The sequence below is a fragment of the Drosophila ananassae genome, chromosome 3L (assembly GCF_017639315.1).
Source record: "Drosophila ananassae strain 14024-0371.13 chromosome 3L, ASM1763931v2, whole genome shotgun sequence".
NCBI classification, from domain to species: domain Eukaryota; kingdom Metazoa; phylum Arthropoda; class Insecta; order Diptera; family Drosophilidae; genus Drosophila; species Drosophila ananassae.
Genome location: NC_057929.1, coordinates 22,141,876 through 22,202,823, shown reverse-complemented (window position 1 = coordinate 22,202,823; position 60,948 = coordinate 22,141,876). Strand labels below are relative to the sequence as shown.

The following is a 60,948-nucleotide window of genomic DNA, read 5'->3' as shown; positions in this document are numbered from 1 at the left end:
AAAAGAGTTTATAATATTTGTTTTGGCCCAAGCTATTGCATGTAGTATATTAGATATTTCTTCTTTTACTATTTGAATTCTATACCTGAGGATATTTGCCTCATCATTGATTATTTCGTTTGAATTTTTAGTTATATTTAAAATGGAATTCGTTACGTTACTTATTGATTAATTTTTCACTTCATTTTTTATTTATTATAACCTGCTTATTATTATTTTCTAATTGTTCGTTTATTTTGTTCCTTAGTATTTCATAATCATGGTGGTCCGGTGTTCCTGCCAACCATTTCCATCCCGTTCCTAGGATTTCTATTGCTCTTTTTTGTCTATTGCTTGTTTTTAGTTTGAGAGTGTTTTGTTTTATCTGATTTAATTCGTAAGACAGGTAGGGGTATAGATGATGTGATGGTGTGAGGCTGTTTAGTCCTTTGCGAAGTTCGTCAAATGTATTGTCGTATTCTTTTAGGTCCAATTTATGGATGATTTTGAATATTCTATCTTGTTTGGCCGTACGTCCAGTCTCAAGTGAGATCACTTGTGAATTTGAATAATCAAGGACTGTAGACAGGCTCAGGCAAGTTGGTATGAATAACCTGAAAGTTAGTTTCTGATGTTATTCTTGTGTATTATTTTCCCGGATTGAGTTTTTATTGTAGTGTTATTATTTTCTTTCGCTTTCTTTTTTATAGCGCGGAGTAAGTTTTGTACCTAGTCTTTTGTTGATTTTTACATTAATTGTATCTCCTGTCTCATATTGTTTTGGCTTTACTTTATCCTGATTATGGTATTCTAAGTCGGCTACTTGTTTTTTTTAATTTTTTCCCTGATTTCGGTTCGCTGTTTCTCTATGTCTTCTGTGGTGTTCGGAGTGGACCTTCTGAAAAACACCTTAACTGGTTTTTCCTTTATTACTGAATGGATGGACCTATTGTATTCTTCGACTGATTTGAAAATTAGGTCTTCGAATGTCATACTCCCGTTGCCTTTTTTAATGCATCTCATGATTTCCGAAAGTGTTGAATGAAATCGTTCTACCTGACCATTACTGGTTAAAGCGTATGGGGCTGTTGTATGGACTGATATTTTAAGTTGATCTTCTAAAAGAAATCGAATCGCCGCAGAGTTTAAGGCGCGTTCGTTGTCCGTTACTACCCACTTGGGCATGCCGAATGCTATCAGCATTTCTCTCAAAGGCGCTTTAATGTCCTCGGAGGCCATTAAGTTTAGTATCTTGATTTGGGCGTATTTCGAGAACTTGTCGAGACCGGTTAGAATATTATTTTTTTCTGTAATATAAATGTCTATGTGGATGATTTCTCCTGGGTACTTAGGGATGGGAGTTGGTTGGATTGCCCCCTTCGGGTGTCTATCGTATTTGGACATGTTTGACAGGATTGGACTATTGCCTGAATTTTCCTTTGAGCTTGTGGGAAGAAGTATTTTTTAAGAATTTGTATTTTGTTTTCGTTTGCGTCTCTGTGTGCCCTTTTGTGTTCTAATGTAATGATCTGATTCTGGGTTGTTTCTGATGGTACATCTTCAACTTGATTATTAGTAAACCTAACTTTGTAAGACTTCAAGTGTGTAGGATAAATAGCTTGAATTTTTCCCATTATTTTTTTTGAAGTGTAGATACCGATGATAATTCTGGGATCTAATCGGGCTCGGAGTATATTAATGATTTCCTGTTCTGTGTAAGAAATCTTTTTTATTATATGGCGATGAAAAGGTGAAAATGGAATTTCGAAGTTATACGCATCAGTGTTTTCTTTAAATAAAAAAATTTGGTTTTTAAATGCATTGATCGGGGCTTCTACTGAGAATATTAGATTATGTGAGGAACTTTCGTCGCTGTGGATTTTAGACTCTAAATGGATTGAATTAACTTCTGGCCGGGCTCTGGATAGGGCGTCTGTTACTCCGTTAGCTACACCGGGCTTGTATTTAATTTCTGGGCTGTATTCGCCGATAATGTCCCTCCACTATTTGAAAAGGTCAGGAGTTGGTGGTCTGTATAAATTGTTACTTTCGAATATCCGTACAGATAATGTCTTAAGCTTTCGAGAGCCCATACGATGACTAACCCTTTCATTCGTTGCGTAATTTTCTTCGGTTGTCGAGAGGGTACGGGATATGAATGTTATTGTTCTATGGTTCTGTTATAAAACGGCTCCTATGGCAAAATTCGATACGTCTGTGGTCAGTTGGAATTCCTTCGTGAATTCTGGGTACGCTAGTGTTACATCCCTAGATATAAGTGTGTTTTTAAGTTTTTCGAATGCACCCGTTGCTTCTTTGTCCAGGTTAATGGCTATTGTGCTTGTCTTGTATTTGGATACGCGTCCTTCCTCTCCCCTTAGAAGGGCAGTTAAAGGTTTGGCTATCTTCGCGTAATCTTTAATAAATCTCCTATAATAGCTTGTCATTCATAAAAATGATCGAAGTTCCTTTAGTGTTTTGGGTATTGGGAAGCTTATATTTGTCTTGATTTTTTCGGTGTTGGTTTTAATTCCTTCTTCTGAAATCGTGTATCCTAGAAAATCGAGTTCTTTTTTCAAAAAGTAGCATTTGTCGATTTGTATCCTCATATTGGCTTTTTGTAATGTTAGAAACACTTTGTTCAAGTTTTTGGCTTGATCGTTTTGCTGAAAACGATGATGTCTCAACGTACACATAACAAATTTTCCCTATGTGTTCTCGCAAAATGTCATCTAAAGCTCTTTAAAATATGGCTGGTGAGTTTTTTAATCCAAATGGTAATCTGGCAAATTCGTATTTGCCTCCATTCACTGCAAATGCAGTTTTTTCCATGTCTGACTCTTTAAGTGGTATTTGATGAAATCCACTTTTTAAGTCTAATACTGAAAAGAATCTGTTGTTTCCTAATTGTGCGATTATTTCGCTTATTTCAGGAATGGGGTACCGATCGGATATTGTTACCTCATTGAGCTTTCTATAATCAATCACTAGCCTGTATTTTTGTTTTTCATTAGTGTCGGTTTTTTTCTGGACTACCCAAACTGGTGCATTATAGGGTGACCGTGAGGGTCTAATTATGCCATCCTGCAGAACTTCTTGAATTTGTTGTTCTACTTCTTGTCTAAGCGATGCCGGATATGGGTAGTGTTTTCCGTAGACAGGGGTATCGAAGGAAGTTCTAATATTACCTACGACTCTGGTAGTGTAAGTTAGTTTAGTTTCAGGATCAGTGAAAAGGTTTTTATAGGTGTCGGTAAATTTTTTAATTATTTCTCTTTGGGTTTCTGTCATATGTTCGTCTGTTGGTCTGATCTTGTTTACGGCTTGTGCCTCTAGTTGATGGATTTTAATTTTCCTATTATTTTCCAGCAGCAGAATATAATTTTTAACATCTATTATTGCTTCTAGTTTCTTCATAGTGTCGTTACCTAGAATTCCATGCAAGGTTTTCATTGTATCTAATAGAAAGAATTTTAGTGGGGTATCTGATATGTTGGGAAGTTTAACTATTGAAGGTTGTTTTACTTCATTATTCCCTCCTACCGAATTTACTGTAAAAATGTTACTATTGGTTTTAGGGCTTGGTAATAGTCTCGCTTGAATGTAATTTTGATTTGAGCCGGTGTCAATTAGGAATTTCAGAGTTTTGCCGTTCCCGATAGTTACCTTAAAATAGGGTAAAGAGGAACGATTTATTCAAAAAAATATAATTCTGACATATCAATGGATTCCTGTTGTTCGGATTCCGCTTGCCATGAAGCTTCTTCATCCAGCTCATTTATTCCATTCTCTTCCGATGACTGAAAATATTCTTGTTCCTCATCTACCTCTGGTTGTATATTGAACTGACGTTGCATTTTATTAGTATTTTGAACAATTGTGTTGCTCAGGGGTCGTTTCCCTACACAATTGTTGTCCTGAGGTCTATTCATATAGTTCACGTGGCGTGAACGAATAGACTGGTCTACGTCCATGGGTGTTAAAGAAAGCTTGCGCTCCTGGTTGATTTGTCTGGGTTTGGTTGGGTGAGTTAGGTCGGTTTGGTGTTGTTTCAAATATCCTTGGTGGGATTGCGGGTTTTTTTACTTGGCTTGGGTAATAGTACAGATTTGGTTGAAAATTTGTTTTGGTCATTCGGGGTAGGGCTTGAGGCGGATACCCTCTAGTGGGTACTAAGTTATCTCTTCTGGGGTATATGTTTTTTGGTGTTTGGCCATTCCTAGTGTTCTGATTCTCTGTTAGGTTGCAAAGGTGTAGTGCATGTCCTAAGTCGTGGGGCTCTTTAATAGCCAAAAGTTGGGAAAGATTGCCGTTCAGGCCTCTTACAAATGTATCCAGTGCTTTCTCTCTATACAGTGCTGTTAGGGCCTGTATAGTTTCCTGAGATGCTTCGAGATTCCCAATTTGGTTCAAAATCAGAGAAAGTTGTTAGTATACGGCTTGATAGAATTCAACTATCGAGTTGCTGCATTGGTTAAGTGCATACAACTGATATACTAGTGTATTTAGGTCTCTCCTATCAGCAAAAGTGTGCAGTCAGACACTTCGATATTGCCTCTCAATCCAAAGGTGTGTTATAGGACTCGAAGACAGCATCTGCTTGACCGATGATTTTGTTCCTAATTGCTAATATTATGCCGTAATATTTTGGGGACCCCTTTTTACTGTCATAAATTTTTAAAACCCTTTCTACGCTTTTCTTCCAAGACGAATATTCGGTCTTGTTTCCAGAAAAATCTCTAAGCGTCCGCACTATGTCCGGTAATTTATCTAACTCGCCAATATTATAGGCTAGTTCCCTTTTAATTATTTGGTCTGAGAAGTTTGAAAAGTCCTTGTTTGGATTAATGATTTCCTTAACCAACCCAGCTAGGTTCTCTTGAAGTATGTCCCTAATTTTCTTTTCAATGTCTTTTTCCGTCAGTAGTTTCGAACTCGTCCTTACAGAGGGTTAATTGATCGGATGTCAAACGAATTATACTTAATTTTTTTCTAAAAATTCTAGTTAAATCTTCGTAAGGTTTTCTATTGGAATTCCTTAAAATTATTTTTTATATCCTTTTTAATATTATAAAACTTATTTCTTTTTTTTCTCTAAATTTCTTCATGAAGTTTTCCTCTTATTTTCGATTTGAGCTATTATTTTTTTGTTTGTGTTATTAATCGTTTCTTATAAAATTTTTTTGTTTCGAATATTTCTTAACTAGCCTACATTAAAATCATTTCTGCGTGCTATCGTGACGATAGGTTCGGCTGATTCCTTTTCACGCAGCAACGATTCCTCCTGTGTGTGGGTCTACTACGGAGCCTCCTCTATACCTGGATCACGTTCCCTCTGAACGGGTACTGAAGGGATCACGGCGATAAAAATTGGAGCCTGGTTTTTCCGCTAGGTACAATTCCTCTACGAGTGCGTTGTAGCGTTTTTTTAACGGCACTTTTGCACTTCCGAATCGCGGTGTTTGGCGTTTTCTTAATTAAATGAAGATATAGCCGAACGTCGGGATTTTTTTACCGATCTGAAAGAGATTCGGAACTTGTATCCTTTCGCGGGTTTTCACCAGGTCCCTGCTCGGGCGCCAGCTAAAAATATTTTATTTATATTCTTTAAAAAAAAGAAATTAATCTTTTTTACATTTTGTTTATTTGAGCATCGGATTAGAAATGACAAATATGATTCCTATAATTAATAATTATGATTCTTCATCGCTGCCGCGATCTCGGTCGCGGTTGCTGCTGCTACTGGCGTGCCTCGATGTCATTGGTAGCTGATGTTGTTGCTGTAGCTTAAGTCCATGTTTTCATTGCTAATTGGTCAATGCATTGTGTTGCGAGTGCATTGTGTTGTTGGTGGATGCACTTGCCATTAAGTTCAGTGAGCTTTGCCAAATATTTGGGTGTTTTCTTTTTTTTTGGCTTTCCCACGATCGCAAGCATAATCAATGCTTACTCATCGCACGTGTCTTTCGATCCGTGTGATCCTTATTGGTGCCATCTTATTGCACCCGATGCACTCAATGCGGTTATGTAAGCTCTTTTGCAGTTGTTATTAAGAACTTATGCGCGTGTGGTTGAACTTAGCGTTTTATTAGTATTATCTAGTATTTGACATTTTAGGTGTTAACTTATACAGATAGCCAAGCGGCTATAAAATCGATCACCTCGATCAGCAGCAACTCCAAAACAGTCTCAGACTGTAGGTAATGCTCACAAGATGGCAAACCAGTACCCGAATCAGCGTGGCTATAAGAGTCATCACGGGGCATTGGCTATTGGGAACACTTGCTAGGGGAAGGAATTCACCCCAAAACGACTTCTGCCGCAACTTCAGAGACGATGGTGGAACTTGTAGACGACCCTTCGCAGCGAAGAAAATTGGCGGACACTGAGGAGAATAAGACCATTGCATCACCTCTAGCGCAGGCTTAACGCTCACTATGACAAGGGGCCAGTCAGTTTTAGAGACAGTTTTATAGAAAGAATTGGAGGATTATGGGAAAAACTTGCCACAACTCAGGAGAACCTGGTCTCAGAGTTAGAGGCCTTAGATATCGAGGGCGGCTACAACACGAGGAGGAGGCGGGGATCACCATGGTGGAGGCTGAACTGTCAGATGTTCTGACGGATTCATCAGCTAAACCTCCACCATTGTAAGGCAACTTCAGCTGCACTGCTGCTCCATCTGGCTGAGTATGTAGCCCTTATAGTCCTAGTCCAGGAGGTAGGAAGGATAGCAGGAGGTAGGGTTTGTGCTGACCAAGGAGTACAAGCTATTAGTAGCTAACACTGAAGGTAAAATTATAGACGGCATTCTAGCTAAAAAGCACCTTAGCATATTTTTGCTCCATAATTACAGCAACGAAGACAATGCGGCAGCAACCTTGGAGTCCCAAACAAGTCCTATCCGGTCACTGTCGTCCTACATGGCCTATAAGAGGCCGGAACCCCCCCACGAGCTAGTTGAAAAACTAGTTTATTTTTTCTGTTATAAATATTGCCTTTAATAAAAACAACCACAGTTCGATTTAAAGATGTTGATACAATTTATTTAATTGTTTTGGCGTTTCTACAAATGGTATATTTACATATGTGACTGAGAAAAGTTGACGTCCGAATTAGAATGATGACGCGGGAGCGCGGCTCACCACCCACAATGGGCGAGCTCAAACAGCAACGACCGCGGTGAGTCTCTTTTCAACTTTATTCTTAGGTCAAAACTTTTCCTCTACGGGAGATGATCCCACTTTTATTATTCCAAATCGCAGGGAATCCATTGATCTCACGCTTATAATTAGAAACACAATCCTTTGGGAAGTCCTAGAGAAACACTCTGTCTCCGACCACAGGATCATAGAACCATCCCTTCATTTCAAAATCACAGAATCATCGGTTTTTCAAAACCTTAAAAAAACCAAATGATCCAAATATTACAAAATACTGTCAAACACTTTTGCACCAAATCCACCTGACTCTCCTCAAAACGTTGAGACTCTTAACGCTCTGGCGCAAGAATTCACTCCAACAAGGCCCTCAAAAAAGCTGGTCCAAGAACAAAACCTATGACTAGCGTTTTGATAGCGGCCGAATTAAATAGACGAGGTTTCATTTCTGTTTCAATATTTATTATGGGTCAATTTAACCCCAAAACAAATGCAGCGGCCGATCCAAAACAATGGCGACTAACAATTAAGAACAAGAGCTTTGGCGCAGAAGCTCTTCCAAAGCTCCCAAAAGCGCATGCGCTACAAATGACAACAAAGTGCATGCGAAACTGGTAGACAGAAAATAAGATAAAATGCCGCTGCAGCTAAACAAATTATCAATATTCTAATCGGTTAATCTGGTGGCTGCTTAGCCCAACAAAACCCAAAAAGCCAAACGAGGACTTTGGACCGAATAAAGGTCTCTTTGGCCTTATATAAAAAGTCCATTTGCAATTCGAAGCGTTCCTAATGGAAATCCTTCTCAGACATCGAAAATACAGCCCAAGCTGCAAGGCTTAGACAAATTCTATCCCAATCAGCCATAACTCTTGGCTATCTCAAATAGAAGATGGCAATTGGACCAATTCAAGTGAAGAATCTCTAGCCATACTGCTACAAGCCTATTTTCCAGCTTACACCCCGATAGCGGATGCGCCGCCTAATACTAATACCCTTCCCAAAAACTTCAAACTGGACATTGACCAAAAAACTCTATAATGGACAATTCACATTATCAAGCCCTATAAATCGGCAGGACCCGGCTATATAAAACCTGCACAAATACAACAAGCAGAAGATGTTGCCACAAAATCCCACAACAGTGGCTAAAATCGCGAATCGTCTTCATACCCAAAGCGGGAACCGTTACATACGACCCCAAAAGTTTTTAGACCTATCAGTCTTTCATCCTTCTCACTTAAAATGCAAGAAAGAGTCATCGGCCTATACCTAGGATCAATTCATAACCCAACTCAAATCGCGGATGCACAGCATGTTTAGAAAAACGGTGAGAGACTGCCCACGACACGCTCATTTCCAAAATAAAGATAGCATTTTCTTAAAAGCATATTCCTTTTCCCGGGTAGCCTTTCTAGACATAGAAGGAGTTTTCAACAAAGTTCTCCCCAACACCATAACCAGCACCCTGAGGACTCTTGGGGTAGATGACCACCTTGTGGGACTCATTGATCAGCTGCTAGCTGCTGTTCATCAGGAAATACAAACCACCGCCCGTCGTCCCACCAAGACTGAACAATTCTCCTTCAGTAATAGCGTCAAATACCTAAGGCTAATCTCCACGCATAATTTCTCCTGCTCCATAACCCTAAGCTCCTTTGAACCATAGTCCAGAAAAAACATAGGCATAAGAGAAGAAATCTATCAAAAAATAACCATTCATTAAATTATGTAGGCGGTGTAATTGTTTTTAGTACATATAATTTTTGAAATGAATGTATACCAACTCAAATTAAAAAATTGCACCTAGCAGTTACCATATCTTTGGAATACTTATCCATGAGCCATGACTCAGCCATAACTTTTCGAAAAGATGAGATTACAAATACAAATTTAATTGACGAAAATATTATTATTATTTTTTTTTTTTTTGCGCGGTTCCCACTGCATACGTATAGCCCACCTCCCGTCCAACCGACCGAGGAACGCTCCCGCGTAACGTACGGCTCGAATCCCGGGAATAGATCCGAGATAGTTTAAGCGAGGAGTAGGAGAAACATATCACGAGGAAGAGTGTTGCACAGATAAGGCGTTTAATACAAGCGATTTAAGATTGTTAGTGGAGCAAAGTGACAAGATGTGGTAGAGACCATTGTAGTCCGAAAATACCCTGAACGGATCGTGTTGGGCATATGTCGAACTACAATGGCTGAGGAGTAGAGGACGAAAGTTTCTAGTCCTCCTACTAGGAACGTTAAAATTAACGCGTGTTAGTAAATGCTGGCTGCCTACATTTCCATAAATAAGATTATATATAAGTGTTGGGACACTCCCAGGTCCCTAGAGCCTTCCATGTAAATCAAGCCGACTTTTCTGAACGAAGTGCTGAAATCTTTATTTAAATGTTAAGAAAATTATAAAATTGAAGCTTTTCTTGCTTACACTTTTTTCTTGCTTACATTAACTAATGGTTTTTGCAACTTTTCTTACACTATTTTTCTATTTAGTGTTGGGCATGACTGCATTAAACTTAAATTATACAACACCGACTTAATCGACAAATTCAAATTCCGACATGATTGACTTAGCTGAACGCACCATGCGTTCCCAAGCGCCGCCCATGTGGGGTGAACCAGGTGGAATAAATGCAAAGGTCATTGGCGGATAATTAGTTTCTACATCCAAAGTCGATATGCCAATACTCTCCTAGCGCCGCGAAAATTCGTTCCATTATCTGATAGCATTTTAATAGGTACCCCTCGCCGCGCAGTAAATAGTTTCAGAGCCAGTAGAAATGAGTCCGTAGACAGAGAAGGGACCAAATGTACTGCGCGAACTGTCATACACGTGAATAATACTCCCCATCTTTTCTCTCGTCGTCTTCCAACAGCGACTTCTATTGGTCCGAAATAATCGACTCAAGTGTAAGTGAACGGCAAGGTATATGGTGATATACGTTACTTTGGTAGATATCCCATTTCCGGTGGCAGTGATTGTGCTCGTCGGATGGAGCAACTTACACATTTTTTTACAGTTTCCTTAACGAGTGCTCTCAGGCCTGTGCTCTCATCCAAAAACGTTGCCTAACTTCGTTTACGACTATTTCTCCATGCAGATGGTGAAACTTGCGATGATAGTATTCGACTATTAGATACGTTACTTGGTGATGCCGTGGAAGTAAAATCGGTCGCTTCACGTCTACTTCTACGTTGTCGATAGCTTCGATTCGACCTCGCATCCGAATCACTCCTGACTCGTCAAGATACGGCGAACATTTGATTATGCTGCTTTTCCGGTTTGAGACACGACGTTTCCTCTTGGCAAGCTCGAACGAAGACCGTGTCCCTCTCAACATTTCGTTTTCGAGTATTCTTTTCAATTCAGGTCCAGACTGTCGAACATGAATATATCTTATGAAATTATATCTAATATATCTTTGGGCTCCGCGTAGACGTTCCAGCCTACTGAAGCGTAGCGGATTTGGCATAATAGAGGTAACAGGTGACGGGTCCGTCCGCACCATATCGGCGTGATATAGCAGTGTATCATCGGAGCTCACAGCGGTTCCGATTCGTGACGGCCATCTTGACTCGTTCTGCAATAAGAATTCGGGACCAGTAAACCACCTTATCGAGCTGGTCATTTCACAGTTTTTTGTCCATTTGGTTTCTCGTCCGCCACATTAAGCTCCGAAGGTATCCAGCGCCACTCGACAATCTCTGATTTGTCACTCGACAAATCCTTCCAGGATTTCTCCGACTCGTAGGGCCACGAACTGAGAAAACTTACGAAAGTCCGACTTCATCAAAAATAGAACATCTTGAGCGTCTGTCCAAAAGATGCGCCTTTCAATCCTGAATGATAGTTCTGCCTCCAGAAACTTTGAAAGTCGCAGACCCAAAATGGCTGCCATCAATTCCATTCTTGGCACCGATATGGGTTTCAAAGGGGCGACTCTGTTCTTCGACGCGACAAGGGAGCATCTGATTTCGCCGCCGCGTTCAACCCGCAAGTATGCAATTTCGCATCGACAAATATGTGCAGTTGTACATTTTCAGCAGCTTTTGAGCCATACATGTATCGTGGGATACGCAAATTACTCAGCTTGGACAATGACGATTGCCAAGCCCGCCAGTCATTCTCATCCGATCTTTAATTGTGTCATCCCAGCTCACACCGGATCTCCAAATGTTCTGAAGGATTATTTTGGCACGAATGTTAGAAAATCCGAGTAGTCCGAAGGGGTCGAAAATTGACATTACTATACTCAGTACCCTACACTTCGTGTGGGTGCTGGTTACGGAGTTCTGCAGCAACTCAGGTCAAATTACGAACGTTAGCATGTCTGACTCGGGACGCCACCACATGCCCAGAACTTTCTCCTGAAGTTCTTGTTCTGTACCCAGGTATTTCGGGGACGCTGCTGGGGAACTGTTGAGAGATTGAAGGACGCTCTTGGTATTTGATAACCAATTTCTCGAATCCGCCTTTCGCGTGGATCATCTTGACATTGTTAGCCAGTTGAATCATTTCATCGTCAGTATCCACCGACTCCAGCTAGTCGTCGATAAACGTATTCTGACAAATTGTCCTTATAGCATCTTGTCTTATAGCATCTTACAGCGACAGGGCGTTCTCTGAATCGCAACAGTACTCCTGGCAGGGACACCAACAAATCCGGTTCTTTCATGAGGGTATCATTCAGCGATAGTCAATTCACTTGTGCAGCCGCTAAGCCGGGTTAGTTACTACGAATTCAGGAATTTACCAAGAACATCGGCTAGTGGCTAACTCACCCCTTTGTAGTTTTCGAATGTAACCGTATTTTTGCATGGTTTCGATCAGGAAAATGTTTAGATCTGGGTCCTTGATCATTTTTGATTCGAGACACTTAAGACGTTTAAGAGCCATAGGGTAAGAATCAGGCAAGTTTACATTCTCATATTTCCACAAGAGCCCGGTCTCCCAACGACGTTCATTGGCAATGTATTAAGGGCCGGTAGGACATGTTCGGACCGAGTGGGTAGTCCGAAGTGGGCCCGAGTGGGTAGCCCGAAGAGCGACGTTGTTCAGCCGATGTTGTGACATTGTCGACATTAAATAAGTTTTCAGTCGACGAAGGACCGAAAAACTTCTCTCATTTGAACAGGATGGCCCTGGAATTGTTATCAACAGACGAACAAAACGAACAAAATCTGGGATGAGCCCTCTAGCCCATTCGTATTTTTTCAAGAAATTCACAACTCCCCCCAAATTGTTCGCTTGCTCATTTTGCCTGCACAAAAGCTGCAAAATCATGTCACGGTCATGAATATAAACATATGGTTTTACACAGCTTTTTTTTTTTTTATTCGAATTTTAATTATTTGCTCTTTTTGTTAAATATATCCTACCAGTAAAGTATTTACATTACTTTTAATTTAATTTATTATTGGGGCTAGAGGAGCTTGATGCTGCTGTGTTGGACGGTACGGCCGTGAAGCAATGCTTCGCCCAACTCCTGCAACTTAGTCCTCCCCCCCGTTACGCACCCTCTCCAGGGCTCTTAGCTCCTTCAAAACCTTTGCCACAAACTTGGCTTTGACTTCCTATTTGCGCCCCGACTTCAGCATTAGTGGCACCATGCTCTCGGGTGAGAAGGTCTCTTCCAGGCTCTCCTCAAGGTTGGTTCGTTCCTCGTCGAAGCGCCGGCAGTCGAAGAGGACATGGTAGGCGTCCTCCATGACCCCCCTGCCATGTGAGGGACAGCCATCCTCTCTTTCGTGCCCGAATCGCTTTAAATAGCTTCTGTACTCGTGTCCACTAAGGGCCTGAGTCAGGTAGAAATCTATCTCGCCGTGCTTTCTTCCGGTCCATATGCCCACATCCGGAATGAGCCTGTGCCTATGAACCTCTAATGTTGAGCAGCATGCGTGGGAGTGCCCTTATCGTCTCACTTGCCCTCTTGTGAGCACACTCCAAGTGCTCCCGGAATGAGTTCAGCATGTTCAGCATCACTCCGAGGTATTTAATGGCTCTCTTTGAGGTGATGGCCACTCCTCCTACTCGGATCGTCGTCGTTTCCACTTTTTTCCGGCTCGAGATTAGCACTGCTTTCGTCTTGTGCGGTGCCAATTGTAGTCCGGCGGTGGACAGCCAAGCCTCCACTTTTTCGATCGCACGGTTCGCAGTAGCTTCCACCTCCCCGACTGTCTTCGCCACGACCACCAATGTATTTTGTAGTCTGAATGTATTTTGTAGTGTCGTTCATAATTTTCAGCGACCACTCATCTTCCTTGGATCTCAGTGGTTTTAGAGGAACCGTTACGCCGATTGAGTCCAACGAAAAATACGCCTTTACCGCTTCATCAAAGGTTCGAGTACCACCTTTACACTGGCAAATATGCAGTACACGCGGAGGAATGATCTCGTCCAGTCCATATCGCCCATAGACAGACCATCCCAGTTTGCATCGCACAGCAAAACGTTCATCATTTTCGGCTTCTCGTGTAGCGTGCGCTGTTTCTGGGGATCTCGTCCTTGACCCAAGGAAAATTGAGAACCTCATGGATGGTGCGATTGTCATGATAGACGTTGGTCCCCGTGGCGATTCTGAGGACTCTTTCTTCGAACCTTTAAATTGTTCGGGCTTTCGTCTTGCTTGCAGTGCCCCAGAGCTGCATGCCGTATGTCCAGATTGGGCGTATTATGGCCTTGTAGATGAGGAGTTTCGAGGACTTTCTCAGCTTCGATCTCCTACCCATGAGCCAGTAGAAAGATCGAAGTCTTTCATCAGCCTGTTTCCTCTTTTTCAATAGGTGGGGCCTCCAGGTTAGCCTCCTGTCTAGAGTGAACCCCAGGTACTTGGGATTGTCTTCCTGCGGGATTGGGGAGCCGTTGAGGTTAACTGGAGGGCAGTTGCCTGAGCGGAGAGAAAATGTGGTGGCGGTGGATTTCTCGTTATTTACTGCAATGTTCCATCGCTTTTGCCAGTCGCTAAGCAAGTCCAGCTGCATTTGCATAATTTCGTCTGCGCCCATGGCGCTATCGGAAGTGGTAAGGAAAGCGGTGTCTGCATAGGTTGCTGCGAGCAGGTCAGGCCTCTGAAGAACAGGGAGGTCGGCCGTGTAAACGTTATATAGCAGCGGTCCAAGAACGCTGCCTTGGGGAACTCCGGCATGAACCACTCTAGGTCTGAGATGGCTTCCCCGCATCTTACCGCAAATTTGCGGTCTTCCACGAATGATTTTAAGAACAGGAAGTATGGTCGAGGTAGGGCTGCTTTAAGCTTGTAGAGGAGTCCGGGATCCCAAACCCGGTCGAAGGCTTATTTGACGTCCAGCATGATGGCCATGCAGTACTTTCTGATTTCGAAAGCGTCCAGGATGTACTGCACGACTCTATGGCACTGCTCAGATGTTCCATGTCGCCGCCTGAAGCCAAACTGGTGATCAGGGATCAGTCCGGTCTCGTCCAGTATTGGCAGTGCTCTGCTCAAAAACACTCGTTCCAGTATTTTGGAGAGCATTGGTAACAAGCTTATTGGCCGGTAGGACGAAAGATTCGCTTCAGGTTTCCCGGACTTAGGGGTCAAAGTTACCTGGGCACGTTTCCAAGGGGACGGAAAGTACCCTATCTCCAAGCATCTAATGTAGATTCTGGTGATTAGCTGGATGCTTGGAGGAGGGAGCATCTTTAATGCAATGGCATTGATACCATCATCGCCCGGGGCCTTGGTGTTGCTCATGATGGAGATGAGCTCGGCTGTTTTTTCGACAGTGACTGGTCGAATTGGGTCGGCATCCCGAAGAGGCTCGGCTAGTAGCTGGTCGGTTTCCGCTGCGTCCTCAGTTGAGCAACGATTGAAGGGCGTGAAGACCTCTTCTAGGTGTTCTATACATTGACACAGGAACCGCTTTAAGGTGTTGATGGTCGTTTAGCATTTGGTCGTCTATACTTTACGTACTGGCAGGTCCAGATTGCCCACAGTGCGCACACCTTTTAGCACATACTTTAAGTGCGGGTGATCACCGGAGGAAACACTGGTACAGACAATTTTTGATTTGGTTTCAGTCTGTGTCAAATCACCGGTCCATTTCAAACAGAGCTGCTTTTAAGGTCCGTCCAAGCCTAACTCATCAGCTAATTGTCGCTCCATCAGAGTACAGGAGGATCCTTCGTCCAAGAGAGCAAAAATATTCACTCTTTTAGTTTTATTATACAAGGTTATGGGTGGGGCGTTCCGAGTACAGAAGCTCATTATGCTCATAATTTACATCCATCAAAATTATACGGCTTCTTCACTTTTCAGTTTCGAGCAGTATGGTTTCCAAAATAGCAGAAACATAATCGTTTAGCCTTAATGACTTCTAGTCAAGTCCTGATTGTCATACTCAAAAATCGCCGTCACATACTGGGCACAATAATTTTTGTGGATCTTCAATTTTCTGCTTGTCCTTGCTCGAACCTTCCGCTATATTGTGCACTAGACAGCGCTCCTTAATATGTCTGCTTCCTTTATCTTTTTCCGTGTTTGGCAATCGAACGGCGTAACCATTGTAGCACACATTGCTACGCCAAAGAGTCAGTTGTCGAAGGTAACTAGATTGCCCCCACCTGCTGCTAAACGATGTCTGCCCCAATCCAGCTTTAGATCACTGGACAGCTTAGCAACCAGTTCACTCAATAGGGTAGAGTCGTTTAGGTACTCCTGTAGCCCCACTGAAAGCATTGTGGCACAATAATTCTGCACAGCGAGTGCTAGTCGTATTACAGACTCCAGGTTGTTCGGTTTGATTGCTGGCTCATCTTTCAGCTTACGTTGTAAACTAGCATGTACGATTTCTGAACGTCCATACAACATTCTTAGAGTACCGATCGCATATGGTACCATGGCTGGAACCATGACTTTTCCTCGTACCGCTTCAAGAGCAGCTCCTTTAAGGTACTTTTGAAGTCTGATAAGATTGTCTTCAATGCTAAATCCACATCTTTCCGTCGATTGTTTGTAGTTACTTATAAAAAGCAGCCACTTTTCCGGCTTACCAGTAAATACAGGTAATTCTCGCGATATGACTGTCGCTCCGCTACTTGGGCTGGCGTCAACATTGTAGTACATGACCCTGCATGTACGAACTGAGTATTCGCAAACGGCGGCATGTGACCGCCCATTCCACCAGTATTAAATGCTGCACTGTAAGGGTTTGAACCCGCCGTGTTGGGATTGACATTCAAATCCTGCTGAGTTGCCTTGGAATCCAAATTTGGCTGCGTCGTTTCCCATCCATATAGCGGCATTCTGAGGTGGAGCCGTCTGCGCAGCACTATACGACATGCATACAGCCGCGCCCTTGGGTGGTGCAGTGTGTGCAACATCATTTGCCATGTATCCAGCCGTATTCCACATTGGAACTGTTTGTGTTGCATTGATTGGTATAAATCCGGCTGCGCTCATTGTTGGTGCTGGTGCTGCTTGCACTGCATTCATACTTTGATCGTGAACATGGATAACCGTGGTCGGGATTTGACTTCGCGCAGTTCTTCCCTGCATATTAGGAGCTGTTACCCAATGAACATTTCGAGCGATACCCGTGTTCGTGTGATGCTCGAACATCTGTGTAGCTATTTCACCATATGGTTCAGACACAACGTGATTTGTTGGGTTCGCGCTTATTGGCGTGCTTCAAGCGACACGAACTGAGTTTTTCACTGTTTGTCTTGACAAAGTTCCATTAAAGAATCCTACGAACGGTCCAGTGAGACTACACCCAGAGCTTCTCCATGAACCGTCATCAACTCCAATATTTAGATCGCCAGACTCGTTTCTAATTTCATCATCCATTTCAGAAATTTGACGCCACTCTTCACTGGCTGGTAATGTGTCAACAGATCTTGATTCAGATAGTCCTGTATACTACGTCCTCACTCCTTTCACACCCTTGGAATGCTTTCCAGAAGCCGTACACTCTTGCAGCGTGGTTTTCCGGATGGCAAAGTATTTCAGAATGTTGGGACACTCCCAGGTCTCTAGAGCCTTCCACGTAAATCAAGCCGACTTTTCTGTACGAAGCGTTGAAATCTTTATTTAAATGTTAAGAAAATTATAAAATTGAAGCTTTTCTTGCTTACACTTGTGGTTTGCCGCTCTTTACATTTACTAATGGTATTTGCAACTTTTCTTAGACTATTTTCCTATTTAGTATTGGGCATGACTGCATTAAGCTTAAATTATGCAACACCGACTTAATCGACAAATTAAAATTGGGCCGTTACTTCGTAGCTGCATCGTACGCCTCGTAACAATAAGATTATATAGAAACATGACACCCAGCATCGTTCTACGGTTTCTTGAATTTGATGGTAAGTTGATTAATACAAGTCTACTATGATAAGAGGGGAGGTGAAAATTTGCATCCCAATTCAGTCCCCTAAGAGCGAAAGTCAGGAAGTTTTTTTGTTCAGATTCTATGCGATCTTGGTGTACTCCGTATTGAGGACTCCAGACACACGATCCATACTCAAGAATCGGAAGGACCAATGATGTATATAACGTTTTAGTTATGTGCGGGTCATTAAATTCTTTTGACCATCTTTTAATAAAACCAAGCACACCCATAGCTTTATTAACCATGCGCGGACTAAACGCGAGGTAACACATTTAAAGCAGACACGTTGGGTTCTTCCAGATAAGTAGCTCGAAATCCAGATAAGAGGATCAGTTGGGAATTCCAAAAGACTGAGTTTACTTATAAGAAGCGAATGGTTAACAGAGTCAAATGCTTTACTGAAGTCAGTGTAAATGACGTCTGTTTGTAAGCCATTCCGGAAGCCATCCGTGGTAAAAGATGTTAGCTCCAATAAGTTGGTAGTGGTGGAGCGGCCATGCTGGCACGGAGTTATTACACTACATAGGTGTTGCAAATGTGGAGTGATAAGTTTTTCAAAAAGCTTTGGAATTGCTGACAATTTAGAGATGCCTCTATAATTAGCATCGTCGGATTTTTTCCCTTTTTTATGCAGCGGAATAATGAGGGATTCCTTCCACATAAGGGGAAAGATCGAAGTTTCCAGCGAAAGATTAAAGAGTTTAACAAGCGGTTTGCACAGAGCCACTGCGCAGTTCTTCAGAACAAAGCCTGGTACTCCATCAGAGCCTGGCGAATACACGGGCTTGACCTTAAGAAGACCCGATAACACCTGGTGTGTTTGATCGAAAGATGGGCGAAATATAAGATTGGTTGATTGGATATCATAAGTGTAAGGCTGAGCTCAGCTGCTGCTAGGTGACTACGTAGTTTGAAAAAACTGTGCGAAGAGATCGGTCATTGCCTGATCAGTGTTCGCGTAAGCAATGGGGGAAAAGATACATGTTTACGCTTAGTGTTTACAAAGTTATAAAATTGCTTCGGATCCTGAGTAAATTGAATCCTGCAGCGGCGAATATAACTTCTATAACATTCTGCGTTGTGCACGGTGAAATTGGACCGGGCTACTAAGTATCTAGAATAACTAACTGTACAGCCAGATAATCTATGTTTATTCAAAAGTCTACTCATACTATTCTTTAAGTTGTTAAGATGCCTTGTATACCAAGGCGGATTCGTTGAAGCGGACGGATATTTCCACGGCACACAAACGTCAAAAAATGAGTTTACAGTGAAATAAAATTTTTGTAATGCTAAGTTTATATCATCGCATGCCAGTAAATCAGACCAATCAAATTCCGAAATTAACTTATTTAATTTCATAAAGTCAGCTTTACGAAAGAAACGAACTTTATGAGATTTAAGTGTAGACTTAAGGTCAATTAAGGAGTGGTTTTCAATTGAAAGCTCAAGAGTGGGATGATATGGATCCTCAGGGTCAGAAAGGGGCAAAGTTCTGGAAAGAGTAATTCCATCCGGATCAGAAACGAAACATAAGTCCAGCAGCCGACCTAAAGAATTTCTAACGTGGTTAATTTGCCCGAGTGACATGTCAAACATGCCCACAGGGAAGTCGTGGTGGGAGTTAAGCTGTAAAGATGGTGAATTTTCAACATTTAAGTTCTGGGATATTAAAGTCACCCAGAGCTATCAGCTGGTCACCATCAGACAGACGATCGAAAACCAAACGAATAGCGGACAAATGTTGCCAGTATGTTGCCGGTTCGGACGAAGGTGGTATGTAAGAACAGGTAACATACAAAGATTGATCGGACAAAGTGATTTTGATGCAAAGGAATTCAATGTCACCAAACTCTTGTGATTTTACCTCTTCAGAAGCGAGTTTGGAGTCTACAAAGATTAACACTCCTCCTCCTCTTCGCAGAGTTCTATCACATCTAAAAGTGGTGTACCTACTAGGAAAAACTTCGGAGCTTAAGATCTCCGGCTTTAACCAAGTTTCTGTAAATACAATAATGTGGGATGCAAAGAAAGAACTATCAGAATACAGTTTGGGAAGTTTACTACGTAACCCTCTTGTATTCTGATAGGTAAGTAGATAGGATAGGTAGAGAAGACATTAGTTTTTTAAAACAGAGGAAGATGAAGTGGAAGGTTGGTCGGTGGCCGTAACATGTGGGAGTTTTACTCCCACAGGTTTGGTTATTTTTTTTTCACCGTTTTGGGCTGATGTTCTTGGACGAAAATATTCTCTGGCCAAAAGCTGGCGGAACAAATCGTCTTGAACATCTGCAAGGGCACACGTATTTTGAAAGATGACGTGTGCCTGGTGTATGAATATTTAAATTTTGTAATGTCCACCACCTTTATGTCGACTTTTGTTTTGGCTTTGATGTAAGCCGAGATATGAATCTCAGAAGTATCAGGGGCAAGCCGGGAAACAAAAATATGTTTTGATGGTGGGATCACCTGCAAGGGTTTTGGTGCCGCCGCAACTAGTACAGCGGCATCAGTACGTACCGGGGGTCCGGACGGTTGATTGCCCTGTTTGGTGACTGTTACAGGGGTTTGAATTATTGGGTCTGGGATCACTTGAGGCGATGCCACATAGGACATATCGGACAATTGCTCATTAATCCTGAGATAGTCGGAAGCCGAATTTTTCTCAGGTCCGGCCCTTGGGGTGGCCAGAGATATATATATATATATATATATATATATATATATATATATATATAGATATAGATATATATCTATATATATATATATATATATAGATTATTCCCCACAAGCACATCACTACAAGAGGATTTTTTACGCTTTGGAGACTCGTTTAGTAGTTGAAGGCTACTAAACTGTGTATCGAGCGCACAGAGTTGGTCATTGATTTTTCAAAAACCACTAATCAACTCCTTGAAACCGCTTTTAGTCTGCCTCATGAACGAACTCATTTCGTCCTGAACAGCACGACAACCGTCACAGCAAAAGTGGAGACCAGACCTACGCGAGTTTGCATCCGAAACTGAGGCCGTGAACCCGGCACACTTAGCGTGTATAAAGTTTTCACAGAGCCAGCAATGGATGGCTGGGAAGACGAGATTGTCTTATTACAAGACTTCAATGCACAGACCAATTTAATTAATTTATTAATAATATTGATGAACCTTGTACAACTGTACCAGGGAAACGAAAAGGGGAGATTGAAGAGAGCAGTTAGTGCGAGTTAGTAAAATGCAAAGAATAGAGATAAGAATCTCTATTGAGCGAGAAATAGGAGCAATAGAATAGAAGAAACACCGTAAGAGATGAAGAAGAAGAGCAGGGCTATGTTTGGAAGAAAAATTTATAAAATTATTATTTTACCTCCAAATATATCACTGCACACGCGAAGCGATTCGGATCCATGAATTGCAATATTTTATTATTATTTTTTTTTTTTTGAGTGAATAGAAATAACCACCGATTGTTTATGCAAATCTAATAAGCAAATTTTATGACAACGCAGTGCGCACAAAAAAAACACGTCCGTCCGCTTTGAGATAAAGAAAAGAATGAATGATTATAGACTGAGGAATCTTTGGATTTCTATTTGTATGCGAATCGAAAGCTATCTAAGTCGTATGATATGTTAAACACCTTATAAGCTTTCAGTTTTTAAGCCCAGTTTATAATTAGCCATAAAAATTAACAATCAAAAAAGCCTAACCTTCTTGATTCCATAAATAGAAATGTCAAGAAGGCCAGAAAAAATAAAAAATAGAAAAAAATAAAAATAGAAACGAAAAAAGCATGTTCAATTTCAACGATCATTAAGAACAAGTTTAACATCAATGAATGTATACAACTTATCTTCCAAATTACAAGTGTCACAAGGTATCCACAAGTGATCACAAGGACAGGAATGCAACTGAGAGATTCTAAGCCGAGAGAGCCAAAGAATAGATGGAAACGGCTAATAACTAGAAGACAACGAGCCGTATGTATTAACTTCTTCAAACGATTTTATTTCTGGCGGCTTGGCTTAAAAATAATCATAGTTCTTTTTTCAAAATTAAAATTATGTATAATAAATTGAACGGTGTTTCTTTATTAAAAATTTATTATTTAAAAAAATCCATTGAGTATTACCAGATAACTAAAAAGATTATTGAAATTTTTGTCGGGTTGTTTGTAATGTACACAGATACATACGTTTTTGTGCACCTGTAGATTCGATAGAAACCTGAATTTTAAAGCAAATACAAATTTACGTTTTCAAGAATGTAGTAGTTCATTTTAACACTCTTATAACGAATCCAACTATCAAATGGTTTAGTTAACCCGTAAGTGTGAGTGATCAAATATATGCATATGGATACCTGCAATTGCCAGCGCACAGCTAAAGGCAACACTTATTAAAAGAAATTACTATTGCTATACTCAGTTGGTTAAAAATTTGTAGCGGATAGTTCTTAAAATACATAATAAATAAGATTGTTATTAAAATCAGCGCGAAAATTATTTATTGTCTGTTATTAAATTAGATACAATAATTTCTAATTGTTTACATCAATCTCAAAACTCATATAAGTGGTATACGTACGTGTTTTCGCGAATTTATTGTTTGTGAAAGAAATATTTTATATGAACATCCATAAATAATCTTTTTTGTACATACGCTTTTATGTTGTATTTATGAAGTAAACCAGATTTTAAGTGATTTCTTAAATCATATATCAGTATTGACCTATTCCATCATAAATATGTCCAATATTGGAAGTCATCTGTATTTATATTGATTAAAATATTAATAATGTTTATATATGTATATGGAAATTAAGGAATGTGCACATATTTACATAGAGGAATACATATGTATGTACATACATGAATTTTTACACTCCAAAACACAAAGTAAATCATTTCCAACATAGTGAGAAAAAAAATATACAAATGTGTACATAAATATGTAGGCAAAATTTGTTTATGTATAAACAGGTAAGATCAGCTAAACCATTTGTATGCAGCTAAATTCGAATGCATTTCATATTTATTATGTACCTAGGATTCTTCGGACTAACTATTAAATTTCAACTTTTTTATATATATATATGTATATACATATGTATAATGTAACAATTATGACCATGAAAAAATCATCTCCGACATCATAATACATATGTATGTACATTTACATGTACCTACCTACAATGTAGGTAGGGGGGGCACTCTAAATGGGTCAAAACAAGATTTTTCCTTCACGTTAAAACGAGGGACATCAGAATTCATTTTAGAGGTATGGTCTCTTGAGCAAAGTTTCTTATTTTGATCCCTAGAATCCAAAAATCATATGTGCCTAAGCGATTTTTCAATCGACCCACCCTAACCTACATGTATGTATTTTTATTAAATTTTTCTTTCTTAGCATCAATCGGATTCGATTTAGTCGTGTCTGTATGCTAATCTAAATGCTAATTCTAAACTTTAGAATTCGACTTAAAAGCTAGCCTCAGAAGTCGCTTCCCCTCGAAAACTATTCAATTGTCATTCTGCTGGAATAAGCTGTTGGGGAAATTATCAGATCAAAAAGTAGAGTTTTCAAATATTACATTTTGTTTAGGGCCCAATTTTTGATAAATTAAAGGAACTAAGTTTAATAAATAAATTAACCTATAAAACTACTGAATAAAAACCATTCAAAACCCATGGTTCTTCAACGATAGAAATGAAAAGGGTGCTATTAGGAAAGGCTTAGGAAATTTAATTTCACATGGTGGCAACCCTGAACAGATTCCATTTATCTGTGAAGAGAAATGTTTTGTGCCTTGTCTAAAAACCTAAAACTAAATGTGAGATGTTGGGGTCGTTCCTGCGGCTGATGGCAAAGATACAAAAGCACATATGAATGGTCAGATATGACCTCGTCTAAGGCTTCCATGAGTGTTAGCCATGGTGGTACGCTTCTAGTTATAGCGAAGTAAATGGTTCTAACAATAATATCTGGCTGTTTCTTTAGAATCAGTCTAAATTTTTGTCACCGGCACCTATGAAGCTACTTCCAAGTGAGTTATAATAGTTTGAAATCGATTTCTGCATTATTGAAACGTAAAGGGCAGTATACATATGTATAGCGGATACAGTAAGTAAACGTCCTGATATGAATAAGTATGGATGTATATAGCGAATTTCTCCAGACAATAATGTTTTGTGTTCCAAAATCAAATTTGGAAGGGATCCATTTAGACCAGGGATACCCAGTCCCATTGCTCTCGTTCCTCCTTTGTTGTTGGATTGCTCTGAAATATGGCTAGAGCAAAATCATATATGTACGTGTTCTGCTCCCAGCATAGGCAAAGCAAATTATAATAATAATTTTGCATAGCTTAACAACTCTTAAATTAGTTTCAACACTTTTCGTCCCAGTGCCCAATTTGTTGTTGGATTCGAAATAAAAAAAAACTATCGCACACATGATTTCGTCGGAGATGCAAAATGTAAATTAAACTGTTAAGAAAGAAAGAAAAAATATAAAACAAAAGAATCTAAGCATTGAGTTATGTATTTGTGGTTCCTTTGACTTGCATAATTGCTGAGAGCGAGGATTGAGAACGAGAAAGACTGTCGTCTCAGCCGTGTGTGGCGGTGTCGGGTGTTGGTTGTTTCTAAGAGAGAAAGAAATCAAAAAGGAATTGATAATTGGATGATGAAATACGGCATGGCGCGTGCCAAGGGAGGCGGGCAAAATAGAAAATAGATTTTTAGTTTGCTGGCAGATCGTAAAGGCTGAAGTGCTTGTAGTTGACCGCGACTTACTGCGCATCAGCATCAAAAATGCAAGAATAAGAGCAGCAAACGTCTCAGCTTCTGACATATTTGTGATTTTGTGCATCGGATTGGGTTTTGCTTTGTCATAAGCAGTGCTTGGGCACCCCTGATTTAGACTGACTTTTGTTTTATAAGGATTTTCATTAGCTCCTCAGAATTCGAAGACATTATATGTTTATAGAGGAGTTTTGTTTTGCTGGATTGAGGGTTTGTTTGATGGTTGGGAATTTGGATTTAAATGTATTAAAGGCGGCTGGGTAGAGCTTCTTTTTTCAGTATCCCTTCCCTGGTATCGAAGGGCGTTGGCGAAGGAGGAACATGGTTTTAATGGTGTAAAAAAGTTTAGCTGCATAGTATGTTGAGCTATAAATGGGCGATTGCATCTCTGGTTAAGACGACTGTTGAGGTCTTTATTGTATGAAGGACAGTAACTCTAATGTAGGCCCATATTCGTGACAATTTGTGCATGCAGATTGTATGGGATTTTTTTTACCCTTGCAGAGGGTATTATAATTTTGGTCAAAAGTGTGCAACGCAATGAAGGAGACATCAACGACCCTATAAAGTATATATATTCTTGATCAAGATCACCTCCTGAGTCGATATGAGCATGTCCGTCCGTCTGTCCGTACCAAGATGGGATCTAATCCGATCTGCCAAATTTCATATGGATCGGCCGAATATATATTATAGCTACCATATAACTGAACGATCGGAAATGGCACAACCTTTCTATTTTTAAAGCTGCTTGGGGCTGTTTCCAACACTTTTATTAAAAAATTGATTTGATGGTGAAAGTCTCATAAGGATCGGCCAACTATATACGATCCGATATATATATAATAATATAAGCTGCCAACTAACTGCAAGAGTATATCAACGTCGGATCCGCCCAAAGTTAGTTTTCCTTTCTTGTTATTTAGAGGTTTAGTTTTTGGCGCCAGATCATCTTGAAAAGTGGTTGAACAATTTTATCCTTATTTAATATATTCTTTAAATCTTATAATCTTATAATTCTTAACCTCAAATCCTTTTTCACCACGTCATTCGGATTTTTTTTCTCCTGAATAGTTGACTCCATATCTTTCAGTATTACTTATAGGCCTTTTTTTGCTTTTTGGTTGGTAAATATTCCAATTTATGAGATCATTATCGAGATACCTCATCACAGTGCGGAATTTGTCTTTATTGTTGATCTGAGATTTTGTTTCTATTTTGGAACCTATTTTTAGTAGGTGGTAATATAAAAAATATTTGGTCCAATACTATTTTGAAGCTCCATAACCTAAGGCTTCCCTGAACCAAAGTCCAGAACAAACATAGGTTCCACCACCCACATTTCTGCGGTACACCTAAGAGAATAAATTGATAAAATTAGACCATTTGACCATATAATTTTTTATATTTATGTGCATCAACTCAAATTTAAAATGGCATCGTTGGAATACTCATCCAAATTTGAAATCTCAGATTTTCTACATTTATTTTTGTGCTTCTGATTTTTCCCCGAACATTTTCATATGGAACATTTTTTTTTGTTGAAATCAGTAGATTATACAATGTTTTAATTTTGGATTTAAGGAAAAACTCGAAAAAATTACCGAAATAGTTAGGTAAAAAATATTTTCTTAAATTAAATAGGAGTTTTTAATGTCATATTTTCAAAAAACCCTGGCTATCTAGAACTGCTTCAACAAATCTCTTACAGGTTCAGCTGGTTTAGTAAAGCCTTACAGATTTTTTAGAAAGTCATGACTTTTTGAAAAGATATGGTAATTGCTAGATGCCATATTTTAATTTGAGTCGGTACACATACATTTCAAAAATGATATATACTAAAAACAATGATGGCCAACGCAATGACACGGCCTACATAGTTCAATATATGGTAAAATTTTTACTTCAGTGGAGCATAAAGGTTATGGAACGGTTAAAATTTGGCGTTGAGGAAAAAAAAACTGAAAATTGTCAGCCTGTAGTTTTAATTTATAAAACTTCAAAAATCAAGGTCAGGGTAATGATGGCAGTTTTTTTAAATTTCTGTGGTAAATTTCTGTTTCCTTCCACCTCGTCAAACTGTTAATAGTGAATATTATTTGAGCCTTAAGCGTCGTATTCGTGAAGCTGCAGCTATTCATCTAAAAAGATCCATAACTATGGACCAACGACTTATGGTTTTTGCAACACTATATTGTAGCGTCTCGTTTTTCATGTCCATTTCGACAAGAATTCGAGCTATGAATGTCTCCTGATTTGGTGACTCGTGTGACTTCTGGCTATTCTTAAAACTCAAGAGACCATTCCAGGGAACGCGATTGAGTAGATCAAAACTGGATCGAAGAAGGCGCAGATGGCTATACAGGAATACAAATACTTGGCATTGTTGGCAGTGTGTTTCATCGTGAGGAGATTTCTTTAAAGGGGATGACAATAAGTTGGAAGAACACATCACGATTTTTAATTTAACGGAAGTATAAGATTAATATCTCGTTATCTATGTATATATTTAGAATTCCCAAGGTTTAGAAAAAATTTGAAGCTATTAAATTTGCGAAAAAATCTAATTTTTTATTTAAACCAGCTATATTAGCAACAATTATCTGCCCGGTTTCAAGTTTTATTTAAGACAATCTCTTAAAACTTGTTTTCTTTTCAATTTTTGTTGTGTACCCTTGCCGGGTATTTTTAAAATAATATTAACGAAAAATTTGAAATTATAAATTATATTTTTTGCCAAATAGTTCAACATTCCACAAGGATCCACGTACTTTATTCTATATCTATAGATAGAACGAAACGATCGAAATTGAAAAACTTCTACTTCTGGATATACTCAAATCGTAGCGGACGGCAGTCAAAAAATTGTCTGTGTGCGTTCAGTCTGAATGATAATGAAAGGTTCAGCTGGATTGAGATGGATTTTATTCAAACATTTGCCAAAAGTACTTTGACTTGGGACATTGGTCATCACATAGAATATTTTTGTATAACAGATTCTGAAAATACGCATTGATTGGTACCTTAACCATCCCAAAAAATTTCCCAAATGAAAATGTTTCTCAAATTTTTTCCCGAAAAAAGTCACGTTCACGTTTGCTTTATTTTTCGTTTAAAATTTTAAAAAAATTTGAGAGTGTTTTGTTAGCAACACAAGCAACGTTTGTTCTACGATTTTTTTAAATTGCTAAAGGTTTCCTTAAGGGGGCAGGATGGTTTGAGACTTCAAAAAAAAATTTTTTTCAGAAATTTTTTATATAATAGAACATTATCTTAGGAATATCCTGTGAAAGTTTCATGTCGATCGGACTAAAACTTGCTGAGATACCGATTTTCTAGTTTCTTTCTCTCCATATACTTTCCATTGCTTTTAAAACTTTAGACGCGTTATTCTCAAAACAACTTTTTCAAGTCGGTGCGTAACGTAACTCAAAAAGTAATGCTCGGATCTAAATAAAATTTTGCACACATCTTTAATACACTAAATACTTGCGGATGAACGAACGCTTTTTTTTTTAAATTTTTTTTTTACCATTTTTACGGGAAATAATGGGCGGATTTTTATGTAAAAATGGTTCCTCCGACTTTACAACCGCGCCAAAAATTCAAAATCGCATATTTTTGAAAATGGTTTCGTTCATCCGCACAAGAAACTAATATTTTAAGTAAATCAATTCAAATTTTGTATTTCCGATAACACTGTAAGGCCAGACTTTACGCACCGCAAGAGACCAATTTTTGGAAGCGACTCCGGCCGACTGCCCGTCACGGGATAAATTATAATTATTTCTTAAAAATAAAAATTTCTAGATACTCTCCAAATATAGCCATTAATCGTGTAAAAAAATTGAATTATATATTGATATATTTACTCAGACATACCAAAAAAAAATCGCAAAAAACTGCTATTTTTCAGCCTCTGAAACCATCCTGCCCCCTTAAAAATTAAAAACACTCTTAAACTTAAACCAATGCACCTAACTTCACATACTATACTTCGATAGAAAGGATTTTAGATATCTTTTTCACTTTCTTTAAGATCAAATCTCTTAATCTTAAGAAAATCAATAGAAACTTAAAATAAATGTTCATATTTTTTTTTTTATTGGCTCTAACGTTCTATTCATATTGCATGTGGAGATAGCCTTTGAGACAACGCAGCTTTTGATATATCGTTTATATCTGGAAAAAGTCGCTTACTCAAGATATAGTTCGATAAGTAGAGCTACTGATGGTGCTTGCTGTGAAGCTAAGGTACATATTCATAGCATTACATAAACTTCTTGGGTTGCGGGTTTGCCTTTTTTAGTTGCAAACAAAAAAACTAAAAAAATTTATTTTATTTAAATAAGAAGTTATTTGATAAAAACCTTTCACGAGCGGCCAGTGCAAATTGCCATCAACTGTTTGTAAATTGTTTGCACTTCGAAAAAAAATATCCCAAGATATTTGCAGCTTCTATTTTCCCCGGAAGAGGGGCTTTTCAGGCGACACGAGCGCTAGGTGGCGAGACGCATGCCCTAGCTTCTAACTGGAATACATATATAAATCTATATAAGCATTGGATCATCCTCTCTTTAATTATAACTCCCAAAGTGCTGAAAAATTTCCACTATTTCCATTAAGTTTTCCACTATTTTTTATGTTACTCTGTAATTTTTAGCGATCGTTTTTTTTTTTTAATATTTTAACACTTCCTCTCTTTATCTTAAAGCGGACGGACGTGTTTTTTCTCTCTAATTAGCTTACTTACAGATTTATAAAAACAAAATTTTGCATCTTATAGATCGTGTGCAGTGATATATTTGGAGGTAAAATAATAATTTGATTAATTTTTCTTCCAAACATACCCCTGCTCTGCTTCTTCATCATTAACGGTGTAGCTTCTATTCTCGCTCAATAGAGATTCTTATCTCTATTCTTTGCATTTTACTAACACACACTAACCGCTCTCTTTAATCACCTCTTTTCGTTTCAATAGTAAAAACAAATAATGTTAACAAATTAGTTATTTTGATCCCCAACCGACGACACGAATCAGCAGTGGACTGTAGAATTTTATTTTCTTGTCAGTTTCGCTGTCTAATTGGTACTAAAGTAAAGATCTTCCATGTGTGGAACTTAAAGATATGTGTGTGTGTATACATGTTGTGGATTGTAAAGCTAATAGGTAGAGAAAATATAAGGATGACAATATGGGCTAACTTATAGACTATGTATCGATAGTTCCTAAACATCCCGGGCCCGTAGTTGCGCAATTTTCATTATTGGCCGGGTCAATTCTCCCGCTACCATCTTAAGCCTGACCGCTTGAACCATATTGTTCTTTCCTTGATAAGTGTCGATCACCTTCGCTAGATTTCATGACGCGGGGAGGTGTGTTGAACTCCTTGACGAGCACAACGCTGCCGATCGAAATGTTAAGGGTTGTCGTGGTCCACTTATGACGCTGCTGTAGACTTGTCAGATACTCCTGATGCCATTGTGTCCAGAAGCCTTGGTACATAGATTGGATACTCTGCCAGTATCCCAGTCAGCCCACAGGAATATGGCCAAGATCCGCCTCCGGTATTATTGTCAATGGTCTCGTGATAAGAAAATGGGCTGGTGATAGATAGCTGTCATCTGTATCTGATGTGCAGCAAAGGGGTCGTGAGTTGGCGACACCAATAATTGGCGCAAGCAATGTTAGTGTGGTGTTTCCGATTACTCGTCGAAGATGCAGTTTTACGCATCGAACTGCTGATTGCCATTTTCCTCCCCAATGCGGAGCACGTGGTGGGATGAATGTCCATTGAAATTTGTCCGATGAAATTTGTACCATTGTCAGTGTACATGCGATTGCATTTGCCTCGTATCGAGAAAAATGGTCGCAACGCCGCCAGGAATGTTTCTGTGGGTAGGTCCGTGGCGAGTTCTAGGTGGATCGCCGAAGTGAACACACAAACCATAGGCATATGTAGCCCTTGCTAAACCCGTGGTTTACGCAGAATGGGTCCGGCGTAGTCGCATCCGGTGTTTACGAAACAAACTGCTAGCGTGATACGTACGCTCGGTAGATCTGCCATACGTTGATGCATTGTGTTGTACCTTTGCCGAAAGCAAGCCAGGAAGTTGTGCGTGATTTTGCGTATTAAATTTCGTGCGCCGAAAATCCAATAACTTTGTCGAACCATGACGAAGAGAGATAAGACTCCAGGATGCAAATTAAAACGATGCTCATGTTCAATGATCAAATATGTGATTCGATGATTCTTTGGAAGCAAAATAGGATTCTTCGCCTCAGCTGAAAACTGTGAATGTTGGATTCGTCCACCCACTCTTAGCAGGTTGTCCTTGTCGATGATTGGTGAGAGCTTGACCAATAGAGATTGGTTCCCTAGAGCCTTGTTTGCGCGTAATAACTGGAATTCCTGTTGAAAACCAGCTTGAGCGTGTTGCAGCCATCGAATCCTTGCTGCCTTGATCTCATCGAATGTTAGAAAATTCGATGTTTGTTTCGAAGATACATGTTGTGATGTGTAAAGCTAATAGGTAGAGAAAATATAAGGATGACAATATGGGCTAACTTATAAACTATGTATCGATAGTTCCAAAACATATTTAATTTTGAATAATTTTTAATAAATTTAATATTTCATTTTAATATATTTTAATAAATTAATTATTTTAATTATTAAAATTATGGAATTTAAACTTGTCTGTGCGTTGAAGTCTTGTAATAAGACAACCCCCTCTTCCCAGCCTATCATCCACTGCTGGCTTTGTGAAAACGTTTTACACGCTAAGTGTGCCATGTTCACGGCCTCTGTTTCGGATGCTATTTCACGTAGGTCTGGTCACTAGGTCACTTTTGCTGCGACGGTTGTCGTGCTGCTCAGGACGAAATGAGATCGTTCATGAGGCGGACTAAAAGTGGATTCAAGGAGTTGATTAGTGGTTTTTGAAAAATCAATGACCAACTCTGCGCGCTCGATACACAGTTTAGTAGTCTTCAACTACTAAATGAGTTTCCAAAGCGTCCAAAATCCTCTTTTACTTATGTGCTTGTGGCGAATAATCTTCAGCCTGCTCAGCCGACAACTATGAAGCCGCTTATATCTCTGGCCACCCCAAGGGCCGGACCTGAGAAAAATGTTGCTTCCGAAAATCTCAGAATTAGTGAGCTATTGGACGGCCTGGTACGAACTGATGCCGCAGTATTAGTTATGGCGGCACCAAAGCCCTTGCCGGTAATCCCACTATCGAAACACAATTTTGTTTCATGACTTGCCCCTGATACTTCTGAGATTGATATCGCGGCTTACATCAATGCCAAATCAAAGGACGACATTAAGGTGGTGGATATTACAAAATTTAAATATTCATACACCAGGCACACGTCATCTTTCAAAATACGTGTGCCATTGCAGATGTTTAAGACGATTTGTTCCGCCAGCTTTTGGCCAGAGAACATCTTCGTCCAAGAACATCAGCCAAGTACGGTGAAGAAAAAAATTACCAAACCGGTGGGTGTAAAACTCCCACATGTTACGGCCACTGACCAACGGCCACTTCCACCTCATATTCCTCAGTTTCAAAAAACTAATGTCTTCACTAACACTTACCTATCAGAATACTAGAGGGTTACGTAGTAAACTTCCCAAACTGTATTCTGATAGTTCTTTCTTTGCATCTCACATTATTGTATTTACAGAAACTTAAAGCCGGACATTTTAAGCTCTGAAGTTTTTTCAAGTAACTACACCTCTATTAGATGTTATAGAATTCTGCGAAGGGGAGGAAGAGTGTTAATTTCTGTAGTCTCCAAATTATGTTACCTGTTCTTACATACCACTTTCGTCCGAACCGCCCACATACTGGAAAAATTTTTCCGCTATTCGTTTGGTTTTTGATCGTCTGTCTGATAATGGCCAGCTGATAGGTCTGGGTGACTTTAATATCCCAGAACTCATGTGGTCAAATGTTGAAAATTCACCGTCTTTACAGCTTAACTACCACCACGACTTCCCTGCGGGCATGTTCGACATGTCACTCAGGCAATTAACCACCTTAGAAATTTAGGTCGGCTGTTGGACTTATGTTTCGTTTCTGATCCTGATGGAATTACTCTTTCCAGAACTTTGCACCTTTCTAACCCTGAGGAGCGAAGATATATTTACAAAAATTGCAAAACGAAATTACAAAAATTTTATTACACCTTGAACATTTTTTTCGACTCTTGCGTGTCGTGGAAATATCCGTCCGCTTCAACAAATCCGCCTTGGTATACAAGCATCTTATAAATTTAAAGAACATTATGAGTAGACTTTTAAACATAGCTTGCAAATAACTGTTAACCGATTCGTGCGGTCTCAAAATAAGTGTTTGTCACTGAGACTTTGAGCAAAAAGTCTGAGAGCAACCGATTGAGTTGCTCGGATACAAATTTTGCTCGCGCTCAGTCGAAGAGCACTTTTTTTGGATTTCGTTTGGTCTGCTCATTCTAGGACCGTTTACTTGCGTTCGACGATTCAAAAAGTCTTTTGTGCATGTATGTGTGTATGTGAAGTTTCGCAGGCTCAACTTGTCAATTTGTGATTCATCAAATTTATTGAAAATGGGACTAGAAATTAATAAAAAAAAGTGCATCAATTTTTTATATTTAATTATATATATTAATTTTTATTTTTTATAATATATGTTAAGCTTAACTCAAAACAAGAAAGGAAAGCTAACTTCGGGCGGAGCCGAAGTTTATATACCCTTGCAGTTGAGTCGCAGTCCGCTAGGTGGCGCCACGCATCTTATATTATTAGATATATAGCGGATCGTATATAGTTGGCCGATTCTTATGAAACTTGGCAAATCGAATTATTTTGCCAAAAGAGGAATCCATTGAAACTCCCATGCTTCTAACTTGAAAAACAACGAAGTTATAGCATTTCCGATCAATCAGTTATATGACAGCTAAAGGATATAGACGGCCGATCCTGATAACATTTAGCAGATCATATAAGTTGGCCCAAATTAGAATGCACAGAAAGTCCCATCCTTCTAACTTGAAAAACAACGAAGTTATAGCATTTCCGATCAATCAGTTATATGGCATCTATAGGATTTAGTTGGCCGATCCTTATGAAATTCGACAAATCAGATTGTTTTTCCCAAAATAGAATCTCTACCAAATCCCATCTTTCTAACTTAAAAAACACCAAAGTTATGCCAATTTCGATCGTTCTATGACAGCTATAGGATATAGTCGGCCGATCCTTACGAAATTTTGTACATAAGATATTTTGGTCAAATATAACATGTGTAGAAACTCCCAACCCTCTAACTTAAAAAACACCAAAGTTATGGCATTTCCGATCAATCAGTTATATGGCAGCTATAGGATATAGTCGACCGATCCCGGCCGTTCCGACTTATATACTGCCTGCAAAGGAAAGAAGGGTGTGTGCAAAGTTTCAACTCGTTAGCTTTAAAACTGAGAGACTAGTTTGCGTAGAAACCGACAGACAGACGGACAGACGGACATGCTCATATCGACTCAGGAGGTGATCCTGATCAAGAATATATATACTTTATAGGGTGTGTGCAAAGAAGGGTGTGTGCAAAGTTTCAACTCAATAGCTTTAAAACTGAGAGACTAGTTTGCGTAGAAACAAACAGACGGACAGACGGACATGCTCATATCGACTCAGGAGGTGATCCTGATCAAGAATATATATACTTTATAGGGTCGGAGATGTCTCCTTCACTGCGTTGCACACTTTTGACCAAAATTATAATACCCTCTGCAAGGGTATAATAAATGAATTAAAAAAAAAACTTGTCATTTTTTAATTAAAATAATCAATATATTAGTTTGAAATTGAAAATTCATGTTTAAAATTTTAAGAAGTTTTTTCGTGAAAATTGAATGTACCACTGTGCAGCGAAACGAAAACAAATTATTGGGAGACTTTTTCCGCTGACTTTTTCAGTCAATCGGTCTTTTACTGAGTCTCTCTCCGCGAGCGTCACTCGAATCTCTCATTGAGCGATGTTCGGTAGACGAGAGTTTCATGATTGGCTCATCGTAATTCGTTCAACAAAAAACCGAAACAAAACGAAACAAAGTCTACTGCTCAGAGAGAACCGAAACGGCATGCTTTTTTTCGGTTGCTCTCGCAAACAGAGCGTAAGCAAAAAAATAGTTAACAGTTATTTGCAAGCTATGCTTTTAAATAAACATAGATGATCTGGCTGTACAGTTAGTAATTCAAGATACTTAGTAGCTGGTCCAATTTTACCGGCATAACGCAGAATGTTATAGAAGTTATATTCGCCGCTGCCGGATTCAGTTTACTCAGGATCCGAAGCAGTTTTGTAACTGTGTAAATACTAAGCGCAAACGTGTATCGTTTTCTCCAATACTTACGTTTGAAAACTCATAAGCGAACACTGTCCAGGCAATGGTCGATCTCTTTGCACAGTTTTTTCAAATAACGTATTCACCTAGCATCAGTTCAGCTCAGCCTTACACTTATAATATCCAATCAGCCAACCTTATATTTTGCCCATCTTTCGATTAAAGTGGTGTGTTATTGGTCAAGCCCGTGTATTCGCCAGGCCTGGGTTCTGAAGAACTGCGCCGAGGCGCTGTGCAACCGCCCCTCAAACTCTTTAATCTATCGCTGGAAACTTCGATCTTTCCCCTTATGTGGAAGTAATCTTTCATTATTCCTCTGGATAAAAAAGGGAAAAATCCGACGCTGCAAATTTTTGAAAAGATTATCACTCCAAATTTAATACACAAATATAGTTCAATAATATCTCCGTGCTAGCATGGCTCCATTAGGCGCCGCTCCACCACTACCAACTTATTGGACCTAACATATTTCGTCACGGATAGGTTACACTGACATCAGTAAAGCATTTGACTTTGTTAACCATTCGCTTTTTCGATTCGATTCGAACCTAGTCTTTTGGCATTCCCAAATGATCACATTATATCAACTTATCTGGAACAACCCAACGTGTTTTCTATAAAGATGTTACCCCGCGTTTAGTCTGCGTCACATCTGGGGTGCCCCAAGAAAGCCATCTTGTACCCTTTCCTTTTACACTGTTTATTAACGACTTGCCCCTTGCCTTAACTAATTTACTTGTACTTATGTACGCTGATGACGTAAAGCTTTGTCTTCAGTATAAATTCTCTAGCCCCCAGTCTAGACTTCAATCCGATTTGGATAAACTTGAAAATTGGTGTTTAGCCAATAACCTAAAGTTTAATGGATCGAAATGTAAACTCATGTCATTTTATCGATCTAGTCCTTACCAGGCTATGTACTTCCTCAATATGGAGTACACCGAGATCACATAGAATCTGTACAAAAAAAACTGCCTGACTTAAGCTCTTAGGGGACTTAATTGGGATGCAAATCTTCACCTCCCCTCTCATCATAGTAGACTTTCACTAATCAACTTACCATCATTAACAAACCGTAGAACGATGCTGGGTGTCATGTTTCTATATAATCTTATTTATGAAAATGTAGATAGCCAGCATTTACTAACACGCTTAAATGTTAACGTTCCTAGTAGAAGGACTAGAAACTTTCGTCCTCTACTCCTCACCCGTTGTAGTTCGATATATGCCCAACACGATCCGTTCAGGGTATTATGTCTTTGCTCCACTAACAATCTTAAATTCCTTATACTAAATGCCCTATCCGTGCAACACTCTTTCTCATGATATCTTACTCCTACTCTTCTCTTAACTATCTCGGATCTATTCCCGCAATTCGTTCCGTAGGTTATGCGGCAGCGCCCCTCGGTTTGTTGGACGGGAGTTGGACGGGCTGTACGTATGCAGTGGGAACCGCGCGAAATTCGTTCCGTACGTTATGCGGCAGCGCCCCTCGGTTTGTTGGACGGGAGATGGACGGGCTGTACGTATGCAGTGGGAACCGCGCGAAATAATACTCAAACGGTAACACTCGGAAGCTATTTAAAATTGGCTGAGATTGTAAAATGTCAGGCAGTGATCAGTTAAAATAAGAAGTAAAAATATTTGTTTTGACTCTTTATCATGGTATACAAAAAATTATATTGCACAAATATCAAATAATAATGATATCAAATATAAAACCTCTTGACGATGTAAAATACCTTTGAGCAACATTCATGCAACGCCCAAAATATCTGATATCAAATAAAAAATCTTTTGACAAGGTAATATAACGGTGGATAACCCGGATTCCACGCCCAAAATATCTGATTTAAATTTTGGTAAGAATATTTTTAATATGTAATTTGTATTCATATTTTGCATTTTGTCTTCACCAAAATTTATATCAGATATTTTTGGCGTGGCATCCGAGTTCGCCGCCGTTATTTGATTAGAAATATATTTTAGATATTGTTGGGACTTGTGTCAGCATCAAATAACATAATTATTTCAATTTAATTCTCCCAGTGTAACTAGCCGCAGCGGTCCACTAATTGCCCGTTATCAGCTGTACCATATTCTTTGTTTCTCCCAGATTCGCATGGGCTTTGTTGTTCTTTTGTAGCGCATGCACTTTGGGAGCTTTGGTGGAGCTTCTGCGCAAGCTCTTAGGTTTTATGACTTGTAATTCGGCATTGTTTTGGACCGGCCGCGGAATTTGTTTTGGGGTTAAATTGACCCAATAAAAATATTGAAATCGAATTGTGGATTGTGTATTAATTCGGTCGCTATCAAAATTCTGATAGCTCAACAGATATATACATAATAATAGATATATACATTTTAGATATTACATAAATATTTTTACGAAATAACACTTTATCAAACTTTCTTTATGTTTTTATTTACAGTAAATTACCTAATGAAAAATTATGAATTATCGACTACTGCATATATAAAAATAAAAATGTGCCATACATTAATTTAAATAAATGTACAGAACTAAAATGGAAAACAAATCGTCATTGGAAAATACTTTAGATCAGGATTATTCAGAATTTCTTAATGAATACCTGTTGCAAAATATTGCACAAGACTCTGAAGTCAATTATGACGGTGTGTACTGGAAAAATCGGAAAAATAAGAAATAAATAAAATATTATTAAATATTATATTCCATTTCTATCAAATAGATGGAGAACTAGAGGCGGAGTGGCTTGTTTCAATTGGATATCCCGAGCTAACTAAGCCGTTTGAAAAAGTAAGTTACACCTGTCGGGTCAAATATCGACAGCAAAGTTTGGCCGGCAATAATTTATTGAATGCTGATGCGAATTCAATCTATCCTCAGTAAAGTCCTCAACATCTCAGTAATTGAGATGTTGGCTCACCAACCTGCGATAGTTGAGCTGGTTCCTTCTTTTTGTTTCCTAAGTTGAAAAGCCTAGAAAAGCCTAGTAGCGTGAAGAGGCATTTAGCGCTTCGTTTGAAGTGATTTTGAGAGCAACAGTGATCCATAGTTTTGCTGCTCGTTAAATTTTTCCGAACTTAAGGCTGTTTTTTGTTCTTGAGGGCTGGCCATTACTCAATACAATAATAACAAACAAGGTCTGAATATAGCAGATACAGCTTACTATTTAGGGAGAGGGAGTGCTTATCCAGAACTCTCCAGACAGTTAAATCCATGAATTCCCTACGGGTTTTAATGATAACAGTTGGATTTTTTTCCAACTGTCTCTTGATTTACTGATTTAATCTTCAGGAATATCTTCTTAGAATATGACTTTGCCAGGGACCCTGAGAATCAGCCAAGCTGACACTCGACACGGGTCGAGTAAAACCTTAGTCCGGCTGGGGTGGAATGGTGTTTTGGGATGGGAGGTGGGTAAATTGTATGGTGTGGGAGTAAGAAAGTGTGTTAAGTTATTTATAAGAGGCGGCAACACAAGGGCATATCGAATACCGCTACGGCGGGGATACACGCTAGCTGTCCGGGGATATTTATTTACGATTAGGGTCCCGCGAGGATGGTCCTCTATGGGGCCCTTCGCTTAATTCACAGCTGACTTGAGGAGAGCTCGTTCGCTCTTCGCACCATGCGACCCGTTCGCGAGCCCTAAGCTGGGCATCCTAGGAGTCATCTCATAAATTCTTCGGTCCGAAAATAGATCAAGATCACCTTCTGGTCCTTCCCTCCCTCACCTCCAACAGCATGACCGTTTTTTTGTGTCTCTCTGCTTGACTATATCCGAAACGACTTATGTCTAATAATATAGGCTGCTACTTAACTGCAAAGGTAGCACTCTGCAAGCTACTTAACTGCTAGCTACTCCGCCCTAAGTAGCTTATTTGTTGTTAAATTTTCTCTTTACGAGACTATAAAAAGTGAATTAAATCTTATGTTATTTTATTAAAAGTCTTATTAACTGTCACAGAGTTAGACGGCCCTAGTAACTATTGCTGGAGAAGAATCTTGCACTCCATGCGTAGAAGCTATCGATCGTTTAAAATTCAGCGGAGGCTGCTAGATTTTAGTTTGAAGTGCATCTTCTTGCATTCGATATGTAGAATGCTGTTCATGTATGCATTTGGAATGTCAAGTTGATATTGTTATGGTGGTGGGAAAAATGACTCTTAACAGATAAAAATTACCTTTACGTTTACTTCACGGTAAGCCCCTCAATGCACCTTGGCGTCCACGTAAGCAGTCGACTAACATGGCTAAGATCTATCTATCCAAGGAAGTTACCAAGCTGACACAAAGAAGAAAATATAATCCGAAAACATCCTAATAAAGTAAATATGGTAAACCTGGGTACGGGTAAGCTTCCTGTCCACTTTCCTGAACTGACATCTTGTACTTCCAAGTGAACAGGACAAGTTCCGCCTTAGATGGATTAACCCCAAAAAATATTTATATTTTCCCATGTTGAAAGCACCCTTAACTTTGCCGCCATACGGTCACATAGTGTGCAACATTATCCGACATACACGTCGGGTCAAGCAATAATTTATTCACCTCAGTAACGTCCATGCCGTCACTCGGTTCCACCGCCTTTTTGGCACCGTTGTTATGTATCTCTGTCCGCTTGCGCTCGCTCTTTATATCTCTTTCCGGAGAGATATAAGGGAAAAAAATTGGTTGAATATTTTCCAATGAAAGTTTAAGATGCGCAAGCTTGAAAGATAATATTAAAACCATTATTTCGTTTGTGATTTGTGCTCGAATTATTAAAATCTACATTAAATCCGTTGTTCGCAGATTGCTTCAATCGTTCATACATATATTACCCTGTTATATTGCAGTTGCACAGTGGGTCGTTAACTATCAAAAAAATAAAGAAACTAAAATCAAGTTTTTGTTTAAAAAATGAATCGGTTTTTTGAGGGTGCCTCTTCTGGAAGGAAGATCTTTTTGAGCCAAAGTGCTGTTGTCCTTTTTGAGGATCTTTAAGGATTGCTGTTATCCCTAAAAGCTGTCAGCTTGCAGGCTTTGTCGCAACTGCCGCTTATCACTTTTAGTGGGGGTTATGCGGAGTGGCTTGAATTCCTGTCACTGTACTCTACCATGGTGGACACAAACCCATTTATAACTCATGTGGAGTAGCTTCAGCGGTTGCGGTCTTTCCTTCGTGAGTCTGCCTTGGAGACTGTTCGTTCGTTGGAGCTTACAGAGCAAAAGCAGCCTTGGAGCTGCGAAACAAAAGGTTCAGTAATCGGCGGCTTATCAAGCTCATGTTAATAAGATACTGCATCTGTGGAAATACGTCCATGGGAATAATCCATAGAATACGCATCGGCAACAAAGCTTCGCGAGCTTTCAAATAAATTTCGAGGCCGTTAGTCCCTCTCTCTCTGAGAACCCCACTGATCTGAATGTTCTGACTCCTGACCTGATAAAACTCAACATCAACCGGTTGCCGGGCAACGCGTCTTCCTTCAGCAATGATTGTGGTCCAAATGAAAAAAAAAGAATATTTAACCCTGTTTCATCAACGATCTAAATGGTGTGTCTAAGGTCAAGGCATAGCTGGTAATGACATCGTGATGGTGAAGGATGAATACATCCCGGCAATAAAGTGGCGAGAGTGACAGAAATTGTCGCCGGAGATGACGAAGTGTGTCGGGTGGACCTGCTGAGGACTGCGTCCTCATCCCTAATCTTGCCACCCTTAATCTTGGCATCCGACTTGTAAATTCGCATCATCACGTGCATCAAACCGTTCTTGAACCGGTTTTCGGCTTCATCCAAGTGCACACGGTTCCTCGTTTAAAGTAAATACCACCTGTCGACGTAGGCCCACCACTTCCTCCGCCTTAGAGACCTTCCAGTCTGCTGTGGGAAGGGTCAGGGTACAAATCTTCAGCAAAGCTACGATCGTGCTGATATCGGTCAGTACTACACAGGCCCTCCGTTTACTGGTTATATTGTTCCAGTCCACCGCATGTAGCTATGACTCTCCAAGCTTGCCTATCATCTAGCATCTTGGCACCATATCACCTTAAAGCTACTTCGGTATCAGCTTGCGTATTCACATTCTTATGATGGTCCTATATTTTTCAGCATTTATTTTATTAAGCGCAGGTGATACTCATTCTGCTAAATCTCTGGCAGATCATACCATTCTTGAATGCTCTGTCAAGGACTCCAATAATGGTCCTATACTTTATCTTCTCGGCAAAGGACCTCTTGGTGGCTAGGCATTTTTCCGCCCTCATTAAAATGAAAGCTGACCTTCTTCTATCCTTATAGGGCGCAAAAATTTTAATGGGCGCCATCTTACTCTTATTCTTACGTTCATTATCTTATTGAACTATTTAAATAAACACGAGACAAAAAAATGACGAAATAAGCTACCGGATGAGCTATGACCGTAAACTGGAAAATTAAAAGAAGAAGACCAAATTCCTAGAATCGGTCAAAATATCACTTCTTGGTGTTCTATGAGCTAACGATGCCCTCCCTTCCTGGATCATGGGTTTTCCAAAATAACTAAAATTGTTCCACGATCCCTTTGTTGGCTAGCACTACCGAGGCGGGTTCACGAAATCAAAAAAATAGGATTTTAAGCAAACATTATAAAATAGTTTTTTGGTGCTAAATGTGCATGGTAAAATTTTCCGTGGTTTTTTTTGTACATCTACGATTTTGAAAATTAGTAAAATTAAGCAAAGGAAAAAAAATGGTATAATTATTTAAGTAAGTTTTATAAAAATGGTATAGATATCTAAAACTTGATTTTTACAATCAAAACAAAAATATAAAAAATAGAATTCAACGTCAATTAAAGGGCTTAGATGGTAAAAATGGTAAAAAAATTTATCAAGAGTGTTATTTTAATCTCTTTTACTGCGTCCACCGTCGAAAGCTTTCGGTTGGCTGCTGCGCTGTGAAAAATAATTATCGCACAATTTCATTAATTCTTATGGCTATCCCTCTCATCTCTCTCATTAGAGTTGACTGAACTCTCTCTTGGGAACATTAGAGTTCAAATTTGGGGAGCATTAATGAACACTTCACTACCGAGGTGATCCACCGCGTGCTAATTTGTTTTAGTGACCAAAACTGCATCGGGGGTCCCTCACCGACTTCTTCCGTCTCGCTTACTCCTTCATCCCAACATGGATTACTCCATCGCGCGGTTCCCACTGCATACGTTCGCCCACCTCCCGTCCAACTGACCTAAGGACGATGCCGCGTAACGTAAGGCTCGAATCTCGGGAATAGATCCGAGATAGTTTAGGAGAAGAGTAGGAGTAAGATATCATGAGGTGTTGCACAGATAAGGCGTTTAATATAAGGGATTTAAGATTGTTTGTGGAGCAAATTGACAAGATGTTGTAGAGACCATTGCAGTCCGAACATAATGCCCTGAACGGATCGTGCTGGGCATATGTCGAACTACAATGGCTGAGGAGTAGAGGATGAAAGTTTCTAGCCCTTCTACTAGGAACGTTAAAATTTAAGCGTGTTAGTAAATGCTGGCTGTCTACATTTTCATAAATAATATTGTATAGAAACATGACACCCACATCGGTATACGGTTGTTAATGATGGTAAGTTGATTAGTAAAAGTCTACTATGATAAGAGGGGAGGTGAAAATTTGCATTCCAATTAAGTCCCCTCAGAGCTTAAGTCAGGAAGTTTTTTTTGTACAGATTCTATGTGATCTCGGTGTACTCCGTATTGAGGATCGTGGACACACGATCCACACTCAAGAATCGGACGGACCAATGATGTATATAACGTTTTAGTTATGTACGGGTCAATAAATTCTTTTGGCCATCTCTTAATAAAACCAAGCACACCCATAGCTTTATTAACCATGGTAGATATATGGTCGGTAAATTTAAGTTTCCAATTGGACACCCAGATCGTTAACCTGAGTTAATCGTTCTAAGGCATTCCCATAGAGAAAGTACATAGCCTGGTAAGGACTAGATCGATAAAATGACATGAGTTTACATTTCGATCCATTAAACTTTAGGTTATTGGCTAAACACCAATTTTCAAATGTATCCAAATCGGATTGAAGTCTAGACTGGGGGCTAGAGAATTTATACTGAAGACAAAGCTTTACGTCATCAGCGTACATAAGTACAAGTGAATTAGTTAAGGCAAGGGGCAAGTCGTTAATAAAAAGTGTAAAAAGAAAGGGTACAAGATGGCTTTCTTGGGGCACCCCAGATGTGACGCAGACTAAACGCGGGGTAACATCTTTATAGAAAACACGTTGGGTTGTTCCAGATAAGTTGATATAATGTGATCCTTTGGGAATGCCAAAAGACTAGGTAGTGGTGGAACGGCGCCACATGGAGCCATGCTAGCACGGAGATATTATTGAACTACATTTGTGTTTTAAATGTAGAGTGATAATTTTTTCAAAAAACTTTGGAATTGCTGACATTTTAGAAAAGCCTCTATAATTTGCAGCGTCGGATTTTTCCCTTTTTTATCCAGAGAAATAGTGAAAGATTCCTTCCACATAAGGGGAAAGATCGAAGTTTCCAGCGATAGATTAAAGAGTTTGAGGGGCGGTTGCACAGAGCCTCGGCGCAGTTCTTCAGAACACAGGCTGGTACTCCATCAGGGCCTGGCGAATACACGGGCTTGACCAATAACCCACCACTTTAATCGAAAGATGGGCAAAATATAAGGTTGGCTGATTGGATATTATAAGTGTAAGGCTGAGCTGAACTGCTGCTAGTTCGAGATAAGAGTAAAGAGATCGGTCATTGCCTGATCAGTGTTCGCATATGAGTCCTCAAACGTAAGTATTGGAGAAAACGATACACGTTTGCGCTTAGTATTTCCAAAGTTATAAAACTGCTTCGGATCCTGAGTAAACTGAATGCGGCAGCGGCGAATCCTATAATCCTATAACTTCTATAACATTCTGCGTTATGCCGGTATAATTGGACCAGCTACTAAGTATCTTGAATTACTAACTGTACAGTCAGATAATCTATGTTTATTTAAAAGTCTAGTCATAATGTTCTTTAAATTTATAAGGTGCCTTGTATACCAAGGCGGTATACAACGGCACGCAAGAGTCGAAAAATATGTTCAAGGTGTAAAAATATTTTTGTAATGTTGTTTTGCAATTTTTGTAAATATATCTTCGCTCCTCTGGGTTAGAAAGGGGCAAAGTTCTGGAAAAAGTAATTGCATCAGGATCAGAAACGAAACATAAGTCCGACAGTCGACTTAAATTTCTAACGTCGTTTATTTCCCGAGTGACATGTCGAACATGCCCGCAGGGAAGTCGTGATGGGAGTTAAGCTTTAAAGACGGTGAATTATCAACACATTTGACCACATAAGTTCTGGGATATTAAAGTCACCCAGAGTATCAGCTGGCCACCATCAGACAGACGATCAAAAATCAAGCGAATAGCGGAAAAATGTTTCCAATATGTGGGCGGGTCGGCAGAAGGTGGTATGTAAGAACAGGTAACGTAATTTGGAGACTACAGAAATTAACACTTTTCCTCCCCTTCGCAGAATTCTATCATATCTAAATGAGGTGGTTACTTGAAAAAACTTCAAAGCTTAAGATGTCCGGCTTTAATCAAGTTTCTGTAAAGATTATAATGTGAGATGCAAAGGTAGAACTATCAGAATACAGTTTGGGAAGTTTACTACGTAACCCTCTAGTATTCTGATAGGTAAGTGTTAGTGAAGACATTAGTTTTTTGAAACTGAGGAATATGAGGTGGAAGTGGCCGTTGCTCAGTGGCCGTAACATGTGGGAGTTTTACACCCACCGGTTTGGTAATTTTTTTCTTTACCGTACTTGGCTGATGTTCTTGGACGAAGATGTTCTCTGGCCAAAAGCTGGCGGAACAAATCGTCTTAAACATCTGCAATGGCACACGTATTTTGAAAGATGACGTGTGCCTGGTGTATGAATATTTAAATTTTGTAATATCCACCACCTTTATGTCGTCCTTTGATTTGGCTTTGATGTAAGCCGAGATATCAATCTCAGAAGAATCAGGTGCAAGCCGGGAAAAAAAATCCAGATGGTTGATTACCCTGTTTGGTGACTGTTACAGGGGTTTGAATTATTGAGCCTGGGATCACTTGAAGCGTTGCCACAGAGGACATATCGGACAATTGCTCATTAATCCTGAGATATTCGAAAGCCGAATTTTTCTCAGGTCCGGCCCTTGGGGTGGCCAGAGATATAAGCGGCTGCATAGTTGACGGCTGAGCAGGCTGAAGATTATTCGCCACAAGCACATCACTAAAAGAGGGTTTCTTACGCTTTGGAGACTCATTTAGTAGTTGAAGACTACTAAACTGTGTATCGAGTGCACAGAGTTGGTCATTGGTTTTACGAAAACCGCCAATCAAATCCTTGAATCCACTTTTAGTCCGCCTCATGAACGATCTTATTTCGTCGCGAACAGCACGACAACCGTCTCAGCAAAAGTGTAGACCAGACCTACGTGAAATAGCATCCGAAACAGAGGCCGAGAACCCGGCACACTTAGCGTGTAAAACGTTTTCACAATATTAAAAAATATTAAAAATTAAACAATTAATTTATTCAAAATTATTAAAAATTAAATAATTCATTTATTAATATTATTTGTCTATATTATTAAGGAACCTTGGACCACTATAGCAGGGAAACGAAAAGGGAAGATTAAAGAGAGCGGTTAGTGTGAGTTAGTAAAATAGAGCGCTCAATCTTTATTGAGCGAGAATAGAAGCAACACCGTAAATATGATGAAGCAGAGCCGGGCTATATTTGGAAGGAAAATTATTCAAATTTTTATTTTACCTCCAAATATATCACTGCACACGCAAAGCGATACGGATCTAAAAAATTCAGAATTTTGTTTTTAAAAATGTGTATAGATTAGATGTGTATAGATGTGTATACAAAAAAAACACCTCCGTCCGCTTTAAGACAAAGATAGGAGGGGATGTGACCAGCACTTGGAGCTTTTTCTCGTTCACCAATATGGCACTAATAACATATGATTATTTTGCGGCTGGATCGAGCGGAGTGAAGTTATTTTTATGAAGGGATTTTTTTTTTAAAGCGTTTTATAAAAAAACTTATTGTAGTTTCTAAATAGCCAAGATATCACCTAGCTAACCAATTTTTTCCTAAGCTAGGACGGGGAGAGGTTACGTTTAAGTAGGAGTCACATAGTTTCACACCTAACCCACTAGCACAGATTTTTTTCCTCTGCTGACTTAACGAAATTTTAGAAACGACACTAAAGTCTCCTTGCGCCGAGGCAGACCTTCCTTCAGCCACACCAGGGGTCTTAATACTCCCGAAATTTCGTCGCGACTTCGATGATTGTGGACCGCGGACTGATCTAGATCCGGAGCTGTGCCTCTTCCGAGTCTATGCCAATTAAGTTCAAATTTTTCATACTTTATCTGCTTCACATTATGATATGGTTTGCAGAGTTTACACGGTTATAACTCCACCCAATTTCTCCACCCATTCCTCTTGCTGAGGAAGAGCGCCACTAACAGTCCTTAAGCCCATTTCTTCACGACCGTTGTAGAGCCATTCGCTTCAAAATCGCATAAGCAATCCATCCTAAACAAGCCTTTACACATTCATCCATGGCTGCCATATAACTTTTCGCTCGTAAATATCATAATTTTCATGTGTTTAAAGATAAAAGCAGAAAAATAAAATTCAGAGACTTTGTCGGCTAACTTATTCGTTTTACAAAATTTCATAAGGATCAGTCGTTCCAAATAAATGAACGATCGGAAATGCCATAAGATATGAAATTCATACAAACAACTTTTTTCATATTGAGAAGTCAACGAGTCCAGTAAACTTATTACTTAATTTACTATGTATCTTCATTGATTTATCATAAATTCCTCACCCAATCCCCCTATATGAAAACAATAATTTATTGTTACACAATATTGTTTCCATCAAAAAACTTTTTAAAATGTAATTTTTTTATTCATTTTAAATTAAAAGAATTCCTATCATTTAACTTTTAGGGTTTAGAGCTTCACACAACTGAGCTTGAGCCTGTTCTGAAGACATTATCAAAGCCTCACGCCGAAGCCATCAGAAAACGCGTTATTATACTAAATCATACTGTTCGAGGGCGCACAAAGATCCGGTCAAAGCGTAAGCCTGATATCAGAGATGTATTTAGAGACTTCGACGTAAAGATTAAATTCTTGCATATCGAAAGATATAATTTCTAATTCCAACTAATTTTATAGGAATCTAGTACAGGAACACGCTCTCGAAGTGCTACCCCAGACTCGTTGGATTCCATTCAAGTTGATGATGTTTGGGGAACCTCCTCTATGTGAGTTGTATTATTAAACTAAAGTTATAATGAAAACCTACCTCAGCCGTCTCATAATTTATATAGACCAAACTTTGTGCGCATCTTTGAAGAAAATGGCGAGAGTAACACCAAAGCTACTCAGCATTCACAAAAAAAACACTTGAAACAGAAAGTACGCCGGACACCTAGCGCCCCTATTAAAAGTGGTTTATCTCCAGATATATTTCGCGGCTCAAATATGCGTTGTGATATACCATTACATTCAACGCATGGGGTTGAGCTAGTTGGGTATTCAAGAATTGGAACAATAAATTTGGCACGAGGACGGTCAGGTTCAGATCCAGCATGTTCAGTCGGGTGAGTAAAAAAAAAATGTCAAAAAAACATAAAAGCATATAAAAAAAATTCAGATTTTTCGCAGTTGTTTTTATGAAACAATCAACATTTGTAAATCTTAATTAACTGTTAGTAAGAGTGTTTACTTTTACCAAGCTTTTTAATGAACAATCTAATCTACAAGCGGTAAAATTAAGAATGTGAAACTTTTCTGAAAAACATGCTGTTGGGCTAAGCAACCAACAGATAAGCCAATTAGAATATTGATAATTATACCCTTGCAGAGGGTATTATAATTTTGGTCAAAAGTGTGCAACGCAGTGATGGAGACATCTCCGACCCTATAAAATATATATATTCTTGCTCAGGATCACCTCCTGAGTCGATATAAGCATGTCCGTCTGTCCGTCTGTCCGTCTGTCCGTCTGTCTGTCTGTCTGTCTGTCCGTCTGTCTGTCTGTCCGTCTGTCTGTCTGTTTCTACGCAAACTAGTCTCTCAGTTTTAAAGCTATCGAGTTGAAACTTTGCACACACCCTTCTTTCCTTTGCAGGTAGTACATAAGTCGGAACGGCCGGGATCGGTCGACTATATCCTATAGCTGCCATATAACTGATTGATCGGAAATGGCACAACTTCGTTGTTTTTCAAGTTAGAAGGTTGGGACTTTCTATGGATTCTTATTTGGTCCAACTTATACGATCTGCCAAATTTCATAAAGATCGGTCGACTATATCCTATAGCTGCCATATAACTGATTGATCGGAAATGGCATAACTTCGTTGTTTTTCAAGTTAGAAGGATGGGATTTTCAATGTATGCTTCTTTGGTCAAAATAATTCGATATGCCAAATAAGGATCGGCCGACTATATACGATCCGCTGTATATCTAATAATATAGATGCGTGGCGCCACCTATCGGACTGCGACTGAACTGCAAGGGTATATAAACTTCGGCTCCGCCCGAAGTTAGCTTTCCTTTCTTGTTTTTTTTAGCTGCAGCGGCATTTAACCTTCTCTTTTGTTTCCCAGATTCGCATACACTTTGTTGTCATTTGTAGCGTATGCGCTTTTGTGAGCTTTGGATGAGCTTCTGCGCCAAAGCTGTTCTTCTTCTTGTATATTTTGGAGTTGTTATTGACGGGCCGCTATTTTGTTATATTGCGCGGAATTAGCTCAATATTAGATGGTGCCGGTGTCTCACCAATGTCTTAAAAGCCAGCCCCCTCCTTGCCACCGTTACTGATGCCAACATTCATCGGCGGCTATGCAGACTGGCCGGATGTATACGCCCTTTTTATACCCTTGCAGAGGGTATTATAATTTTGGTCAAAAGTGCAACGCAGTGAAAGAGACATCTCCGACCCTATAAAGTATACCTGATCACCTGAGTCGATATAAGCTTGTCTGTCGGTCCGTCTGTCTGTCTGTCCGTCTGTCTGTCGGTTTCTACGCAAACTAGTCTCTCAGTTTTAGAACTATCGAGTTGAACTGAGAGTCGGAACGGCCGGGAACGGTCGACTATATCCTATAGCTGCCATATACATAACTGATTGATCGAAAATGCCATAACTTTGGTGTATTTTAAGTTAGGGGATTGGGACTTAGCACAAATGTTATATTTGACCAAAATATCTTATGTGCAAAATTTCATAAGGATCGGCCGACTATATCCTATAGCTGTCATAGAACGATCGGAATAGGCATAACTTTGGTGTTTTTTAAGTTAGAAAGATGGGACTTGGTACAGATTTTGGACAAAATAATCTGATTTGCCAAATTTCATAAGGATCGGCCGACTATATCCTATAGCTGCCATTTATATGGCAGTTATTGTTCAGTTATTGAACAATCGGAATTGGCATAACTCTGCTGTTTTTTAAGTTAGAAAGATGGGACTTGGTACAGGGACACTCTCGCCAGAAACAATGACAGCCTTCCGTCTTGGGAGTCCATGGCACGATTCTTGGAGCAAAGGTGCCGGGCTCTTTAATGCGTCGACTTTTCTTTGCCTACGTTTCCAACAGCTAACCAAGTGGGCCGAGGTAGATCTTCGAATAACCGATCTTCGTGCATGATTATTAACGCCCGTCTAGCTCTATGCGCCCTTTTTGCTGAATTGGCGCACGTTGTTCCTACTTGTCCAAGCTTCATTGCCTTGCCAATTTATTAACGATACGACGAAGTGCGACGGCTGACTCGCTCTTTTGTATGTTTGGAGGATGGTCATTTTGCACGCGGATGTTCCACGCGGAGCTGTCCGTTGCCCAACGTGCAATCACCGACATCATGCCTTGCTAATCATTGCGGGCAGCTGTCCAGCCCTAATAATTCCCCACCAGTACGAGGCTTGGATTCCACCGCTGGTGTTGCCGTTGCTACCCCACTTTCCCAGTCAATCAACACCGTCTTGACTCAGGATCGCCATACTGAAGTACTTCTGCCAACAGCCAATATCCTCATCCGTGGTCGATCAGGTGCCTTTCTGCATTGCAGAGTGTTATTGGACTCTGGTTCACAAGTTTACTTTATCTCATCGCGGCTGGAAAGTCAACTTCAGCTTCGTCGTTCCAACTGCTGTGTAGCGGTCGCTGGTCTCGGCGGCACTGAGTTTGCTACGGATGGATCCTGCGTTATTGTGTGTGTGAAGTCTCGACTAACCACATATTCTGCGAACCTAGAGGCGGTTATCGTTTCTCATCAGAGAGCTGCAACGATCACAATTATTTCAATCATACCCGATCATTGACTCGGTTTTTTTGTGTCGCAAAATTTTCCTTCAACATACATGAATTGATCGTAAGCAAGCGTGTTCAAAGTGAACATTTATTTCCAATCACTCGTGCCTGTTTCGTATTGATTTTCTTTGATCGAACGCTTTGTGTGAGCAGCAAAGAACGATTGAGAATGCTGCTTGCATTCAGATCGATCACGCTCATACCGTTTGTTTATACCGGGTGGTTCGTTTCGGGTGGAATAATCGAATTTTAATTTTAAGAATTAAAACTGAAGAAATAAATGAAGTGATTTTTAAGTTAATTTTACGCATCACAACTTTTTTGCGTTACAACATACAAATTTGTACATACAAACTACACACACAAACACATATTCGCAGGGCAATTCTCGATCTAATAGTTTCACTCACAATCAAATCAAACGCAACTTGATCGATGTCTGAGCTTTCGTTTGCATCGTCGGACTCAATCGTCTTCTTCTGTACAATCATTTCCAATCATCAAACCGGTACGCAACAATCAGTTTGAATCAGTAAGCAGAGCAATCAAATCAATTGTACGAACTGTTCGCGTCACATCTGGGGTGCCCCAAAGAAGTCATGTTGGACCCTTTCTTTTTACACTGTTTATTTACGAATTTCCCCTTGCCTGAACTAATTCACTTATACTTATGTACGCTGATGATGCCTTCAGTATTGATTCACTAGCGCCCAATGTAGACTTAACTCCAATTTGGATAACTTTCAAGCAAATAATTTGGGTTTTTGCAAATAACCTAAAGTTTAATGGAAGTAAGCTCATGTCATTTTATCGATCTAGTCCTCACTAGGCTATGTACTTTCTCCATGGGAACGTCTTAGAACGATTAACTCGGGTTAATGATCTGGATGTCCTATTAGATTTTAAACTTAAATTTACCGACCATATATCCACCATGTTTTATAAAGCAATGGATATAAAGCAAAAAGAATTTAATGATCCGTACATAACAAACACTTTATAAACCTCATTGAACCGTCCGATTCAGGCGTTGTTTAAATGCAATCCTATGCAAAGTTTCTGATCAACTTTTGGAGGGCGATGTGTAAACTGTCTATTTGCACATCCATGAGGATCTGTGGTATGAAGACTCCTTCGGATCCCATGATTTTTATACCCTTGCAGAGGGACTTTCCACACATGTTATATTTGACCAAAATATCTTATGTACAAGGAAATTTCATAAGGATCGGCCGACTATACCCTATAGCTGTCATAGAACGAAAACATAACTTTGGTGTTTTTTAAGTTAGAAAGATGGGACTTGGTACAGATTCCATTCTGATTTGCCAAGTTTCATAGGGATCGGCCAACTATATCCAATAGCCGCCATATAACTGAACGATCGGAAATGGCACAACACTAACTGCAAGGGTATATCAACTTCGGATCCGCCCGAAGTTAGCTTTCCTTTCTTGTTTTTTTGTGTGTTTATGTTGTAATCCTTTTGAGGGATCGCCGACATCAAATGTCCGAAAGCGTTCGTGAAGCGTTATGCTGCAATTATCGGCGAACTTGGACTCGCGCAGGTAACGGTAGGTCCCGGAGTTGTAGTCGAAACCTATTGGCCTGACTAATATTTTTCTAGGCATGGCCTGCTGACGCCACGATGAGGGGAGGTGTGCGGGATGAGAACTGCGGGATAATGGCTGGGTGTGTGGAGATCGTGTAGATACATTTGTCCTTGATGCGTTCTTAAAAATGGTTGATCAGATAAACATTTACTGACATTGAATACAAATAAATTTGTTTTTTTTTGTCTTTTCCCGTATTGTAAGAACATAGGAGCATGGTAAGAACACATATAAGGATATTTATGAAAGTCAGCGTATTGCATATGGCTTCTGTCATTTATTCTTTTATTGTTTTGCGAAGCAACCGTCTATAAGTAAGTTATGCGTATGCGGATTACGAAGCTGTTCAAAAGAGTTACACTACATTTAAGTAAAAAAAACCGAGTTTCGGACGCAGTAATTTTTTAAGGGCTTGAAAAGTCTTTGACATTGTAATAAATCTTTTCTATGTGAGGTAAAAAAAGTTTTTCCACGCTACCTACCGCACCCAAAAATAACATATTTCTGTAGCGTAAGTTAAAAAAACTATTTTGAAAGAGTTGTACATATTACCGGGTATCGATAAGCTTAAAACTCTACTATAGCCGTCCTGGTTTTTATTTAATAGCTATTTTTATTTAAAGCGATAAGTTTAGAGTCGACATGCAATAGCGAGAGTATGGGCGAAGGACTACACCATTTAGTTCTTTACGTTTTAGGGAAAAAAGTACCATCCTCTTAAAAATAGGAGAAATTCCTTAATCCCAGACCGTTTCGCTTGTGCGACATTTAATTATCGTCATTAACGTCTCTTCATTAGTTTGGATTACTTTTCATTGCCTCTATCCAGTTGAGCGCGTCGTACAAGATTTACACAAAGGCAATGCCAACTTAGGAATCTTTTCCTGTTATGGCCATGTTTTTATCTTGGATATAATTCTGGTGCTTTCGAAAGAGAGCGAAAAAGCCATTTGGAGGTGATGTTCATTTCCCCGATCTCTACCTGCTCTCCAGCACCTTGCGGCTGATGACTAGCATCGCTTCCGTTTTGTGGGGTCAGACATTCGGTTTTATTTCCGCTCTCTCCGCCTCTTTCCGTTGCTTGGATACTTTAAAAAAAATCCGATTTAACCCCAACTTTTTCCCTGTCGAAAAAAAAATTTTTTGTTGTTGTATTCTGTTTGTATTGGGCCAAGCAGTATTTGAGTAAAGTTTGAACTCCCCACCCCCACTAGTTTGGGCGCTACCGGATGTTGCTTGTGAGCAACGTTGGGCCATAGTGTATATTAAAGAATACATTTTTAGTTGATGGTTATTTTTGTTTATTTTCAATTTTTAAGTATGGTAAGACATAAAACAGTTTTTATTGTTGTTACAGCATAGGTGTACTTTACATTTAATACATTTTGACATTGGGGTTCCTGTTATAGCTGTCGTAGAAGTCCGGCGGTACGACCTCCTCGTCGTCCACCTCCTCGATGTTCTGCCGGATCTGGGACGCCTTAGGAAGGATCTCGTCCGACGGCGGCGCCACTGACCCTCCGCTAGTCTCCAGAGTGGAGCAGAGGCTGTACTCCGTGGCCAGGGACTGGGACTGGGACGGAGAGAGGCTGCTGAGGGGATCGCTGCCAGGCAGGACCAGGGCCAGGCCGCCCTCACCGCTGCCGCCCCTGGCCACGCCCCCTTTGCCGCCCCCCTTGGGCGACCGCTGGGCATATAGCTTCTCGATGTCCGCAGCTGCCGCCCACGACCCCCCTTCTCCCGTTCCCGTTCCCGCTCCCTCTCCCGATCCCGTTGCAACATCTCCTGGATGTCCATGCTCCGTTCCCGCTCAGCTGGTCCATGATCTCCAGGTCCCGTTCCAAAGTGCTGGAGGAGAAGGTGCTGCTGCTGCACTCGCTGAACGAGACGTCCTTGTGGCGCAGGAGGGCGACGCCGCCCGGAGGCCACCGCTGCGGCGGCACCATCATGCTGCTCACCACGGAGCTCTCCTCCCCGTCCCCGTAGTTGCTGGTGCTGCTGTCGTCCGGGATGGCGATGCTGGTTCCGTTTCCGCTCCCATTCCCGTTGCAGTAGGTGGAGGACGTGACGTTCGAGAGGCACTCGGCGGTCAGTTTCAGGGAGCTGCGATGCCCCGGACTTGACCCCTGACCACCCGGACCCTGGACCTGGCGGCTACGGTTGCTGCTGGCGCTGCCGCTGGCACCGCCGCCCAGCTTGCGGTGCGGGTGGGCGTGGCCAGTGCCCCTGTCGGATATGATGTTGATCTTGACGTCGTGCTTCTTGCCGCGCACGTCCTTGCCGAGATTGTTGACGACTCCGGCATCCCCCGGCCCCCTCCCACCTCGCCTCTCCCTATCCCTGTCTCTATCTCTGTCCCTGTCTCCAGAGATGTCTTCCATTTCATCACCACTTTCTTCGTCACTGGAGACATCCCAATCGAAGTTGACAATTCTCTCAATATCATCATTTGATAAACCTTTTTCTTTTGGTCTCATATTTTGGTGGTGCAATGGCCCAAGGTTGCTCACAAGCAACTTTATTACTTTGAACTTAAAATTCCTCAGCTGTTTTTTAATATAAATCAATTAGATTGAACTACAACATGCATTAAAGAATTCATTTATTAACAAATTTCACTCACATTCTTCAACTTTTAATGCGTAATTTAAAAGTAAATCACTTTTTTTTCAATATACCCCACAATACAACAAACACAAATCAACAAATACAAACAAATAATTTCGTCAAATGATGCGCAAACTAGAATTTTTTTGCTTACATTATAAGTATACACATCAAGGCACCGTTATCTCGAAGAATAAGCAGACAAAAACAAAAGCACCGACTACCGATAGCCGTTAAACTTTTGAAATTGCTCACAGGCAACTTCGGGGTCGAATGGGTTAAAAAACGGATTAATTTGTAAATAAATATGTAATATGTGACCCACTGTCTTATTGTGCAATTGCTATATAATTGGTGAAAGTAAATACATATATTAATTAATAGTAATAGATTAATAGTAATCTGTAAAAACCTGCACAAACCACAAACCACATGTTTTTTATACCCTTGCAGAGGGTATTCTAATTTTTGTCAAAAGTGTGCAATGCAGTGAAGGAGACATCTCCGACCCTATAAAGTATATATATTTTTGATCAGGATCACCTCTTAAGTCGATATTAGCATGTCCATCCTTCTGTCTGTAAATCTGTCTGTTTTCTGTGCGAACTAGTTTCTTAGGCCGCGTGCACACTAGCGGCTGATAGCAGAATTTATAGATGATCTTATAGCAGTGGATATCGGACTCTTCAGGATGAAATGCGATCCTTTATGCGACAGACCAAGAGTGGGTTTAAATAATTGATCGTTGGTTTCCAAACAAATTTACGATCTACCCAGTGCGCTGGACACTTAATAACAGCCTTCAGCTTTTGAAAGAGTCTCTTAAGCAAAACAAATTCGCTACTAGGGATGTTGCAGCCCCAGACATCGCGTGACAGCCTGATCCACCTGCAATGATGCAGCCACTTATTTCCCTTGCTACCCCAAGAGCAGGAACTGTAAAAAATTCGGCTTCCGAATTAAAGGATCCTTATCCTCCCCAACGAAATTATTTGTTTGTATTTGTTGATTTGTGTTTGTTATATTGTTTTAATCGAAGCCAATACTTTAATTGACCTTAAGGGGTTATATACAATAAGAATTTAAAAACAATCGTTTTTTTTTTTTAAACTTCTCTTGTTCTGAGCTTATACAAAGCCGACGAATATTTTCGAAGTTATAGACACATTAGTGTAGACGCGCCAAAGGATCTTGAAGTAGTTTCAAAACTTAAAACGCGTTTTTCTCGAAACGTGGTTTTTTAAAGTCGATTAGCAATATTTCTCAGAAACGGCCATAATGTCACAATATACCTGCCATGTTTCAAATCAATAAACCAAATAGATTGTTTGAAAATAATTTTTGAAAAATACCTTTTGCGACCTTCTAACTGTATATACCCCCTTAAGTCTCCACTTAAATCTCATAAAGTTAGTTTCTTCCGTAAGGCTGACTTTATGAAACTAAATAAATTAATTTTGTAAGTTGATTGGTGCGATCTACTGGAATGTGAAGATATAAACATTGAATTATATAAATTTTATGTCACATTGAATATATCGGAGATAAGTTGGATTTAATTTAAAATACTATTTACTGATTAATTATAAGTTAAGTGTATAGTCTAAGAGGAATTAAATGGACATTGCAAATGAAGAGAGAGAAGTGACATTTATGTCACATTGAATATGTCGGAGATAAGTAGGATTTAATTTAAAATACTATTCACTGATTAATTATAAGTTAAGTGTATAGTCTAAGAGGAATTAAATGGGCATTGCAAATGAAGAGAGAATGAAGAGAGAAGCTTTTTGAATAAGAGCGTGGTAGAGAAGGAGAGTGAAGCCCTGCTGAGCGTGGCGCAATGATGGATAGGAGGAAGAGGAGAAGGAGGGCAATCAAGAGCAGCCCTCAGAAATGAACAGACGTGAAAGAAGATCATTGCGACTCGCTGCGCGTGGTGAAATACAAAATGACAGAGGAAAACGACCACCATTTCCCGAAATATATATTTTTTGGCTCTTGCGTTTCGTGGAAAGATCCGTCCACAAACAAATCGCTTGAACAAATCTGCATTGGTATACATATTTACCGAACATCAAGAATAGACTTAAATAAACAATAAATAACTGTAAAACTAGTTAGTAGCTCGGTCTTGTTTCACCGTGCATAACGCCGAATGTTGTAGGAGTTATATTCACCGCTGGCGGATTAAGTTTTATAAAACAATTTTAAAACTTTTTAAACCTTAAGCGCAACTATGTATCTTTTCGCCCTTTGCTTACATTGGAAAACTTATATGCGAACACTGATCAGGCAATGACCGATATCTTTACACAGTACAGAACTGCGCCGAGGCGACGTGAAAGCGCTCCTCAAACTCTTCAATCTATCGCTGGAGAGTTCGATCTTTTCGCTTATTGGGAAGGAATCTTACATTATTTCTTTGTTTAAAAAAAGGAAAAATGCGACGCTGCAAATTATAGAGGCAGTTGGGATTCCCAACTGATCTCCTTATCTGGATTTCGAGCTACTTTTCCGGAAGAACTCAGCGAATCTTCTTCAAAGATGTTCCCTCGCGTTTAGTCCGCGTCACATCTGGTGAGCTCCAAGGAAGCCATCTGGGATCCTTACTTTTTACATTTTTTTACAACGATTTGGCCCTTGCCTTAACTAATTCACTTGTAATAATGTATGCGATGACGTTAAGCATTGTCTTTAGTATGGATTCTCTAGTGCCCAATCTAGACTTCAATCCGATTTGGATAAATTTCAAAATTGGTGTTAGGCAAATGGAAAAAATCCTAATGGATCTAATTGAAATGTAATGACTTTTTATAAATCTTCGGATTGGGGTATTATGTTCGTACTACAATGATGTCTAATGATACCTAAAATCCTTTATTCTAAACGCCATATCTGTGCAACACTTGGGCTATGGGCTGTACGTATGCAGCGGGAGCCGCGCGAAAATCGTATAAATAAGTTAAACATATAATTGCATTGTGATAAATTAATTCTTACTTACTTCATGAATTCATAACTAGGAATATAGAATCTCATATTTTTTCAAAAATCTTTTGGAATAGTTTTTTTTTTTTTTTTTTTTTTTTTTTTTTTTTTATTTTTTTTTTTTTTTTTTATCCCGAATCAATAATTTTTTCTTATCAATGTCACAATCAAATGCCAAAGTTCGATTAAATAGCTTCACCAGCACCAGAAAAAATAAACAAGCTTGATCGACGAAACCAAGCTGAGCGGAGAGATACTATAAGTACTCAAAAGACGGGAGAGTTCAATCTACTTGGAAAATAAATCGCAATCCTTCTATGAGAGCGCGCCTATTGAAGGCTTAGCTGAGCGGATATGCTTTACTCTCCGGCTCCGTCCGAAGTTTGCTTTTCTTTCTAGTTCTTTATTTTTCATTCAATTTTTAATAACGCATTGAAGTGAAGGTGATACCTTAGTCCTTATAGCCCTAACATTGTGGATCAAGATCGATTTCTTCGGCAATGAATTTATCACCTTTGAACTCTCCCGTCTTTTGAGTACTTATAGTATCTATTCATCTTTTATACATAAAATCAGGTATACCACATCCCTTAGTTGCCATGTAGTTAAATAATCTAAATATTTATATTTTTTTTAAAGATAGAGTTATTTACAGTTTATTTATATTTTTAGAAAACGAAAAAATTTAAAAAAATACTTACTGTGTACAGATACTTTGTAAAAATTATTATGAAAAATATTTAACCACGATACCATTTATATGTTTCATTTTATGCAGTGCGCCACGTGGAGAGAGGTTGCGCAATGTAAACAGCGAAAATAATACATCTGACGATTCTAGTGACGATTGCATTAATAAATTAAACAAAAATTATAAACAGATTTCAAAATCAGACAATGAGTGTCCAGAGAATTTACTTATGACAGGTGATGTTATAAGCTTTGAAAATATTTGCCGGGATACCTGTGGTCCAGATGAAGTAGAAGATTTAAGTCCTTCACAAAAACAATACTTAGACATCGTTTTATTAAGTGAAATTGAAATTAAACGTTTACAGTCTATTATTTGGCTCGAGTTAGCAACCATATTTGATCGAAATAAAATATCTCTAGATAGAAGAAAACCATACAAGCGTCGTCGTAAAGAAGAAGGAAATCTTTTTGGTGTATCATTAAGTGCTCTCATTAGACGTGATCAGCAAATCACTGGAACCGATTCGAACTTAGTACCACTTTTTTTGGAAAATCTGCTGGCGGAAATAACTCTTCGGGGCTCTACAGAAGAAGGGATACTTCGAATTGCTGGAAATAGGCAAAAGGTAATGTTTATAATCTTATATAAACACAAATAACATCTTTTATAATCTTAATTTTTTTTCAGACTGAAGCACTTTATAATGAGCTAGAATCAATATTTTATCTAAAATTTGAAAATATGGACACTTTTTTTTCTAATTATACAGTTCATGAATTAAGCGCCCTTCTTAAGCGTTGGTTAAGGGAACTTCCACAGCCTTTACTTACTAACGAACTTGTTCAATTATTTTATCAATGCCACAAACTATCATCGTTGGATCAAAAAAAGGCTTTTTCACTTTTATGTCAATTGTTACCACATGAGAATCGCAATACTTTTCGAGCGTTGTTAAGATTTTTAAGCAATATAATCCATTTACAAAATGAAAACAAAATGAATTTACACAACGTAGCTACGATAATAGCTCCTTCCTTTTTTCCACCTCAAAATGTTCATCCAATTGACAAAAACAGCATCGAAGAGCAAGTGAAAATGGCTGCAATATGCTGTCGTTTGACAAATGTTTTGATTACACGTGGCGAAAAACTTTTTCAGGTTCCGAAAAATTTAATAACGGAATCAAAGAGTAAAAAAAAAATAATGGTATGTATTTAATATAGGATACAACTTTTACTTAAACCTTTTTTTTTTAGCGAAAAAAAAAGTTTTTCCAGCTGGAGGTAATGGAAAATTCCAATGAAAACACAGCTATTTCAACATTAATTAATGAGGAATCAAAAACAAAAAACCATGTACATCACACTGTTGTATAGTATAGAGGATTATATCAAGTTATATAAATATTGTATTTGTAATTGGTGCTCCAATTTATTTTATTTTCTGTGATAAATTCATGCTTTTTCTTAGCAATTATGAAGTCTTCAAGGACTTTGTTCGAGATTATTTCCAACGAGGAGGTAGTACATTCAATATAATAGTCGCGTCGGAGCAGTTTTTATTTCTTTTTATAAGTAAATTTTGGTAGTCAAGGGTATTTACATGCATATATACATGAATAAACAACTATAATAACATGTAATGAATTAAATTTAAAATTTTCTCCCTTAAAAAGTTATAACAGACTTTTTAATCGAAATATACAAATACACACATACTCAATCATGAATGTTTTTTTATATTCGGTTGATTGGGTATGATAGAGGCAACTGGCAGTAATTAAATGTTGCGACATGGGCGAGAAAATTCAACACGTCAAAAAGATGGACCAGGCAGTAGAAACGAAGATATAGAGACAACTAGAGGTTATCGAAGAAATCACGACAACAGGACAAGTTGGCATAGGAGGACCAGTTTTCGGGAACCAACGTGTTCCGAAAAATTAACTAATGGTTGGTATAGGCGAAAAAGTGTAGTCTTCGTGCTGTTAGCTGTTGCCAGATCCAACGGCATATTATTCCAAACGAATGAAATGAAGAAGGACCCTCGAGTGATACTGGAAAGAATATAGGGATACGGGATTATGTTAAGAAAGTGCTAAGAAAGTGGAACTTATGTTTATTCTGGACTTTGGTTCAGTGGAGCATAAAGATTATGGAGCAGTTTAAATTTTGCGTGGAGGAAAACAAAATCTGAAATTTACGGCCTGTGTAATCAAAAGTAAAATATTTTATGTATAATAAACAAAATTTTTGTATATTATTGAAACAAGTTCCGCTTAAGAAGAGTTATGTAAATGCGGCGTATGATTTGCGGCGAAACTAGCGCCGCTATCCGATGGGCGGCACAAGCAAGGTAGTGGATTTTGTGACGCCAGTGTTTGCCGTGCCGTGATTTTGTGCCGTCGTCACGAAGAAGGAAAAGGAGGCACACCTAAGCGGGCTGAAAGTCCAAGCGTAGTACAAATATATAAAATTAATAATAAATATACAAATTGTTGGGAATAATGTTCGTATATTCCAGTAACAGAAGTGGTTAGGTGCATCCAAGTGATTTGATAGAACTAAACTCAAGTTAACATGTTTATGCTTATAAATATGTATGTTCATAAGAGAGTAAAAGATTTATAGCTCGCTCTCTCTGAGTAGATATAGGTTGCCAGATTGGTATATTATAATTACTAACATAATTCAACACTTTTGCTTAATCATAATATAATAATCTGAATATTGAAATTTTTAATATAGACCAAGTTGTCTAACGAATTCGCAGTGTTTCTGTTTACATAAATTCTTTGTTAGTAAGTCTGCGACATTCATTTCAGTATTTACATATTTTAAAGATATTTCATTAAACTTGACTTTTTCTCTGATGTAATGGTATTTAATATCTATGTGTTTAGTACGTTTATGTTGGACAGGATTTGTTGCGATATGCTGCGCACTGGTGT

The 60,948-nt window shown here is 39.3% G+C and overlaps 2 protein-coding genes across 6 annotated transcripts; one reads left to right on the top strand and one right to left on the bottom strand.

Annotated features, from left to right (window-relative positions):
• Window positions 1-12,727: 12,727 nt before the first annotated feature.
• Window positions 12,728-14,332, bottom strand: LOC123257243. The gene is made up of 5 exons (XM_044715496.1): window positions 14,087-14,332; window positions 13,879-13,996; window positions 13,480-13,681; window positions 13,076-13,362; window positions 12,728-13,032 (listed from the first exon to the last, which is right to left on the bottom strand). The coding sequence occupies exons 1-5, from the start codon at window positions 14,330-14,332 to the stop codon at window positions 12,728-12,730; spliced, it is 1,158 nt and encodes a 385-aa protein (XP_044571431.1).
• A 7,361-nt stretch (window positions 14,333-21,693) lies between these two features.
• Window positions 21,694-59,720, top strand: LOC26514490 (rho GTPase-activating protein conundrum). Of its 5 annotated transcripts, none has more exons than XM_032455594.2 (9): window positions 21,694-21,825; window positions 37,133-37,337; window positions 37,415-37,482; window positions 46,720-46,890; window positions 46,951-47,039; window positions 47,106-47,378; window positions 58,083-58,623; window positions 58,686-59,204; window positions 59,255-59,720. In XM_032455594.2, exons 2-9 carry the CDS (start codon window positions 37,214-37,216, stop codon window positions 59,372-59,374), a joined length of 1,905 nt encoding a protein of 634 aa, XP_032311485.1. In that variant the 5' UTR covers window positions 21,694-21,825; window positions 37,133-37,213; the 3' UTR covers window positions 59,375-59,720. The 5 variants fall into 5 exon arrangements, with proteins under 5 accessions (XP_032311485.1, XP_044571871.1, XP_044571870.1 ...); XM_044715934.1 differs by lacking the exon at window positions 21,694-21,825 and adding an exon at window positions 21,851-22,480; XM_044715936.1 differs by lacking the exons at window positions 37,133-37,337; window positions 37,415-37,482 and having other exon boundaries at window positions 21,699-21,831.
• Window positions 59,721-60,948: the final 1,228 nt, after the last annotated feature.

Coding starts and splice junctions, on each gene's coding strand:
- LOC123257243 (XM_044715496.1), bottom strand. CDS start 14,332: ATGCGGGGAAGCCATCTCAGACCTAGAGTGGTTCATGCCGGAGTTCCC. Junction 13,997..14,086: donor AAAAGCGATGGAACATTGCA/GTAAATAACGAG, acceptor CCAATCCCGCAG/GAAGACAATCCCAAGTACCT. Junction 13,363..13,479: donor CTCGAACCTTTGATGAAGCG/GTAAAGGCGTAT, acceptor AAATACATTCAG/ACTACAAAATACATTGGTGG.
- LOC26514490 (XM_032455594.2), top strand. CDS start 37,214: ATGTACAGAACTAAAATGGAAAACAAATCGTCATTGGAAAATACTTTA. Junction 37,483..46,719: donor TAACTAAGCCGTTTGAAAAA/GTAAGTTACACC, acceptor TTTAACTTTTAG/GGTTTAGAGCTTCACACAAC. Junction 47,379..58,082: donor GATCCAGCATGTTCAGTCGG/GTGAGTAAAAAA, acceptor CATTTTATGCAG/TGCGCCACGTGGAGAGAGGT.